General features: G+C 42.2%; 1 protein-coding gene across 1 annotated transcript; it reads left to right on the top strand.

Annotated features, from left to right (window-relative positions):
• The first annotated feature begins 13,832 nt into the window (after nucleotides 1–13,832).
• On the top strand, nucleotides 13,833–67,122 carry ADHFE1 (alcohol dehydrogenase iron containing 1). The gene is made up of 15 exons (XM_044294835.1): nucleotides 13,833–13,917; nucleotides 15,992–16,100; nucleotides 20,230–20,267; nucleotides 21,983–22,020; nucleotides 22,616–22,669; nucleotides 24,372–24,526; nucleotides 28,375–28,571; nucleotides 31,362–31,439; nucleotides 46,463–46,568; nucleotides 46,666–46,818; nucleotides 46,988–47,086; nucleotides 50,879–50,957; nucleotides 53,366–53,462; nucleotides 57,835–57,992; nucleotides 66,324–67,122. Exons 2-15 carry the CDS (start codon nucleotides 16,045–16,047, stop codon nucleotides 66,405–66,407), a joined length of 1,392 nt encoding a protein of 463 aa, XP_044150770.1. The 5' UTR covers nucleotides 13,833–13,917; nucleotides 15,992–16,044; the 3' UTR covers nucleotides 66,408–67,122.
• Nucleotides 67,123–70,835: the final 3,713 nt, after the last annotated feature.

The raw sequence follows: 70,835 nt of genomic DNA, 5'->3' as shown, positions 1-70,835 counted from the left end.
TGAGGTCATGCAGGAACTCTGTAAGTTGCTGCACATCAAGCAGATACGGACGTCCGTCTATCACCCGCAAACTGCCGTCCCAGTAGAAAGGTTTAATAAAAGGTTAAAAACCATGTTAAAACGAGTAATGTCTAAGAATGGGAAGGACTCGGACCTCCTTCTGCCCTATCTTACGTTTGCAGTGCGAGATGTTCCCCAGGCCTATTCTGAGTTCTTGCCCTTCGAACTGCTATATAGAAGACATCCACGTGGTCTGTTGGATATAGCCAAAGAGGCGTGGGAGCAACAACCCACACCATATAAAAGCGTTATTTAATATGTTACCGAGATGCAGGAACGTATGGAAACCGTGTTGCCGCTGGTAAAGGCTCGGGTCCGGATCTTTAACCCGGGAGATCGGGTTTTGGTTCTGGTACCAACAGTGGACAGAAGGTTACTGGCTAGGTGGCAGGGATCCTACAAGGTACTCGCAAAAGGTTGGAGAAGTAAGGTGTACCATGTGAATTTGCTCAAACCTTGGAAAGATAGGGAAACCAGTACTGACGATAGCCCGCGGACGAGTTTTCTAGGAGGAGAGGTTCCGGACTCTCAGTCTGTTATAAGGGAAGCGGTTGCCAAAGTGAAGATTGCTGACAGCCTCTCCTCTAAACAGACTCAAGAGGCCAGGAAGTTCATCAGCAGGAACACGGAGGTGTTCTCAGAACTCCCTGGACGCACTTCCATAATCCAGCATGACATTGTCACTGAGCCTCAGGCCAAATTCCGGTTGAAACCATACCATCTCAGAGGAAGTGCAGCTAATGCTGCAGTAAGATGTCATTGAGGAGTCCAAAAGTGAGTGGGCCAGCCTGATTCCAGCAGGCCTTACCTGCGATTACCACAGTGTAACAGATCTCCTTGGACCCCCCGACCAGGGTACCTCCATCGAATGATGCTCCTAGCGCTTCCCGAGGACTCCAAGCACTCCACTTGACACCGTAAGCGCTGCAGACCCCACGAACTGCCGAAGCTTGGTTGAGGTCCCACCGTCTCCTACCTACCCTGGACCTACGACAAGGCTCCAGTGGGTGAACCTCTCCTAAATCCAGAGAGCAGGAACAGCTCTTACAAGAGCTAATAGTATAGCCCGGGGAGTATAGCAAATATTCAGCATATAGCAATTACCAGTGTCGATCAGTTACCCAAACACCAGCCTCAACATGATGAAGGGTAAAAACAGGAACTATTTATTGAACACACAGCATTGACTTATATACACATGACATACTGAGGACATGACATAGCAGCTAATCCTATACAGTTTAAACACAAAACTAACCCTATTCAACAAACACAATGGCATTGTCTGTGACGCAATTAACAAAATACAATTACCAACATAATGGGCTAACTTAATCACTCACAGACAGAAACCACACATTTTTCCCAAAACACAGAAAACACCTCAAAACCCCACATATCCCCATAATGTATATATCCATGGATAGCTCTGATCTGGGTGAACAACATATCCAAAAATCACCCAGATCCAAGCAGGGGTTCCTGAATTCCATGGAAGTCACATTTGGCCAGCCGCAAGCATGGCTTTCCTGCCCAAAACAGTTCCACAGATTTAAGCTGTGCGGCCGGTCTGTCTTCTCCTTCAAAGTTAGTATGGGCCATAATCCTGAGGCAAGAGGCTGGTAGCCAGGCTTCTCCACCACCCAGTGGCGAGGTTGGTTTTATCACACACCTAGTGGCCTGTATTGATATATACATCTAATTGACTCTGAAGCCTGCTTGAGGCTTCCGTCAATTAGCGCAAGGTAACAGGTTCCCCGATCTCAGCCAGGAAAAGCTGTTACCGGACCGGAAGCATGCGACTTCCGGTTCCGGTCTGCGCAGATGCCATGGTCCCATTTGACCACGACATCTGGCTGATCGCATACTTGTGCCGCAGGTCTCTGCTATCTGCAAGTGCGAGAGGGCGCCATGTTTAGGGATCTGGCCCCATGACATACAGCTACGTCACGAGTCCTTATAGGGTTAAAAAGCATCATGAAAATCAAGAAACACACCGGACAGGTCAGAGATAGTTGTGGAGAACTGTAAATCAGGGTTAGGTTTTAAAATAATATCAAAGCTCTGAACATCTTGTGGAGAACTGTTTAATCCATCCAAAAAATGGAAGGAGTATGGCACAACAGCAAACCTACCAAGATGGTCATCCACCAAAACTGACAGCCTGTACAAAAAGTTAATTATTTTAAAAAATTATATAAAAATAATAACTCATGCAACCTTGATTGTGTATATTAGATTAATTTTTTTAACTTGTGCTTCTAGGTCTATCGATTAGGACCATATTTTGGAAAATTAGGTAAACAACAATATCTAATAAAATATATACAAACGCAGGAACCCCTGTCTTCTAAAATAAGGTAAATCTGTTCAACAGTTAATAATAGTAAGCTAAGTATTAAAAATAATATATTTACAAGAAATTACAATATACAGTATATTATTTTTATTTTACATTTAGAATACCTTCCTGTATTGTACAGGGTTGTACATTTAGCAGCCATAAAAATGATCCAAATATTAGCCTTCATGTCTTCCCGAGCCAGCAACACAAAATACGCAAATGGCTTGTACAGACAGGACAATTTGAAGATAATCTTGATTCTATGGTCCAAACAGTTCCATATGGCAAAATAAACGTATACAGAATGTGCTTGTTACACTTTACGATACAAGACTATATTTATACTGAAGAAAGACGTCGTCTTAAGGCAGGCGCTTTTCCAACTGTTTTCAACCCATTGAAAATTACTAAATTGCACAGTAAGAAAAAACAACTCAGTTCGGGGACAGGTGAAGCAAACCCTAATCCATGCAGTACAACTGTGACAACAACCTGTACTGTATCATATACGGCTTGTTCCATCATTATGACGACAACTACTTCAACAACGAATTATACCTCAACCCGAAGTAGGCTAATGTCTTCTGGACAACAATTACACAGTATGGTTGATCCTGTTCTTCTGCCACCCCCCAAAAAAATAAAAACTCATCACCTTACAAAACTTACAGGGACAACAGACAGCATTGGGTCAAATAACACTTAATGTACAGAGACAAATTCATTACCCTTTAGACTACAAATCCAGGCTTCTTCTTCCAATACCTTAACATTTGGTCTAACAAAACCTCCTCCATATGCTTTCATTAAAAGTGGAAAAAAGGTATAAACACGGACCACTTCATAAGGAAAAAAAACTTTGCAGTGAATACAGACCACCATAGAAACAGGAGAAATATACAAACACAGACATTGATCCAAAAAAACACTGCAAAATACAGTGTAATTTGACACTTGATTTGGCACCAGCGATTGACCAAGAAGCTACAGTTTCAATTATAGAGCCTGAAAGCTGGGCTTGTGAATCAACATTACATTTGGAAGAAGATGATGATCGCAGGACATCAGGCCTATGTTCAAGAAAGCAGGATTATACTGAGAAGGAGATTGATTTCAGAGATAGAGAAGACATTATGCCTAATTTTTTCACAGGTGATGGTAAAATCTCTACTTCTACACCTTTTAAAGCTAAAAAGTGTAATTCTCAACCTTCTTGTTTTTTGAATGAACATGATTGCACATCTTTTTCTTGGTTAGATAAAGGATCGTCTGATTGCGTACCACAAAACAAGCATGGTATTCCTTTATCACCAATTGAGCAAAGCATTTTCCCCTTATCACCAGTTCCTGACAGCAAAAGTGTACCAGACAGTGCAGACACTTATTTGGATCCATTGTTTTTTTCTTATGAGAAAACGGGGGCCACACTTAGAGACCCCAATGATGACAACTTTCATATTTCCCGGTGCAATGAGGATACCGATGATACTGTAATCACCTCTTGCGAAGACAAAATTGAAAATACAAACAATTTCGAGGATTTAGACACTGAGTGTTCAAATCATGCCAAAGAGGAAAAATTTGTAGTTTTTGAATGTGAACTAAGGAAATTATTAATAATGGTGAAGTGTCAGTCTAAAAAAAACAAACTGTCAATGCAACCTTGTGGCGTTCAAGAAGCGTTATACTGGGAGTATGGTTTCTATTGAAGTCAAGTGTTCTAACTTCTAACAGACATGAAAAAGAGCTTTGGAATTCACAACCGAAACATAAAAAGCAACCATTAGGGATCGTTTTAATTGCATCTGCTGTCCTTTTAAGTGGATTCAGTTTTCAGAAGACGAGATATTGATATTCTGAAGCTGCGATGCATTGGACAAATGACTTTTTTCAAAAATCAAAGGAAATATCTGTTTCCTGCTATTGATACAGTAGGAAAATAACAAACTGCAGTCCTAGAGGAGTTGAAAAATAAAACATTGTGTTTAATAGGGGATGGGCAGTGTGATTCTCCAGGTTACTCAGCTAAATACTGCATTTATACCCTGATGGATTATGAATCAAAGAAAATAGTTTATTTTTCTGTAGAGCAGATAGTTCCTCCACTCACAGCAGTGTCTCTAGGAAAAATTGCCTTTGAAAGAAATGTGGACTATTTGATTAACAGTGCAGTTGATATCAACATAATTGCCCCTGATAGGCACATTTCAATTTGTAAAATAGTGTGAGACAAATATAAATCAATTAGGCACCAATTTGATGTGTGGCACATGGCAAAGTCTATTGGAAGTAAGATGCTGGCTGCCTCCAAAAAAAAAAGTACAATTTTGGCTAATTGGATACAACCAATTAAAAACCACCTATTGTGGTGTTTACGAACCTGCAGTGGGGATGGAGAGCAACTAGTAAAATGGAAATCATTACTGCACCATGTCGTGAATGTACATTAATGGTGTAATCCCGACTCCTACAACTCATGTCTACATCCTCCAATAGTCCCACAAACTGACAAAAATACAAAATGGCTTTTCCCAAAATCTCCTACCTTTAATACTCTTCAGGCCATTGGTTAGAACAAAAACTTTTTTCGGGACATAAAACAACTTAACTACTTCTGTCACACTGGTGCACTTGAAACCTACCATAGTGTATGCCTCAAGTACCGACCCAAGCGCATTCATTATTTTTAGGCAGCCTTAGATCACAATCACAATGTTAAAAGATCTCTTGCAGTTGTTGTGCATTTTCATACGTATACAATATTATCTAATGGCATTATGATCAAAATGTATGCTCATCTCATTGCCTTTAAGAATTAAATCAGCCTGAACCAAAGTTCTATTATATGGCTGAGGAAGCCAACATGAGTTCATGGCAAGTTTAATTTATAAGAAAAATAATTGTCAACATAAACGGACATTGTGTTTAAAAGTTATTGCTAAAGATATGGGACCATCTGTAAGGAGTGAGTCGACTCCCTAAGACATGTCTGTCCGGAGGGAACAAGGTTACTTGATAAGGACTCATATCCTTGAGGCACACCTGCTGTATGAGATTCAATTTATATATTCATAATTATATCTATCTCTGCATGGTATATTTAGTTTACAACATATGTTAATCAATAATTCATATAATGTATTATCTATGTGTAACAATGTATTGATTTATATATATGTCATACCATGTATTTACCATTTAGAAGGTATTGTAGAAGGTATAGAAACAAGTAAGTTTATGTTAATTGGATTTTCTGAGAATAGAAAATGTTATTTCAAAACAATAGTTATTCATGGATGTAGATAAGTGAAATGTACAAGTTCCGATGCCAAGCATCAAAACCGTTATATAAAATTTTCATCAAGTCAACCTATATTTCAAAAAGATAGGAAAAGACAGTCTACTCCAACAAGTCCGGGATATAGGTAATTGAAAGTGTCAGGAAAAGACCTTCCTCAATGATTTATATTTAAATAGGTGAAGAAGGTCATGAGACGTATTATTAGATATTTTATTTTAAATGCTTAAAGTTGTGATGTTTATTTACAATACCGCAGTGCCATCTGGAGGCAGATGGACAATATTATATTATTTCATTATTTGTTCTATACCATATTAGGAGTTGATATGACATCATGGTGTTCTTAGCATGCAAGTACACCCACCTTACCTGATTGGGAATCCCTAATCTAAAGGCGATGATTCTTAGATAAGGGGGGGGGAATAATTACTCGTGTGCGGGGTAGCAAGAGAGAGCTGGAGAGAGAGGAAAAAAGATCCATATATCCATCGATCCATTCATTCAATCAAAAAGAAAAACTTTATCAGAAGAAACTTGGATTATTCTTTTTGGATTACTAGGAAAGTTCTTCAGAACTGATCCCATCTGAACTCTGTCTACCTTTGACCCGGTAACGTATATTTTGTTTACTACTCATGATATTAATAAGATATTTCTCTCGGTATATAGCCAAGAGTTCCCATACTGTGGAAATATATAGTCTTAGGTGCCTCCATAATGCTGATTATTCTCTTAGCAAAGATGCATATTGTTAATGGAAGATCTGACATTATTTGAAAAGAGGACTAAACCCTTGGAAAGTTATTTTCCTTAGTCTGATTGCCGAGCTGAATATTTTATCATATTAATATCATATATTTTTGATTGGTCATAGGAAAACAGAGTCAAGGGGTAACAGTTATTTTCCTGTAAATCCGTGTTTTATTGTTATAGCCAGTTTGATAACAGAAGATCCTAATTTTCTCTTGGTATATGAGTCCGTTTGTTAAAAGTATGACACTGGTTGTCATAAATCATTAAATCATACTGTGCTGATCAGATAGGGGTGTATTAGCACCACCGTGTGGTACATTTTGGGTGTTACTTTGTAACTTCATCATTTGTTTTGCAGTTGTATTGTTTTATATTCTTGGTTTTTATATTAAACGATTATATATTTTCGCATATACAATTGTCCCTTTGTTTCACTGCATGCACAAATCAAATTAAGATACTTGATAAAAAGAACTTACAGGCGTTTTTTTTATGTCCGCCTGAAGGATATTATAATTTTTATATATTTTTTTTTATCCTCTCTTTTATATGAAGATTCTTTCATATAGGAGATATATGACACATTAATAAAAAAATCTGTAAGTACAGGTGACCCAGTTGGCACCAATCGTCATCGACTTGAGTTTTCAAAGGCAATCGTGGGTCATTAAAGCTCTATATGCGCCAACAAGTCAAGAATTTATGGCAGAAATAATAGAAGAAGTGATGAGAATAGTTCGTGAAGAAACTGTCCCAACATGGAGGTAAGCTAGACTGGACCTCCCAGCAAATATAGCATCCGTGTCTAAACCAAACAAAAACGAAATGGTAAGGCAACATGAAACTCGATTTTAAATTGAGTTCATGGCGTTTAGAAAATACTTATTGGAAAAAAAACTTAAACTACTATTGAAGAATTTCAATTTATTAGTCACTGTCGTGATTTCTTAGTTTCTCCAGTATTAATGTTACTCTTTAACTTATCAAATTGATAGAAATGTCTGACATTATTAAAGTTATACTACAGTGTACTTATTTTATTATTACTCTTTACATTTAATTTGCATAATGAAATAATTCAATCACAGCCATATAACGGTATAATCTTTATTTTGTAAGTTTAACAGAAAACCAAAAAAAAGGACACCAGTGAATAAAATCAGTTCTGTATTGATTTACTGGGAACCTGTCATGCTCATACTCCACTTTTCGAACAGTTAGAAATTCTGATGAGTTTGCAGGTCACCAGTTGCGTATCCTGAGTACTATCTGAATCCTGTATAGTTCTCCTCGTGGTTCGGGTACAATTCTCTTATCTTCAACACGACACAAGAAGGCACAGGAATGCAGTGACCCTTTCCAAGAAATCCATAAACATGGTTGGTAAACTTACGATAGCATGCCCATCTCAGACACCTAGAAAATATTAGAAAAAAAATTATTGACTTTTATTGATTCACATGTTTTCACTTACCTTCACTTATATGGGGCTGAACCACACCAGGGGCAGTTAAAGGGGCTTTTACTATTGATGACCTATCCTCAGGATCAATATCAGATCAGCGAAGGTACAACACCCAGCACCCCCAACGATTAGTATGAAGGGAAGGCGCACGCAGTGTGCACATGCCGTATCCTGTCTCTCTTCCTGCCGCTGCCACTATGTCTATAGCGAAGCAGCAGTAGAAAGGAAGAAAGAATGGAGACGGCATGTGCGCGGTATTTATTTTGGAATCAATACAAAATTTGGTCTTACCTGTTTTCAATTCTTTCAAATTCTTGTTGGGTCATTCGGGTGCTGGCTTGAAGAATCTCGATTAAAAAAATCTCTCGAATGAATCCTACTTTGAAATCCTTCATGCTCTATTACACATCGTAGACCTTCTCTTATACTTTCCTCCAAGGAACTCATTTGCTTGCAGTTTCCACACTGACACCACTGAATTTCCTTTAATCTCCCTTCAGTGTCTTCAAGTGGGCGTGGTCTATCTTCGTCTGGACCCCACTGAGGGTCATTCATAAAGCACCAAGGGTTTAGGCGATTTTCCTCGTATACCGTACTTTTTAGTCTATCCAGGAGAGCTTGGAAACCCTAAAGAATAATACAGAGGGAATAGATAAAAGGGAAAAGGGCATCTTTATTCAAATTTGTGCTCCTGAAACTGGATGACCTGTTGCTTGTCCTCTGTTCAGTGAAAGGCCTCTGTGTTATTCCACATTTCACAAGTGGCTGTAGTTTTGAGAAATGTAATATTTTAAAATGTATTAATCAGTCTCTATGAACAAAAGGTGCACAAGAGATTCATCTCGGTAGGCACCTGCCCTCTTCACTTAGACCCACTGTGCCATGCAATGCCAAAATTGAGGGGGGGGCAAGTAATTTGCTGATATAGATGAGTCTCTAGATGTTACTCTAACGATAAAGGTGTTTATAGAGGTGGATTGACACATTGATATATGACTTTTCTGAAAAATCCTGGCACATATAAACCAGGCAATAAGGCTGCTTTCACACCAGCATTCACCTTTCCTTTGTTCTGCTCCTATAATGGAGCACAAGAACGGATGGATTCAGCACATAACTGAGTAAAATAGAACCTACAGACCCCAAACCCATCTTGCTTGTCGTTAGACTGATAATAACAAAATTTAGAATAAAAAAAAAATATATGATATTGGGGGACATTTATCAAACTGCTGTAAAGCAGAACTGGCTTAGTTGCCCATATCGACCAATCAGATTCCACCTTTCATTTTTTACAGCTCCTTTGGATGCTGTACAAGAGGAATTAGTGTACATTTTGATCATAAGCCCACTCACTACGCCAAGGTCGCCTCTTTGAGTGGGACCTACTCTGACAAAAAGGCGCAGCACAATGCGGTGACAAAGCGGCACTGCCCTAGTAGGCGGCGGGACCCAGGAGTCAAACAGCAACCCTGCTGTCTGACAATGCCACCCATGGCACTGGGTCCCACCAACCCACCAGCACAGCGCCACAAAAACAAAGGCCACCACGCAGTACTGCACCATGTGAACAGTTGTCTAACACAACATGTCCATTGCTATCAGGAACTGTAGGTCAATTGCCACTTATATGCAGACTTCTGAGAAATTAAAACCACCTGTGCCGAATGGGGGGAGTGCTGATACCAGTAGTAAAGAAGAAAGATTCAACATGCATATATCAAGGGTAGTGTTGAGCGAACTTGTGTTTTAAGTTCGGCGTCTAAAGTTCGGGTTATCGAAGTATCCCATTATGGATTCCGCTACCACAGACCATAACGGAATTTAGAATCCATAACGGGATACTTCGATAACCTGGACTCGAACTTTAGACGCCGAACTTAACTTTAGACGCCGAACTTAAAACACAAGTTCGCTCAACACTAATCAAGGGGAGAAAAACAGAACTGGATCGCACATCCACAATGCTATGCTTTGATCTAACTTGCTTCTCAGCGCAATATTAATGTGTACAGCCCCCCATACTGCATGCTGTACAAGAGGCATTAGTGTACATTTTTATCAAAAGGCGTGGTGAGTGGGCTTATGCCTTTTGATCAAAATGTACACTAATCCCTCTTGTACAGCATGTAGTATAGGGGGCTGTACACATTAATATTGCGCTGAGAAGCGAGTTTAACCCCTTAAGGACTCAGCCCTATTTCACCTCAAGGACTTGGCCATTTTTTGCAAATCTGACCAGTGTCACTTTAAGTGCTGATAACATTAAAACGCTTTGACTTATCCAGGCCATTCTGAGATTGTTTTTTCTTCACATATTGTACTTCATGACACTGGTAAAATGAAGTCCCCCCCAAAAATTTTTTTGCATAAAAAAATACCTAATTTACCAAATTTTTTTAAAATTTGCAAATTTCAAAGTTTCAGTTTCTCTACTTCTGTAATACATAGTAATACCCCCAAAAATTGTGATGACTTTACATTCCCCATATGTCTACTATGTTTGAATTTTTTTGGGAATGATATTTTATTTTTTGGGGATGTTACAAGGCTTAGAAATTTAGAAGCAAATCTTTAAATTTTTCAGAAATTTACAAAAACCCAATTTTTAGGGACCACTACAGGTCTGAAGTCACTTTGCGCGGCTTACATAATAGAAACCACCCAAAAATGACCCCATTCTATAAACTACACCCCTCAAGGTATTCAAAACTGATTTTACAAACTTCGTTAACCCTTTAGGTGTTGCACAAGAGTTATTGGCAAATGGGGATGAAATTTGAGAATTTCATTTTTTTGCCTAATTTTTCATTTTAACCCATTTTTTCCACTAACAAAGCAGGGCTAACAGGGTTAACAGCCAAACAAGACTATATGTGGCTGTAAACTACTGTACGGCCACACAGCGGGGCGTAGAGTGAAAGGTGCGCCGTTTGGTTTTTGGAAGGCATATTTTGCTGGACTGGTTTATTTACACCATGTCCCATTTGAAGCCCCCCTGATGCACCCCTAGAGTAGAAACTCCATAAAAGTGACCCCATCTAAGAAACTACACCCCTCAAGGTATTCAAAACTGATTTTACAAACTTTATTTACCCTTTAGGTGTTGCACAAGATTTAATGGAAAATAGAGATACAATTTAAAAATGTCACTTTTTTGGCAGATTTTCCATTTTAATTTTTTTTTTCCAGTTACAAAGCTAGGGTTAACAGCCAAACAAAACTAAATATTTATGGCCCTGATTCTGTAGTTTACAGAAACACCCCATATGTGGTCGTAAACTGCTGTACGGGCACACGGCAGGGCGCAGAAGGAAAGGAATGATATACGGTTTTTGGAAGGCAGATTTTGCTGGACTGGTTTTTTTGACACCATGTCCCATTTGAAGCCCCCCTGATGCACCCCTAGAGTAGAAACTACAAAAAAGTGACCCCATTTTAGAAACTACAGGATAGGGTGGAAGTTTTGTTGGTACTAGTTTAGGGTACATATGATTTTTGGTTGCTCTATATTACACTTTTTGTGAGGCAAGGTAACAAGAAATAGCTTTTTTGGCACCGTTTATTTTTGTTATTTACAACATTCATCTGACAGGTTAGATCATGTGGTATTTTCATAGAGCAGGTTGTCACGGACGCGGCGATACCTAATATGTATACCATTTTTTTATTTATGTAAGTTTTACACAATGATTTCATTTTTGAAACAAAAAATATCATGTTTTAGTGTCTCCATAGTCTGAGAGCCATAGTTTTTTCAGCTTTTGGGCGATTATCTTAGGTAGGGTCTCATTTTTTGTGGGATGAGATGACGGTTTGTTTGGCACTATTTTGGGGTGCATATGACTTTTTGATCGCTTGCTATTACACCTTTTGTGACGTAAGATGACAAAAAATAGCTTTTTTTACACCGTTTTTATTTTTTTATTTCTTTACGGTGTTCATCTGAGGGGTTAGGTCATGTGATATTTTTATAGAGCCGGTCGATACGGACGCGAGATACATAATATGTATACTTTTTTTTTTTATTTATGTCAGTTTTACACAATGATTTCATTTTTGAAACAAAAAAAATCATGTTTTACTGTTTCCATAGTCTAAGAGCCATAGTTTCCATAGTCTAAGAGTAGGGTATGATTTTTGCGGGATGAGATGACGGTTTGATTGGTACTATTTTGGCGTAGATGCAACTTTTTTGATCACTTTTATTACCTTTTTTGGGAAGTAAGGTGGGCAAAATTTCTATTTCCTCATAGTTTTTATTTTTTTATTTTTATGGCGTTCACCTTGCGGGGAAAGTAACATGACCGTTTTATAGATCAGGTCGTTATGGATGCGGCGATACCTAATATGTGTAGTGTATTTTATTTTTTTAATTTTTATTCAGTGATAAATGTGTTTTTTTATCTAAACTTTTTTCACTTTTTTTTACATTTTTTTGACCCAGGCCCACTTGGTTCTTGAAGATCCAGTGGGTCTGATGTCTGTATAATACAGTACAGTACACTATATAGGGTATTGTACTGTCTTTTACTTACACTTTGTCTGAACAGATCTATGCCTTTAGCACAGATCTGTTCAGCACCATGGACAGCAGGATGCCTGAGAAGGCGTCCTGTTGCCATGGGAACCTTCCCCGTCTGCTCAGTTGTGGCCACAACTTCGCAGACGGGGAAGGGTAAGGAGGGGGGCTGTCTGGGGGCTCCCTCTGTCACCCCATCCTGTCGGGGGGCTGCAAAGGCACAGCAGCCCCCCGATGGGAGAGGCAGGGAGCCCCCTCTTACTGTTAACTTTTTCAATACAGCGGTCCGTATGGACCGCGGTATGGAAAGGGTTAAACGGCTGACATCGCGGCACAGATGTCAGCCGTTTATACCAGAGTGTCAGCAATGTGCTGACACTATGGTATACCACTGGACACCAATGATTATTCAAGAGGAGGCGGGCGGGGGATCGCGATCCTGCCTGCCGCATCACCTGCCTCCCGCACCGCCTGCAACACCCCCCCTGCACCACCCGCTGCAGTTTGGGGATCAGAATCGGCAGAAAGCGCAGCAAACCGCAGGTCTGAATTGACCTGCGGTTTGCTGCGATCGCCGATACGGGGGGGGGGGGGGTCACAATGATTTCAGCCGTCATCCTGTTCGGATTAACCCCCGCAGCGCCTCAATCTCATATTAAACTCATGACGTACCGGTACGTCATGGGTCCTTAAGGACTCGGAAAACATGCCGTACCGGTACGTCATGCGTCCCTAAGGGGTTAATTCGATCTAAGCATAGCATTGTGGATGTGCGATCCAGTTCTGTTTTTCTCCCCTTGATATATGCATGTTCTACTGTACGCCTATTTGAAAAATCTCTTTGGATTATTTAGTACAAGAACATTAGTGTGTTGTCTCAGTTCAGCAAATGGCATTTATCATGTAGAGAAAGTTAATACAAGGCACTTACTAATGTATTGTGATTGTCCAGATCTAAAATCAAGTGCAGCAAACAGTGGCAAAAATGTGCCAACCTTTGGCACAAATTCAGGATTTCAAGTGCAGCCACGCTACTAAATGTGAGCTAATGGGGCAGAACACCCTATTCACATGCAGTAGAAACAAATCTTCAGCATCCGTTGCAGGTTTTGCCCATAGAAATGTAACTCATTTTTAGGCAATTTTTGTAGCTGAATGTTTTAACTAAAATGACTGTATCATCAGTTTGCACAGTGCTCTTTTGTCATTGAATGTGGCATATCTGTCTCATTGTTTCTTGCTCCTACAGTCACCCGAGCATACTGAAGATACATCAGTATGCATAGGGAATGTGCAGTATGTTGCTGGCACTGTTTTGTCCCTGTAGTGACCTAGAGAAGGAGGAGTGTACAAGAGATCACATTACTGCCTATGAGAAAACACCAGCACTGAATGCTGGGAAAGACACTGCTTTCCAGTGAAGCAGGCAGAGGAGAAAACCGGATCTGCTGACTTGTCACAACTTGTTGCAGGTATTCCTCTTGGCATTGTCTCCTATTCTCTGATACAATGGAATCTGCTACAATGTAACATTGTTTACTAAATATTATTACACCAGATATGTACACAAACTACAGCAAGGACTGGACAAAGGAAACTACCGTATATGAGAAAGTGTAGTATAGCAGTATGTTCTGGGTGGGCACTTGGCAGCAGATCACCTGCATGAGGGTTCTAGCTAAGGATATCAGGCATGCTCAACCTGCGGCCCTCCAGCTGTTGCAAAACTACAACTCCCATCATTCCCGGACAGCTATCAGACTACAGAAGGGCATGGTGGGAGTTTTAGTTTTACAACAGCTGGAGGTTGAGGATCCCTGGAATATATCAATTCCAATTGTTAGAGATTGTCTCTTTACCTGACATGCACAGTCTAGTGTAACACCTAGCCACAATGAGGTTTAGGGGCAGAGCTGTCATGTGCCTGTTCGCTACACAACTCTATGGCAAGTGTCCAGGATTCGCTGAGAGTGTCCTGGAGTACTGGCACTGTCCAGAATGTAACACATCTGTGATATTTTTGAGTTGGACTTGTCTTCCTCAGTGCTGATCTCTGACTGTCCATTTTTGTGGCTGCAATGTACATTTTTGTTAGTACAGAGAGCAATGCAGTACCATGGAAGTGATAAGTGTGTTACTGGAGTGCACCACCAATGAGCCTCAGGCAGCACCAGGAAGAGGCAAGAGGGGGGCAGCAGAAGGGCCATGGGCAATGAGCGCTTTCATTGTGGCAAAGGGATTAGGTTAAGAAATTGGCATGGGGGGGGCGCCGTTTCAGTTTCCGCCTCAGGCAGCAGAAAGGCTAGGTGCACCCCTGCCGCCACTCCCCCCTTTTTTAGACCTGGCATGAGCGGGGAATAGTCACAGATTGTGGTGCAATCTGCGACAGATATACGCCAGAAAACTGGCGTATATCTGATAGTAAATGACCCCCTATGTTGTTCTGGTGCAGTGACAACTATCATCAGGATGAGTTCAGGGGCATCATTTGCATGACTAGCTCTGTAAACTCAGATAAATGGGTATGGAGACCTCCCAACTCTCCCCAACATTGTCTGGGATTGGGCAAATTGAATTTCAACACCTGATCCTTCCGTACTGGTACCACCAGCGGAGTCTGGCAGCAGGTAGTAGGGAGGTATAGCTGTCAGCTGACCAAACATTCAGCAAACAGCTATTGAAAGTGTATAGTCAACTTAGGCTAGCTTCACAGTAGCAATTAGGATCCAGCAGGTTGTTCCTGCAGGGAACAGCCTGCCAGATCTCTCTGCATTCCGGCATTGCCAAAGCCTGAACGTCCCCATTAACTATAATAGAGACTTGCGGAGATCCGGCTGCAACCCACCAAATATGCCAAGAATCAGCAGGAAGAAAACTATAAAATATAGATTGGTGTCTGGGGGAAGATGTTCCACTTGTTTTTTTACCATTATACCCTGTATACTTCCAGCCACCCTGCCAATTATTAAAGGGCTTGTACCATCTCAGAAATTGGGGGCATATCACTAGGATATGCCCCCAATGTCTGATCGGTGCGAGTCCCTATAGAACCTATACTTAGAACGGAGCTGGAAAGGTCCCAGAGGGTGCACCACGCATGTGTGGCTGCCCTCCGTTCATTCCTATGGGAGCACCGGAAGTCCCCATGAAATGAATAGGGGGCCACTGCTCTATTTACTTCTATGGGGCTGACAGAAATATCCGAGCCAGTGCTTAGTTATTTTCGGCACTCCTATAAAATGAATGGAGGGCAACTGCACATGCATGGTGCACCCTCTGGGACTTTGCTGGCTCTCTTCTAAGTACAGGTACAAGTCTCAGACGTGGGACCCGCACTTATCAGACATTGGGGGCATAGCTTAGCGATATGCCCCCAATGTCTGAGGTGGTAATACTGATGACCATTACTGTATTCCTGGTGTGGGCTACCAGTGATGACGCCCTTTCTGCTTCTTATCCTTATATTATGTATTGTCATTTTCAACGCAGTGTTCACTAATAATGTTTTTCATATTTTTCATATTTTGTGGCTTATATTTTCTTTAGGTTTATATGACATCCAGGTAGAGTCTTCATATTAGCCCTGTCTATAAAATATAATGGCTGCAGGACGGGATAAAGTGATTCATCTCCTGAGACAACTGCACGGAGCATCGTAAGCTTTTCAATACAAATATTTATTTTCAGCCATAATAATGTGTACTGTCTGCTTTTATTTACTACCTTCCTCTAAAACAAAATTTTTTATTCTCTAGTCAGTTAGAAAAGTACATGATGTACTGTAGTGAAGGTAATTTTACTGGTGGCTGTAGTTGTGAGTTATAACCTCCCTTCTGGTCCTCAGCTGTGTCATGTGACCAGCACTCTGACTCTCCAAATGACACAGCATCTTGTTTGTGGACTGGAAATCAATGTTTCTATTCATTCCTATGAAAGCTTCAATGTCAGTCTCATAGCAATGAATAGAGAAACATGACTTTTTGTCCACACATAAGACGCTGTGTCCGCTTGATAGTCAGAGTGTTGGTCATATGACACAGCTGAGGACCAAAAGGGAGAGGATAACTGACAAATACCGTCACCATATGACCATAGAATGAGTCTGCGTCCGTTCCACAATTTTGGACAAGGATAGGCATTTTCGATGAAACTGGTGGTCATGTGAGGTCCGCAAAATGTGGAAAGTACATGGGCCAATTGTCCGTGTTTTGCGGATCCGCAATTTGCGAACAGCAAAACACTACAGTCGTGTGAATGCGCCCTTTAAAATATTACTTTTACTACAATTTACATCTACCTTTCTTAAGGCTCAAAGAATAAAACATTTTGTGGTAGTGCTTCTTTAAAATTAAAGTTTTTTGTTTGTTTTTTGACTTAGCTATTGATGACCTGTCCTCAGAAGGCTCAGAATGGATAAGGGAACCGCAACACCAGTGATCATTTGTATAGGGGTCCAAAGTCACCATCCCTCTCCATCAGCAACAGGTGGAGAGGTGGAGTTTGTATGTTTGTATGGAGCCATAGTTAAGCATACGATCTGCCACCATTGTTACTGAGATGGACATAGGAATTAGAAATAGTAAAAATAAAAAGCAGATTGTGCTATAAAGATAAATTTTGTTGAATAATTCAGTGACTATACTACATTTGTTACTTGCTGTAGTATTCAGATCCAGGAGTTGGTTTGAAAAATGTAGAATATTTTTTGTGGAAAAATCCCTTCAAAGAGGAACTCCCAGAAAAAAATATTTTGTTTCCCCTTTTCATAAGTGAACTTGTGTTACAGACGGGTGTATGGACAATGGTTGTGAAATCACTATGCCATCTAACCAGTTTGGCGTAAGGCTAACTCTAATGATATTATTCTGGCACCTCCATGGTTTTCAGTGTTTAACCCCAGTACAGGGATGTGGACTTCCCTGTGGTTTAGCCAACCAGACTGCTACATCCCTGGAATAGTCCTGGTGTAGTTAGCAGCTGACACACCTAGGTCAGAGACACTGGTGCAAGGCACCAGAAGCACAGGATAGACAGAGTACAGGTAAATCAAAAGGAAACACATAATACAGGCATTAGTCAAAACAGGGAAGATAGGGATGCAAATGAGCTCTTAACAAGCTCTGCCTCTAATGCCACCAGATATAAGGCAGCTGTCCTATAAGCCAATGTTCAGCTCTTTAAATAAGCCTTGAGACATGACTCAGATATTTAATAAGCCAGCACCTCATCTGCAGACAGCTGCTTCGGGGTGATTGCCCCTCATCTGTGCAGAGAAGAGAGTACTGGCTTGAATGCCCTATAAGTCTCCTCACGCCAATTAAGGTGCTCTCTACCCAAGGAGAGATAGTACACCCCAAATCCTGACTTAGGCCTCTCAACCAGTTAACCAGTACTCTCTGATCTGCACTGATGAGGGGCAATCACCCCAAAGCAGCTGTCTGCAGATGAGGTGCTGGCTTATTTAATATCCGAGTCATGTCTCAAGTCTTATTGAAAGAGCTGAACATTGATTTATTGGACAGCTGCCTTACATCTGGTGGATTAGAGGCAGAACTTGTTAAGAGCTCATTTGCATCCCTATCTTCCCTGAATTCTAGAGGAGGATGTATGGCCTATAAGTCTCCTCACGCCGATTAAGACGATCTCTCCCCAAGGAGAGCTAGTACCCCACAAAACAGGGAGACCTGAGAGGTAAAGCTCCAGCACAGACACAAACAGAGTCTAAGCAGATTCAATGAAAGCATGTTGCACAACCAGGGCAGGTCACAGAGCTCAAGAAACATATACCAGGCAGACACAGAACTCAGGAAATATGTAGCAGACTTAACAAACTCATTAGTCCAGCAGATGCTCACACTCAGCCAGGGAAAGGGTAACTCTTGCAATACAGAACTGAGGAGAGATACAAGGAGTCTGATCAGGAGTCACATGATCTCAATTTTAAAAATAGCAGAGGCTGAAAATACATCAGCAAATAGATATGTACGTTTGTTAAATAAACCATTACGTACAGGGCTGGTTTTAGAAACAATGTGGCCCTGGGCAAAATCAAAAGTGGGGCCCCTCAATCTTGTAATAATGTACTAACAACACAGTTACATTCTGTTGATTCCGGCTCTCCCTCACAGATTTATACCCCATTAAGGTCCTCACACAGATCTGCACCCTCAGGCCCCCAAAATATGCCACATGCCCCCTCCCCTCACAGCAATGAGTTCTCTTCACTCACGGTATCTAAGAGTGTTAAAAACCGGAAGCGTCGGCTTCTTTTTCAGGTGCACTTTCCCCCCAGCGGAAATCGGGGAAAGCACCCTGTTCTAAAAATGAGCCGCAGCCTGTACTAGGCTTCCAGGCTCATTGTTAGCATATCCCAGTTCCGGCCACTAGATGGCAGCACTGAACTGTGATATAGTGATTTCTATACAGAAAAACTGAGCAATTTCCATTATTCAGTATAAGTTGCAATCTGATTATTGCAAGTTGTGGTCCACTTGGGGACCTAACAAAAAGTAATATAAAAAAAAAGTAAAAAAAAAAGGTTTGAAAAAAAAAAAAATTTCAGTAAAATCACCCCACTTTCCCCAAAATAAAAATAAACAAAAAAGAAAATAACATTATGGGCATTGCCACAAGCAAAAACGCCTGTATTATTAAAATATAAAAAAAAGTTAGCCCATATGGTGAATGGCATAACAGGAAAAAAAAAAAGGCTGATTGATTTGCTGTTTTTTCATCACTTTATCTCCCAAGAAAACTGAATAAAAAGTGATTATCATACACACCCCAAAATGGTGTTGTCAAAAACGACAGATCGCCCTGCAAAAAATTAGCCCCCACACATCTCCGTAGACATAACTATAAAAAAGTTATGAGGGTCAGAATATTGCGATGATAGGAAAAAAATTATTTTTTACAAAGTGAGTCCTGATGAGGCTTACTGAGGCCTATAGAGCTCCTGAGTGGGTGTGCTGCTAGGGTTGCCACCGTTCCCAACAATATATACTGGTTAAAAGATTGGCCTGGATTAATACGGGTGTTATTTGATAATATTTTACGTTTTTCTCTATTTTATTTTCAATAAAATCAAATATGGAGTCAGAGTAGGGACTCCTAAGCCGGGAAGTTCGGACTCTGGAGTCCTGACTGTAACGGTGGCCTTGATTACATATACCATCTCACTTCCATAGAGCAGACAAAAAAAAACTGTGTTCCTGTTTAAGTGTTAGGGTTCGTGCACATGCTTGTATTATAGCTCCATTTTGTAGGGCTGCTATATAGGTGTATCATCCTTCTACTGTGCCTTCACATGCCTCTGATTTCATATGGATTCATATAAATCCTAATGGATCTATCAGGTTACAGAGGGTTTTTGCCGGGTAATAGACAGTGTGGAGTTCTTTAAGCCATCAAAAGAAAAAAAAAGTAAAAAAGAAATAACAAATCTGATGGCGTGAAGGCAATCTCATGCCAGCCAATTGTATTTGACATCAAATTATCCCATTGAATTGTTGAAATTTGGATTAAGTTTTTCTGTAAAAACGATGGTAAAAATTAGGGTACATAAACAGGACAATGTCAATAGAGTCTATATACTTATATACCCGTGATGGCTAACCTCCGGAACGCCATCTGTGGTGAAACTACAACTCCCAGCATGCTCTATTCATATGGAGTTCTGAGAACAGCCAAGCAAGTGTATATCTTGGGAGTCGTAGTTTTACCACAGCTGGAGTGCCGGAGGTTAGCCATATAGTATTAATGTTCTTCCTTTCTTTATATTTAAGGTGCAGATGTCCAGCTCATTCTCACACTTACTCCCAAGGTAGGAACTGAACCCCATGAAATAAACTTGAAACCCATAATTCTGCAGGTCAGACAGGAATATATATATATATATATATATATATGCACATACATATTTTCTGCAGCTGATTTGTTGCAGACTATGTTGCATACAGTAGGTCCCTTTTTTTTCCTACAGTGTGTGTATTGGTTCAAATCTCACCCGCTTTGTTGGTACTGTAAAATGCTATGGATTTTCCATCCACAATTCTGGAAATTATCTACAATACCAAACAGCCTATGGGCTAGTGTGGCTCTGCCTCTGGAGGGAAGCGGCCATGATTTTCTAATCTCATACAATTCCCTTAAGTTTGTAAAGAGGTTATTTAAAAGGGTTTTCCCATGACAACAACTAATCTACTATCCACAGGATAGGGGATAAGTGTCTGATCTGATTTCGTGAAAATTTTTATTTGTCATGAAGCCGAATTTGGTACGTTTTCTTTAAAGTGGTTGTCCAGGTTCAGAGCTGAACCCGGACATCCCTCCATTTTCACCCCGGCAGCCCCCCTGACAGGAGCATCGGAGCAGTTCATGCTCCGATGCTCTACTTTGCCCTGCGCTAAATCGCATTTTTAGGAGTTCCAGTGATGTACCGGGGCTCTCCATGGGGCTGACAGGAACCCCAGTGACGTCACCGGCACTGATGGGCGGGATTTTAGCTCTGCCCTAGCCAGTAAAACGGCTAGGGCTGAGCTAAAGCCCGCCCCTCAGAGCCGGTGACGTCACCGAACACACTGCCAGGCGGAAGTTACCGCCCGGCAGTGTGTTATTGAAAACACAAGAGCCCGTGCCCTGCGCGATTTAGCGCAGGGCACGGGAGCGCATCGGAGCATGAGATGCTCCGATGCTAGGCTCAGGGGGGCTGCCGGGGTGAAAATAAGGGTATGTCCGGGTTCAGCTCTGAACCCGGACAACCCCTTTAATCAGGATGGCCTTGACGGCCTCTCTGCGAGCAAATGGATGAGGTGAGCATGAATTTTTTGCTTTTAACCCCTGAAAGGCCTGAATGTGACTGTCAGATGCCGCGATTAGCATTGAAAGCAGCATCTCAGCTGTTCAATAACGGGCGGCGGCACAATCGCCGTTCCCTGTCATTGCGCCCACTACATACAATGGAATGCGACTCATGACAAACTAATTCGTAACAAATCAAATTCCTTTGTGAACTTCGGTGAAGCAGCCGAATCTAATTTTTGATAACTTGGCTCATCTCTAATGTCGACTCTTGATTCAACATGCACTCAGCTATCCCCCATAGAGCTCAATGGCCAAGCATCCATGTCTGCCACTCTATTAGGGGGAACACCCTCCCCTACTGTGTCCTTCTCCCATACCATGTAGATTGTAAGATCTCACGGGCAGGGCCCTCTCCTTCTGTACCACTTTGTAACTCGTCTTGTTTATGCTTAGTGCAATTGACGGTATTATGTATGTGCACCGCTTATCATATGTACAGCGCTATGGAATGAATGGTGCCTTAATAATATATAATAATAATAAAATAATAACATAGTCCCCTGTTCTAGCGATTGGCAGGGGGCCCAGGGCTCAGAGCCCCGCTGATCAGACACTTATCCTCTTTCAACACCTTTAATTTTGTCAGCCACATTTAGGATGTTTTGTTCTTTATAAAATGGTCGTAGAATGTATTTTATTTGTTTCACTGATGCATTTAAAATACTTTACTTTTAGCTAAATCATCTGAGATAACAACAGATTATGCTTTTGAGGTAAGTGTGCTTTATGAGAGACGAATCTTGTACAACTTTAACAACGTCAGCCGAACACTTGTTCTCCTGTCAGCTATTTCTCTTGAATCCCTCATACAATTACACATTCAACTTGGCTGAGCATGCATGTATTGTCAGTGGGGAGAGTGGACTAAGCTGCCGTCAGACTCCTCTAGTGGGAGCTTATCTTCCCAAAGAACAAAAAATAGACTGGGTGTTGAAATCTAACATGCATGATCATGCAGGAGAGAGTCCAGAGGCCCCTGTACACATAGTTGGCCACTACTCGTCTCATGCACACAACCGTATATTTAGTCAGCATCTGATCCGCATTTTCTGTGTGCTGTCCGCATCTGTTTGTCCGTCCAGCAAAAAAGATAGAATGTGTCCTATTCTTGTCCATTTGGCAGACAAGCATAGACATTTTTATAACAGTGTGGGACAGCAAAGTGTGGAACGCACTTGGCCGTTATTCGAGTTTTGCGGATCCACGGTTTGCTTACTTACAAAACACATACAGTCGTGTGAATGTAGCCTTATATGAATGGGTGTCTTGGGGACAATTCATTTCCATGTATTTTTTTTTTCCTTTCAGATGGCTGTTTCTAGCATCAGATATGGTGAAGGTGTTACAAAAGAAGTGGGAATGGTAATGAAAAAACACCTAACAGCCAGAACTGAATTCAATGGGACACATGCATCAAATGATATAAACACGTTATACCTTGTGAAATGCTGCATGTTTCCAAAAGATGTTCCATTTTCTGGGATCTTTCATTACCTCTATGTTCTACCTCCTAAAACACTTACCAACATTTCCGGCATTTTTCAAGCTAGAAAAGATCCTAGACACCCACCGATCAGATAATGATGACCTATCTAGAGTAAAGATCATCAGTTAAAATGTCTTGGAAACCCCCTTTAACAAGAGGCTTGTATGTGCTTTTTAGGTTTGTATGTTATATTCCAGAGGTCGGCAACTTTCAACAATATAGAGGGCTGGCCTAGACTCCATCAGAAGGCCACAAAGTACATTTAGCAATGGTTGGTCAAAGATACACTAATAATGCTTGGTTACATGGTCGTTCAAATTCCCTCAGTATTTTTTGTATCCAGCAGAGAAAACAGAATATATTTTGCCTCTCTTTGGTCAGATCTTTATTTTATTTTTTCAAAATTACGTACATGGTGATTTTGATGGTGGTGATCGTCACAATTTCGGTTGTATTAGCAAAACCCTATTTTTGTGTGTGTGAGTATATATGAATATACACTCTACCCTTACACCAGCTGAACATGAGCAGATCCAGGTGCTGTGCCCTCATAAAAGTCACAATCTGGTATCAGCTGGCTGTCCCAATATACACGGCAGATCCCACTAGCTAAATCCTCGTTCGGCTAATTTTCCCACCCCCATCCCATCCAAGCACTTGCCTGCTAGGTTTGTCTCAACATGCATGTATCCTGAATGGAGAGGAGGAGAAATACACTGCCAAACACCTTCTGGCGACAACTTATCTCAGTGATAACAAAAGGATCAGGCAGTTAACATCCAATAGTTACAAAGTTGAGGTGGGGATGCGAATCCCAATAGCACAATCTCTATCTGCCCCCCGACATCAGCCATTGGAGAAGAGTCAGGAGACCCCCATACACATTAGATGGTAGGCGGTCCTGCCAAAACCAGCGCTTATGTAATGTCCAGGGCCACCTTTTGTCAGTGGAAGCAGACAGCTCCATCCAACCCACATGTTTATTGGAAAAAAAATATGGACATAGACTGGTTTGAGCTCAGCGATAACTGGAGCCAGAAGTGTCTGGCAGCTGCTCATCTCTCTGTAATCTATTGGGATAGCATGCATATTCAGCCAAACAATTGAAACTGATAGTTGTTGGCTGAACAGTTACTTGGCTAGGAGCTATGTGATGTACATGGCCTGCTTACAGGGTCTATTACAGTGCCTGATGTTCAGGCAATGAGAGCATATCCTTGTTAATCGGCTGCTCAATTATACGAGCGAATTATCAGGAAAAACCCTTCGGATGAACGATTGTCCCCAATAATTTGCCTGAAATCGTGCAGTCTATTAGTGCCTTTAGATACTAGATATTTGCTCTTTCTTCTCTTCCCTAACATCATGTCCAGGGAGAGTCAGGAGCGCTCTATGCACATTACATTGTTGGCTGGTTCGACCTACAATACACTAATGTGTATGGAGACCTTTATATATATATATATATATATACTCTTCTAAGGAACATTTTGAATATGAACATATATATATGAGCTTTTATTCAATTTATGCTTTAGTACAAAACTAATAACTATTTATGTATTATATTTTACAAAGGATTTGGAAAATATGGGTGCAAAAAATGTTTGTGTGATGACAGACAAGAACCTTGCATGTCTCCCTCCTGTACAAGCTGTGATCAATTCACTGACAAAGAATGGCATCAAATTCTGCTTGTATGACAATGTCAGAGTGGAGCCTACAGATACAAGGTGACGACCAATTCAATCTAAATGCTTAGGTTCGCTTGGTGTATATAATAGTAAATCGAATAAATGGTGCTTAAAGGTTTGTGAATTTTCTATATTTCTGCACTACTGTGTTTCACAGGTTTTTGTGCTGGAATGCACATAATGCTTCTCATTTAAACAAACAAGTTCTACTTTAGTCTCATCCACATTGTTTAAATGGCCTTCTGGCTTGTCCAGGTGATCTTTAGCAAATTGCAGACGGCCTCAGTGTTCTTTTTAGAGAGCAGAAGCTTTCTCCTTGCAATTCTGCCATGCACACCATTGCTGTTCAGTGTCCTCCTGATGGACCCATGAGCATTAACTAATGTGAGAAAGGCCTTTAGTTGCTTAGAGGTTACCTTGGGTTCCTTTCGTAGACTACTACATGCCTTGCCCTTGGCATTATCTTTTTTGGTCAACCTCTCCTGGTGAGGGTAATAATGGTCTTGAATTTCCTCAATTTATACACAATCTGACTGACTGTAGTTTGGTGGAGTCCAAACTCTTTAGAGATGGTTTTCTAACCTATCCCACACTGATAAGCATCAACATCTCTGCTTCTGTGGCCCTCAGAAATCAGTTTGTTTATGGCATGATACACTCCTACAAACATTTGTTGTAAAGACCAGACTTTACTAGATCCCTATTAATTCACACCTGATGGTAATTCAATTGATTGAAAACACCTGACTCTAATTTCACCTTCAAATTATCTGCTAATCCTTACGGTTCACATACTTCTGCCACTCTCAGACATGTCTAATATTTTTGACTCATTGTTTGATTTGATTATCTTTATCTACTTTTAGGACTAGTGTGAAAATCTGATGTAGTTTCAGGTCAAATGTATGCAGAAATATAAAAAAGTCTGAAGAGTTCACAAACTTTGTGGTGATATATATTGAATATTACTTTTCTCATATGTAACCATAAGCCACATGTGCGTTGGAGGATCCATTAGGAGCTTCCTTCACAGATTCTAGAACATTTGATAGAAAAACTCACGCTGTTTGACTGAATACATAAATGGATTCTGTTTAAAATGATCTGAATTCCAGTGTGAGAACATAATGTTCTAGGATTTCGAACAACGCCAAAAATTATTCTCCTTTAGTCTATATTTCAGTCAGCAAACGAATACCTTCCATGTGCATTACACGTTTTTCTCACGCCCATCTATAGAAGTGACTATTCTCGTCCACAATGCAGACCAGAATAGGACTTGTGTTATACTTTGTGCAACGGCCACTCGGATCTGCAAAATCATAGATGTGTTCAAGGCTCCATAGCAATGAAAGAGTCAGTGTGCTATCCGCAAAAATGCTTGTGCATGAAGCCTTAGTAAGTGCATGCAGACAGCATCTATCCCATGTAAAATTAAGGACACAATGATAGAACCAAACATACCCCATTGTAAGTTAAAGAGGTCCATGAGGCGCCAGTGGTGTCTCTCATGTGATGATTCATCCCAGCTTGAGTAGCATTTTATCTGCAAAAACAGAATTGATCACTTAGATGTCAACTCAGCCTAATAGGCAACGCATGAATAGGGTGTAGACAAAGAAAAAAGATACAGCAGCGCTAAGACATATGCAAACATTGAATGCATGGATTATTTTTAATTGCATTACTGCTGTATTTACTGTATGTATAGGTTTGAGGTTCTAATCAAATTGTTCTGATCAGATTGTATGAGCCCATCTGCCTCAACAGGGTGACGTCATCAGATGGGACTCTAGCTTTCTTATGGTGCATTTAGATGCTGCAAGGAGCAGCCGATTACCGGGAAGGAAGCATTCCTTCCTGACAATCGGCTGCTCGTTATGTGGAGGTGAAGTACTGCATTTACATGCAGCGTTCACCTCCACAGTATGATGACGATCGATGGGAGCTGCTATCACTTGTCCCCATACAAAAGCAGAGTACTTTTTAGACAGCATGATGTGCTGCCCGGGAATGATGATTGAGGTGTCCACATCTCACATAATTTCACCCGATGAAAGAGCGTTTTGCTCGTTCATCGGGTGATCTGCGACACCGTTAGATGGAGCATCGGGCCGTGTAAGTCCAGTTTTAAACCTCCAAAATAAATTCAGGGCAGATAGCATCCAGATATATACTGGACAGTATTTTGTACATCTCAGCTTTGCATTCCTTCAGCACAAGAAACTACCATAGAAGAAATAAAGAAAAAGTAAAAAAAAAATATATATTTATATATATATATATATATATATATATATATAAATACAGTACAGACCAAAAGTTTGGACACACCTTCTCATTCAAAGAGTTTTCTTTATTTTCATGACTATGAAAATTGTAGATTCACACTGAAAGCATCAAAACTATGAATTAACACATGTGGAATTATATACATAACAAAAAAGTGTGAAACAACTGAAAATATGTCATATTCTAGGTTCTTCAAAGTAGCCACCTTTTGCTTTGATTACTGCTTTGCACACTCTTGGCATTCTCTTGATGAGCTTCAAGAGGTAGTCACCTGAAATGGTTTTCACTTCACAGGTGTGCCCTGTCAGGTTTAATAAGTGGGATTTCTTGCCTTATAAATGGGGTTGGGACCATCAGTTGCGTTGTGGAGAAGTCAGGTGGATACACAGCTGATAGTCCTACTGAATAGACTGTTAGAATTTGTATTATGGCAAGAAAAAAGCAGCTAAGTAAAGAAAAACGAGTGGCCATCATTACTTGAAGAAATTAAGGTCAGTCAGTTCGAAAAATTGGGAAAACTTTGAAAGTGTCCCCAAGTGCAGTCACAAAAACCATCAAGCGCTACAAAGAAACTGGCTCACATGCGGACCGCCCCAGGAAAGAAAGACCAAGAGTCACCTCTGCTGCGGAGGATAAGTTCATCCGAGTCACCAGCCTCAGAAATCGCAGGTTAACAGCAGCTCAGATTAGAGACCAGGTCAATGCCACACAGAGTTCTAGCAGCAGACACATCTCTAGAACAACTGTTAAGATGAGACTGTGGCAGAAGAGACTTGTTTGGGCTAAAGAACCCAAGAAATGGACATTAGACCAGTGGAAATCTGTGCTTTGGTCTGATGAGTCCAAATTTGAGATCTTTGGTTCCAACGACTGTGTCTTTGTGCGACGCAGAAAAGGTGAACGGATGGACTCTACATGCCTGGTTCCCACCGTGAAGCATGGAGGAGGAGGTGTGATGGTGATTTTGCTGGTGACACTGTTGGGGATTTATTCAAAATTGAAGGCATACTGAACCAGCATGGCTACCACAGCATCTTGCAGAGGCATGCTATTCCATCCGATTTGCGTTTAGTTGGACCATCATTTATTTTTAAACAGGACAATGACCCCAAACACACCTCCAGGCTGTATAAGGGCTATTTGACCATGAAGGAGAGTGATGGGGTGCTGCGCCAGATGACCTGGCCTCCACAGTCACCGGACCTGAACCCAATCGAGATGGTTTGGGGTGAGCTGGCCTGCAGAGTGAAGGCAAAAGGGCCAACAAGTGCTAAGCATCTCTGGGAACTCCTTCAAGACCATTTCAGGTGACTACCTCTTGAAGCTCATCAAGAGAATGCCAAGAGTGTGCAAAGCAATAATCAAAGCAAAAGGTGGCTACTTTGAAAAACCTAGAATATGACATATTTTCAGTTGTTTCACACTTTTTTGCTATGTCTATAATTCCACATGTGTTAATTCATAGTTTTGATGCCTTCAGTGTGAATCTACAATTTTCATAGTCATGAAAATAAAGAAAACTCTTTGAATGAGAAGGTGTGTCCAAACTTTTGGTCTGTACTGTATATATAAACACTGTTCTTATTTGTCTACAGCTTCATAGATGCAATACAGTTTGCAAAAGGTGGATCATTTGATGCCTATGTCGCTGTTGGAGGTGGCTCTGTGATGGACACCTGCAAGGCTGCTAACCTCTATGCATCTAGCCCTAACGCTGACTTTCTGGACTATGTCAATGCCCCTATTGGAAAAGGAAAACCAGTGACTGCAACTCTTAAGCCCCTCATTGCAGGTAAAGAGAAATATTTAACTTTACGGTTTATTGTTATTATTTTGTTACTTTTGTGTTCGAGAAAATGTTCATGGAATCAGAGTATTTTCTTGAAAATTTATAATACTGACGGTTCCAGATACAGACCTTTCATGTGTCTTTTCAGTGGCCAGCAGTGATTAAGGGCACTTTTACGCTGCAGTTTATGCTGCCGGAAGTTTGGCGTAGACTCCATGCCAAAATTCCAGGGACATCCGCGTGGCGTCCACCTCCCATTATCCATCGGTTTAAAGCCACAACTGCGCCAAGAAGGGACATGTCCCTTCTTGGCATTGTGTCTGGATGGATGCAGCTAGAAGCTGTCGGGTGTCCATTCGCAGTTGAGCTCCATCCTGACGGCTAAACAAGTGGGTGCAAGTGGGTCCATGGCATCCAAAGTGAAAAACTGCAGGAGAAACAATGCAAAATCCATCATGTGAACCTAGCCTTACAGTATATCTGGGCTGAACAAAGTGATCTGGTGTGTTAAACTACAGCATGCCTGATCCTTCTTTCCCACGATATCTGCCCTCAGGCATAGTCAGGAGGTGCTCATACACGCAGTTCATCTAATACATATGGGTAGCTTTACGTATACTGGGGGAGATTTATCAAACTGGTGTAAGGTTCGTTTTCCAAAGGAGCTGTGAAAAATGAAAGGTGGAATCTGATTGATTGATGTGGGCAACTAAGCCAGTTCTATCTCCCCCACTGTCTCTATATGTATTGCCCATATGTAGGATTAACCATGGTCACTGTACACTTTCGATACCCATAAACTGAGAAATAAACTTAAAATAGTTATGAGAGCATACCAAATTATAACCTGTTATTAATATAAGAGCAGTGAGATATAGGAATGCTCTGCCAGATGAAACAGACAGATTTTAATGGGGGTCTGAATTTGGACCTTGTAAAGTATACAGACGTGGACAAAATTGTTGGTACCCTTTGGTCAATGAAAGAAAAAGTCACAATGGTCACAGAAATAACTTTAATCTGACAAAAGTAATAATAAATTAAAATTCTATAAATGTTAACCAATGAAAGTCAGACATTGTTTTTCAACCATGCTTCAACAGAATTATGTAAAAAAATAAACTCATGAAACAGGCATGGACAAAAATGATGGTACCCCTAACTAAATATTTTGTTGCGCAACCTTTTGAGGCAATCACTGCAATCAAACGCTTCCTGTAACTGTCAATGAGACATCTGCACCTCTCAGCAGGTATTTTGGCCCACTCCTCATGAGCAAACTGCTCCAGTTGTGTCCGGTTTGAAGGGTGCCTTTTCCAGACTGCATGTTTCAGCTCCTTCCAAAGATGCTCAATAGGATTGAGGTCAGGGCTCATAGAAGGCCACTTTAGAATAGTCCAATTTTTTCCTCTTAGCCATTCTTGGGTGTTTTTAGCGGTGTGTTTTGGGTCATTGTCCTGTTGCAAGACCCATGACCTGCGACTGAGACCAAGCTTTCTGACACTGGCTAGTACATTTCTCTCTAGAATTCCTTGATAGTCTTGAGATTTCATTGTACCCTGCACAGATTCAAGACACCCTGTGCCAGACGCAGCAAAGCAGCCCCAGAACATAACAGAGCCTCCTCCATGTTTCACAGTAGGGACAGTGTTCTTTTCTTGATATGCTTCATTTTTTCGTCTGTGAACATACAGCTGATGTGCCTTGGCAAAAACTTCGATTTTTGTCTCATCTGTCCACAGGACATTCTCCCAGAAGCTTTGTGGCTTGTCAACATGTAGTTTGGCATATTCCAGTCTTGCTTTTTTATGATTCGTTTTCAACAATGGTGTCCTCCTTGGTCGTCTCCCATGTAGTCCACTTTGGCTCAAACAACGACGGATGGTGCGATCTGACACTGATGTTCCTTGAGCATGAAGTTCACCTTGAATCTCTTTAGAAGTCTTTCTAGGCTCTTTTGTTACCATTCGGATTATCCGTCTCTTAGATTTGTCATCAATTTTCCTCCTGCGGCCACGTCCAGGGAGGTTGGCTACAGTCCCATGGATCTTAAACTTATGAATAATATGTGCAACTGTACTCACAGGAACATCTAGTTGCTTGGAGATGGTCTTATAGCCTTTACCTTTAACATGCTTGTCTATAATTTTCTTTCTGATCTCTTGAGACAGCTCTTTCCTTTGCTTCCTCTGGTCCATGTCGAGTGTGGTACACACCATATCACCAAACAACACAGTGATTACCTGGAGCCATATATATAGGCCCAATGGCTGATTACAAGGTTGTAGACACCTGTGATGCTAATTAGTGGACACACCTTGAATTAACATGTCCCTTTGGTCACATTATGTTCTGTGTTTTCTAGGGGTACCATCATTTTTGTCCATGCCTGTTTCATGAGTTTATTTTTTTACATAATTCTGTTGAAGCATGGTTGAAAAACAATGTCTGACTTTCATTGGTTAACATTTATAGAATTTTAATTTATTATTACTTTTGTCAGATTAAAGTTATTTCTGTGACCATTGTGACTTTTTCTTTCATTGACCAAAGGGTACCAACAATTTTGTCCACGTCTGTATATGGTATAGTTACTAGATTACTGGAGAAGTTTAACCCAGAAATCTAATCTGATTTCTGCCATATTTGGGAGGGAGTTTTTTGCCCCTAAGATGAGGAAAATTGGCTTTGGCCTCATGTTTATTGTATTGCTTCCTCTGGATGAACACTGTAGGACGATAGGTTGATCAGGATGGACTTTGTAACTATGGTACTATGTTTCTTTATTAACAGTACCAACAACCTCCGGGACTGGAAGTGAAACCACAGGGATTGCCATCTTTGACTATGAAAAACTTAAAGCCAAAACTGGTAAGAGGAAATTAAATATTCCAAATCAATGCTTTCTTCATATTGATGTGTCTGTCCTGACATGTAGACACAACTCTTCCATTTGGATGTTAACCCTTTGCTTACCACCACAAGACGATATACTGTACTTATCTGTATCTTATCTGTAACCCGATGTATAAAAGAGATCTCTCTGACCGCACCGCGGTCACAGTAAGTAACACGGAGACCAGGCAAAGTATCCATTGCAGTGTAAAGTCACAAAGCCGGAAGGGGTGCGTTCTTCTTGATGTGAGAGAGCCCCCCCTGCTGGCTAAAAAATGTATTGTGACCCTGCAGTTTGTGAATTAACCCCTTCCTTCCATGGCTGTGGCCAGAAGCGGTAAATTAAAGATAAAAAAAAAAGTAAAAATAAATAAATAATAAATACCAAAAAAATTAAGGAAATGTCACCAAGTTAAAACCAGATAGCAACACATATCCTTTTCTTCTAATCTCTTTTTATTTTCCGATTACAGATGTATTTATTCTCTTCTCTGAATATGATTATGGGGGCCAGGGGTGTATCTCTCACGAGGCAAACAAGGCATTTGCCTAGGGCGGCACTTGCCAATGGGGCGTCAAAATGCCTTGTTTGCTTAGTGATAGTTACACAATATGCTAAATATTTTTTTTGCCCCTTGTCCGATCCGATTCTTCACTATGTGAGCGGCATCGCCGGCGCCGCATAGTGAAGGAGTTGAAATACTTACTTCCTCCTCCTCCTGACTTCCTCCCGACCTCCCCTGCCTTTTGTCTCCGCACGTTGCCGTTGTGACGTCACACGGAGGTGGAGTCACGGGCCGGCAACACTAGGGTGAGCCTTATCTCCTCCAAGTGCAGAACTGATCCTGCACACGGTCACCGTGAACACTGAGGCCAGGCCCCGGCCACCAATGCACTGATCCCTGAGCCTGCTGTCTTCAAAAACTGTAAGTACTTAAATTACAGTAATTCACAAAAAATCTATTACTTAGTTGTTTTATGGGGTAAGGGGGGTTGGGACCCGTTGGGTGGTTAGAGGGGGGAGAATTAGGGAGGGGTTAATACTGTACTATCGCTAGCTCTAACAGGAAAGGGTGAAGCCTAAAGAGGAAGGGGTGTGGTTTACAGAGGAAGGGGTTTGGCCTTGACAGGAAGGGGTAGGTCAAATTTATATTAGGGGGGTGCCCGAGTTTAGTCTCGCCTAGGGCAGGACAAAACCAAGATACACCACTGATGGGGGCGGCCATCTTGCTGTTCTTAACAGCATTTAGAAAGCATTATGAATTGCTTTATGGCAGCCCCATGGGCCATAGACACAATGGTCAGGAGGGGACATCACTTACTTCTATGGGAGTTTTTTCTAGGCATGCTCTGTGACCTGTGCAGAGGTCATTGTACTAGAAAAGAATAGATAGGCTTTGACAACCACCTATTGTGAATGGTGGAGCCTGTCTTATCTCTACACAGAGGTGATATCATTACAGGCAGGATTAAAATGACAGATAAGCAGAAAACTACAGTACAGTGTTTTGTACAGACCAAGCCTATTATTAGGCTTAGTGGCCAGTGGGATAACTTTATGGGTTTTGTTTAAACATGGAACATGACAAATTAAAAATAACATCACCAAAAATTCTTAAAAAATATGTTAAACATAAAAACGGGATTTAAACAATAGTTTATTTTCTGATGAGACATTCCCTTTGCTAAAAAAAAAGTACACTCACATACACACATTTTTATAGCAGACTTTGTGTGTGGAAAATATAGAAACTTACGCACCTTTTTGCTTTCATAATTTTTTTTTAAAAATATAGGTATTAGTCTTAGCTACTGTATATGTTGTATGTGGAGGGGAGGGGTTCTAAGTAAAATATGCAAATACACACATTTTTTTCATTTATAAAAAAAAAATTAACAAAAAGCTTAAAATGTCCAAATTTGCCCATAGAGGGTCAACAAAAAAAAGTCACTTTGAAGGAATTTCGAATGTTTTGACGCTGTAATTATCAGCAATTATTATTAGCAGTATGGTGCCTTTGAACTAAAAATAGAAATATAGGCTGTCAAAATCCAAAATGCGTTCTAGTCTTTTGAAGTCTTACAGTGGACCCAGCCAGTAGATAAAGTACACAAATTGCGTCCCTTTTTAGGGCACAAACACATGGAAATGGTTTTGGAAATATTTTGTTTTGAAATCTTTTCTAACCCAAAAAATTTATAAGAAAGGAAAAATCAAAATTTTTTTTTACATTTTTTCGTGTAGGCTCAGAAATTAATTAAGTACCCAAATTTTTCACCCTATAAGACGCCCCGGTCCATAAGACGCACCTAGGTTTTAGAGAACAATAAGAAAAAAATATTTCCATTACACCTCAGGTCAGACCAGCAATCAGACCCCCAAAGTTAATCAGACCTCAGCTTACAGCCCCAATCAGACCCCCAATGTCAAAAAAACTTCAGATCAGACCCATGTCAATCAGACCTCAGATCAGACCTCCAATGCCTCAGTTCAAACCCCAACCTTCAGCCATCTATCAGCCCCCATATGTCAGCCAGCAGCCCCATATATTCAGACATCAGCCCCATATATCAGCCCCTATATGTCAGCCATCAGCCCCATATATCAACCCCTATATGTCAGCCATCAGCCCTCAGCGCAAATAAAATAAAAAAACTCACTCAAAAAGTCATACATACCCCAGAATGGTATCAATGAAAAGTTCAGATCGCCCCTCAAAAAAATGGGCCCCCATACAGCTCCGGAAACATAATTGCAAAAAAGTTATAGGGGTCAAAATATGGCAACAAAAAAATAAAACAGATTTTTTTTCCAACTTTTTAATTTTTAATCAAAACGCAAGAAAAACTATACATATAAGGTATTGCAGGATTCATACTGACCTGTAGAATAAAAGTAACCAGTCAGTTTTATTGCACATCAAACGTCGTAAATAAATAACCTGTAAAATTGTGGTGGAATAGCTTTTATTTGCAATTTCACCCCATTTGGAAAAAAAATTCCCGCTTCCCACTACATAATATGCAATATTAAATGGTAGCGTTGGGAAGTACAACTTGTCCTGCAAAAAACAAGCCCTCATATGGCTATGTGAACACACAAATAAAAAAGTTATGGCTCTGGGAAGGCAGGGAGCGCAAAACGAAAACGAAAAAAAACAAACTCTGGGCCTTAGGCCTCATGCACACGACAGTATTTTTTCACGGTCCGCAAAAACAGGGTCCGTAGGTCCGTGATCGTTTTTTTGTCCGTGTGTCTTCCTTGATTTTTGGAGGATCCACGGTCGTTTTGGTGTCCGCCTGGCCGTGCAGAGCCAAACGGATCCGTCCTGAATTACAATGCAAGTCAATGGGGACGGATCCGTTTGACGTTGACACAATATAGTGCCATTTCAAACGAATCCGTCCCCATTGACTTTCAATGTAAAGTCTGGAGTCCCTTTTATACCATCGGATCAGAGTTTTCTCCAATCCGATGGTATATTTTAACTTGAAGCGTCCCCATCACCATGGGAACGCCTCTATGTTAGAATATACTGTCGGATAGGAGTTAGATCGTGAAAACTCATTTCCGACAGTATATTCTAACACAGAGGTGTTCCCATGGTGATGGAGACGCTTCTAGTTAGAATATACTACAAACTGTGTACATGACTGCCCCCTGCTGCCTGGCAGCACCCGATCTCTTACAGGGGGCCTTGATCAGCACAATTAACCCCTCAGGTGCCGCACCTGAAGGGGTTTATTGTACTATCATATCCCCCTGTAAGAGATCAGGGCTGCCAGGCAGCAGGGGGCAGACCCCCCCCCCTCCCCAGTTTGAATATCATTGGTGGCCAATGCAGCCCCCCCCTCCCTCTATTGTAATAAATCGTTGGTGGCACAGTGTGCGCCCCCCATCGCCCCCCCTTCCTCCCTCTATTGTAATAATTCATTGGTGGCACAGTGTGCGCCCTCCCCCCGCCCCCCCTTCCTCCCTCTATTGTAATAATTCGTTGGTGACACAGTGTGCGCCCACCCGCCCCCCCTTCCTCCCTCTATTGTAATAATTCGTTGGTGGCACAGTGTGCGCCCCCCATCGGCCCCCCCTCTCTCTATAGCATTAACAACATTGGTGGCCAGTGTGCGGCCTCCCATCTCCCTTCCCCCCCCCGATCATTGGTGGCAGTGGAGTTCCGATCGGAGTCCCAGTCTAATCGCTGGGGCTCCGATCGGTAACCATGGCAACCAGAACGCTACTGCAGCCCTGGTTGCCATGGTTACTTAGCAATAGTACAATAGTAGAAGATTCATACTTACCTGCGAGCTGCGATGTCTGTGTCCGGCCGGGAGCTCCTCCTACTGGTTAGTGACAGTTCATTTACTAATGCGGCGCACAGACCTGTCACTTACCAGTAGGTGGAGCTCCCGGCCGGACACGAACATCGCAGCAGCCAGCAGGTAAGTATGAATCTTCTACTATTGTACTATTGCTAAGTAACCATGGCAACCAGGACTGCAGTAGCATCCTGGTTGCCATGGTTACCGATCGGAGCCCCAGCGATTAAACTGGGACTCCGATCGGAACTCCGCTGCCACCAATGATGCGGAGGGGGGGGGGGAGATGGGAGGCCGCACACTGGCCACCAATGTTGTTAATGCTATAGAGGGAGGGGGGCCTATGGGGGGCGCACACTGTGCCACCAACAAATTATTACAATAGAGGGAGTAAGGGGGGGGGCCAGGTGGGCGGGGGGGCGCACACTGTGCCACCAACGAATTATTACAATAGAGGGAGGAAGGGGGGGCGGGGGGGGCGCACACTGTGCCACCAACGAATTATTACAATAGAGGGAGGGAGGGGGGGCGCACTGGCCACCAATAATATTTAAACTGGGGAGGGGGGGGGTATGCCCCCTGCTGCCTGGCAGCCCTGATCTCTTACAGGGGGATATGATAGTACAATTAACCTCTTCAGGTGCCGCACCGGAAGGGGTTAATTGTGCTGATCACGGCCCCCTGTAAGAGATCGGGTGCTGCCAGGCAGCAGGGGGCAGTCTTGTACACAGTTTGTAGTGTATTCTAACTAGAAGCGTCCCCATCACCATGGGAACGCCTCTGTGTTAGAATATACTGTCGGATATGAGTTTTCACGATCTTCGGATCCGTCTGTATGAAAGTAACCTACGGCCACGGATCACGGACACGGATGCCAATCTTGTGTGCATCCGTGTTCTTTCACGGACCCATTGACTTGAATGGGTCCGTGAACCGTTGTCCGTCAAAAAAATAGGACAGGTCATATTTTTTTGACGGACAGGATACACGGATCACGGTCTCGGCTGCAAAACGGTGCATTTTCCGATTTTTCCACGGACCCATTGAAAGTCAATGGGTCCGCGAAAAAAAAACGGAAAACGGCACAACGGCCACGGATGCACACAACGCTCGTGTGCATGAGGCCTTAAGGGGTTAAAAAGCACCTGAGTGATAAACGAAATAAATTGGAAGCTTCATCACTGTTTCCTGATTCAAACATTGTCCCCCCCACAGATCAGTGCCTCCGTTCCTGAGGTAAATTAAGCCAAGCAGTGGCAATGTAGTCTTGCCTGGCCCTCCATTTTCACCCGTGCACTGACGCTTCAGGAATTGGCGCACGTGCAGAATAGCCGTGATGTTTGGCATTCAGTACTATGCAGCCTTAGCAAGCATCAGGGCTATACTGCCAGCGCACATGGCCAGTCAAAATTACATCACCACAGCCGGACCCCGTTACTCATAGATGGGGAGTGTAGCTAAGCACGATAGGGAAAGGAGCTGTTGGTGTGACAAGGTGCAATGGTGATGCCTTTATTGCACAATAGAAAAGGCTTAAAAGGAACCTGTCATCAACTTTATGCTGACCTCACTGAGGGCAACATAAAATAGTGACAGAAATGCTGATGTCAGCGGTGTGTCACTCATGAGCTAAAAGTCAGTGGTTGCCGAGAACCAGCATCATAATCATTGCAGCCCAGGCCTTGAAAAGAGTCAAATCTACTTGAGAAGAGTCCTGGTTATTCCTAATCTCCTGCTCTCCTGCCCACCTGCTAATGATTGGCAGTTCTCTCCTAGAGAAAAAGGGAGAAAACTAGGTAGAAGACTGTCAGCCATCAGCAGGTGGGCAGGAGAGCAGGAAGTCATGAGTAACCAGGACTCTTCTAAGGTGCCAGGACTCTTTTCCAGGCCCGGTCTGCAATGATTGTGATGTTGGTTCTCGGCAACCACTTACTTTTAACTTATAAATGACAGAGCGCTGAACTCAACTCGCCTGTCTCTACTTTATTCTGCCGTTAGTATGGGCAGCATAAAGTTGATGACAAGTTCCCTTTAATTTCTCAGCAATGGAGGCGCTGATCTGCAGGGGGGGACTACAATGTTTGAATTAGGAGACGGTGATTAAGCTGCCAGTTTATTTGGTTGTCCTGATTGCCATTATTTAATTTTTTATGGCGTTCACCAGATGGGTTGGATCACATGTCATTTTTATAGAGCAGGTTGTTACTGACACAGTGTTGCCTAATATGTGCATTTTTAAAATTTTATTTTACACAATAAAACTATTTTTGAAAAAGAAACATGTTTTTGTGTTTCCATTTTCTGAAAGCCATATTTTTTTATTTTTTGGGCTATTGTCTTGGGTAGGACTTATTTTTTGTGGGATGTGATGACGGTTTGATTGGTACTATTTTAGGGTACATATGACTTTTGATTACTGTTTATACCATTTTGTGGGAAGTGCGGTGGGCAAAATTGCAATTCCATCATATTTTATCTTTTTTTTATGGCGTTCACCGTGCGGTAAAAGTACGTGATCCATTTATAGATTAGGTCGTTACAGACGCGGTGATACCAAACATGTTTAGTCTTTTTTATTTTTTACATTTTTAACCAATTATATGTGCATATATAGAAAGAAGTTTTTGTTTTGTTTAGTTTTTTTACTTTTTTACACTTTTTTAACTCAGACCCACTTGGCCTCTACAATACACTGCAGTACACTGTATAGTGTACTGCAGTGAATTGTCATTTACCGTAACCCTGATCAGGCTCAGCTAAACCATTGCAATCCGGATGCCATGGTAACCATCGTGACGCTGCCACAGCAGCGCAGCCGCCCGATGGTGGAGGGAGCTCCCTCCCTCAGTTTATCCTTCAAGCATAGGGCCACTGCCACAGCGGCCCGATAGTTATCCCCTCCATGCAGTGGTCCCTAAGGACCCGATGTCGGACGTTTTAAGCAGAGTGTCAGCTGTATGTTACAGCTAACACTCTGCCCCACTACCGCACTGCAAACCTTGACTTGGGGGGGGGGCGAGGGGGGCTTGTTGCGTCGCCAGCCATCCTGAACGGAAGGGGGGAGGGAGGGCATCAGGCCGCTACTGGTTAGCAGTCCCTAAGGACCATGGCATGGAAGGGGTTATGTCTGCAGTTTGAAGACTGTCAGCTGTATGTTACAGCTGACAGCAGAGGTCGCACTAAATTTTTTCCAGAAGAGTAAAAATACTCCTCTTAACAATTTTAGTATTTTTAGCCAAGGAGGAGTACAAATTTTATGGTAATTCATATATACATATATATATATATAATGCATAGACCCACCTAACGTTATGAGGCTGATATTTGTGCAGGGGAACCATTGCTAGTCTTCCATGCAGAAATAAATGTAGCCAATTTTACATTTATCCAACATCATACACTAAACATAAGACCACTGCTGCCATACACAGCGCCCACCTGACGCTGCCACACACTGCTCCCACCTGATGCTGCCAAACACTGAGCCTACCTGACGCTGACGTACACTGCGCCCACCCGACACTGCCACACACAGCACCCACCTGACGCTGTCACACACTGGGCCGACCTGAATATGCCACACACAGCGCCCACCTGATGCTGCCATACACAGCACCCACCTGACGCTGCCATACACAGCGCTCACCTGATGCTGCCATACACAGCGCCCACCTAATGCTGCCATACACATCACCCACCTGACGCTGCCATACACAGCTCCCACCTGATGCTGCCCTACACAGCGCCCACCTGACACTGCCCTACACAGCGCCCACCTGACACTGCCCTACACAGCGCCCACCTTATGCTGCCCTACACAGTGCCCACCTGTTGCTGCCATACACAGCTCCCACGTGACACTACTATATACATATTATATAAACAGCTCTACCACATGTCAATTACACAGATAGTTTACTATATACACATTACACATGTCCATTACACAGATAGAACTACTGTGTGCATATTACACACAGAAAACTGTACAATAGACTGCTTACACTGACATAGCCCTGCTTTATACACACCTTCCATACATAAAGTACCTCTGCATTCTCCACCAGCACAGTCCTACACAGAGCCTGTGTTCCCCTAACTCCTCCCACACACATGGCTGATTGTGTTTGGCAGGGCAATGGCTATGGGGCCCTACGCCACTGGGGGCCCGGGCCGCCGGCTGAGTTTTTTTTATTTTTTATTAATGTGGCAGCAGCCGGGCAGGATTAGAGATGAGCGCTTCCATTGTGGAAGCGCTCATCTCCATATTCATCTGTATCGCGGGCCTCAGGACAGCGATACAGATGAATGGAGCAGGGGAGAGGCGTCTAGGCCTGTAGCCTATCAGAGGCCGGTGCAGACAGAGCGATGACGTCATTGCGCCGCACGAGCCGTACAGCCCGGGACACAGGCCAGAAGAGGCCTGCATCGCATCGCTGACAGCAGCATGGAGGTAAGTATATCTATGAGTTTATTGTTTTTATTATTTAATTTTATACTATACTGTGGCAAGAAGGGGGGTGGGGGCCCTATATACTGGCACAATATGGGGGGTCGGCACTATGGAGAAGAGAGGAAGCACTATAGCACTATGGGGCCATATATACTGGCACAATATGGAGGGGGCACTATGGGGCCCTATATACTGGCACAATATGGGGGGGACACTATGCAGAAGAGGGGAAGCACTATGGGGCCCTATATACTGGCACAATATTGGGGGGGTCGGCACTATGGAGAAGAGGGGAAGCACTATGGGGCCATATATACTGGCACAATATGGGGGGGCCTATATACTGGCACAATATGGGGGGGCACTATGGAGAAGAGGGGAAGCACTATGGGGCCCTATATATTGGCACAATACGGGGGCACTATGGAGAAGAGGGGAAGCACTATGGGGCACTATATACTGGCACAATACGGGGGCACTATGGAGAAGAGGGAAAGCACTATGGGGGCCCTATATACTGGCACAACATGGGGGGCACTATGGAGAAGAGGGGAAGCACTATGGGGGCCCTATATACTGGCACATTATGGGGGCACTATGGAGAAGAGGGGAAGGAGCACTATGGGGGCATCTACTGGGGGCCCTATATACTGGCATGCATTATAGGTGGGCACTATGGAGAAGTGAGGGACAAGAGCACTATGAGGGCATTATATAGGGGCATTTAATACTGGCACCCATTTTGATGCCACTATGGGGAAGGGAGGAAAGGAGCATTATGGGGGTATCTATGTGGAGCAGTCTATAGGGGCATTTTATAGTGCCACATTATGGAGGGCACTATGGAGATGGGGAAGGAGCACTATGGGGGCATCTTCTGGGGGGACTATATAGGAGTATTTTATACTGGCACAAATTATAAGGTCACTATGGGCACCTAAGCTCAACTGGTGGCACACAGTACGGGTCATTGGAACACATGAGGGCACTCTGGGAACATTGGCTCTACTGGGGGCACTAAGAGGAGGTATTTCTTTTTTTACTGCCACACAACGGGGCATTTTTTGTACTGGTGCACATTATAAGGGGGGGGGGGGTTCTACTGTCACACATTATAAAGAGAATTATTACTATCAGGACATTATGGTGGGCTTTATTACAACTGGGGGACTATGAGAGCATTATTACTTGTGGGACACAACTACTGTTGGGGGCACTGTAGGAGCACTATTACTACTAAATGCACTCTGGCAAAGAAATAATTACTATTGTTGGGACTTTGGGAGCACCATTACTTTGGGGGCACCCTGGCACAGCATCAGCTTAGCACAGTTATTTTTGCAGTATAGTTTTGGGGAGCACAGCTTCTCAGTATTGGGGGTGCATGATGGGATGTTAATTGGAGGATGATGGAAAAGTAGGAAACTATGATGTCTGTCAAACTCTGCAGAGACGTGAGATGGCTGAAAGAAGTTATCACGGTGGTCTGGTCTGAATGGAGAAGATGAGGAAAGAGAACATCTACATCAGAGGAGACGTCACTGCATATAAGAGGTATGGGGCGCTGTATTAAGCTACTTTCACATCTGCGTTAGTGATCCTGGCAGGCTGTTCCAGCTGAGAATTCACTGGATCTGGCACTGCTGGATGCAGACATCACAGAGAAAAATGACTTTTCATATAAAACATAACTTTTACTGTTGTTAGTTAAAATAATACCCCTTCTTAGTATATATATTAGGCTACGTCAAATAATTAGACAAGGCCTTACTTGGACGTATCAGGATAATGTAGTCCGATGTATAGAAAAATTTGCGGCAACTTACAGTTAGATGACTGTGGACCTGGCCAAACGGTAGAAAGAGAGGTGGTGGATAAGGGGAAGGGAACAATATCCCTAATACAACCCTCAATGTACCCCTGCCTACAGGCGGAGCACCCGCCCCGAAAGGGGCGACCCCACCTCTCGGTGGCTAAACCCTCACTGTCGCCTATTGATACCCTGCCTAAACGGATCAATGATGTTCATCCCTTCTTTGGCAATATGTCCCGACGCGTTTCCCCAGACGTAGTCAAGGCTGGTTCATCAGGGGACTCAGGATAGTTGGTAAATTCTTGCAGGTTTCAATAGATAGATGCCCAACTGATAATAGTGGGCAAAGCTCTGATAGTTGCATAGCAGACCTCCTGGTGTAGTAAGGTGCCTCACTGCTGGATGCAGACAGAATGCCCGCCAGCCCCATTAACTATAATGGGGTATGGCAGAGATCCGGCCACAATCTGGGAAAAATGCAGAGAATCAGCGGGACATAAACCGCTGCATGCTGTGCTTTGTGTCCAGTCGATTCCTTGCATTTTCTGCCGGATTAGGTGGCCGGATCGTACTGCCAGAGGTGTGAAAATAGCCTTACCCTGTATGTTTTGTATTGCTGTAAGTAATGTTAGACATGGGGGTGGGGGGCCCAGGCACATTTTTTGCACAGGGACCCTCTGCTGTCTTTGTCCGCCCCTGGCACTATAGTTGACTACAGTATAATCCCTGCACCATGCGGTACAATATACAGAATAATCCATACACCAAGCCATACAATATACAGTATAATCTATACACCATGCCGTACACTACACAGTATAACACCTACACTGTGGGGTTATTGTGTATATTGTACGGCATGGTGTATAGATTATACTGTGTACAGCATGGTGTATAAACTATACTGTATATTGTATGGCATGGGGTATGGATTTTATAATGCATTCTGTACTGCATGGTGTAGGGGTAAGGGTCTATTCACACGTCAGCAATTCTGTTCCGCATTTTGCAGAACGGAATTGCGGACCCATTCATTTCTATGGGGACACACTATGTCCTGCCCGCATCCGCAATTGCGGATCCGCACTTCCGGGTCCGCAATTGCGTTCCCGAAAAAATAGAACATTTCCTATTCTTGTCCGCAATGGCGGACAAGAAAAGGCATTTTCTATATAGTGACGACGATGTGCAGTCCGCAAAATGCGGAACGCACATTGCCGGTGTCCGTGTTTTGTGCGCATCCGCAAAACACACATGGGAGATCCGGTAGGGGGGGGCCCTGATTTTTTTTTTGCTATGGGGCCCAGTCATTTCTAGCTACGCCCCTGTGTAAACGAGCGTTAGTCATCTGAGCAGGCTGATGCATACTGCACTAGTACCCTGACAGACCAGCGCTCGTTTCCATCTGTCTGCTCTGCCTCTGAGCAGCGCAATGAGAGGAGCTCATTTACATTAGGAGCCCAGCTGGGTCTGACTTCTTAAGTGCCTGCACTGGCAGATGGGGCATGGGGGGCTTGCATGCTGAATTCTGGCAGACAGCTTCAGTCACACTGCCCAGTAGGACCCCTGGTGTGCAGGAGAAGAACGGACAGACCAGTTTGAGCGCCAGTGTCGGCAGGGGACCAAGTTGCATGCAGTGTCTGACTGTGGCCCCTGACTGAAAGCAGCAGCTTGAGAGACACCCTGAGGAGCTTGAGGCTGGAGTCATCCCTTCACAGATCAAGGTAGGGGTATCTTTGCAGGGGTATATGGCGGCTCTGGGGTATCTGTGAGGGGTTAATGGCTCTGGGGCATCTGTGCAGGGTTATTGGCTCTGTTAAACCCCCTTACTGGCTAGGCCATTTTCCAGTATTCAGCGCTGCAACGCTGTACTGAAATGAATTTTATATAATTTTTGGGGACAGATAGAGCTTTCTATTGGTGGTATTAATTTTTTACTATAGTAAGGAAAAACTACCGTCAATCTTGAAAAAAAAAAACTTTCCCCATATTAAATTATAAAACAATTATTATTACCCAATTTTTTGGTACAATATAAGAGTCGGGGTTACGTCGGGTAAAAAGACACTAAACATGTGAAGCCTTAAAATTGCGTGCGCGCCCACAAACCTCAAAAAATTACAATACCCAAAATTGGCCATAGGAGACAATTTACAAGCTTTTACCGCTCATCAGTTTAGCGCTGTCAGTGATTGATGGGCCTAAAATTATTGCTCGCACTCCAACGTTTGTGGCGATATGTAATGTGTAAATTTTTTTTTTTACATTTCTTTGTATGTGACTTTTTATTTATTTATTTTTTTACACCTAATGTTATTGCTATCACATAGGGGGGTGACAATCCCCCTATGTGATAGCACAGGGACACTGGCAGGTCCTCTTTATGGAGACATTAGGGGTCTCTAAGACCCCTAATGTCACCTGGGGACCCCCAAAGAAGCTTGTGTGTTGGCTGAAGCTTTTCTATCTTACTGGTGACTGGCCCTGCCCCTCAATTGGGCTTCCGGTTTGGCTCCGCCCCTAGACTGCAAGGGGGTGTGGCCTGTTGGGGGTCATGTGATTGGGCTACTCAGTCAAAAATGCCCGGGGCCTATTTTTTGTCCCAGTCCGGCCCTGCCTGTAACCACAATGTAGTCTGGAGCTGGGTGAGAGAGATGTCAGTGAGGGGCTTCTCAGGATAGGGGAGGGGCTTCATGTGTGCTGGACCTGGCAGCCTCGGATACAGCGCTCCTGACTAGAAAAAGACCATGCGTAAAAATACCCATTAGTCTTTTTCCAGGGAGTAAAATGGCCTGAACAGTCTGCTCTGGACTGCTCTGCCATCCTGGGGAGGGAGACAGTGCGCACTCCCGTGTGTACACAGGAAGAGTTACAGAAAATCCATCAGATGACGGATTCTCTTAACTCAGTGAGAGCAGCCTGCTGTGCATAGGAAGCAGGCTGCAGAATCAAAAACGAAAAAAGATAGATAAATAGAACCCCTCCCCAAAATAAATAAATTTGTGTAATTTTTTTTTTTTTTACAAATGTGTCCAAATCCTTTAACGTGTCCTTGTGCTTTGGGTGAACATTTGATGACATGTCAAAAGTTTTGATCAGTAGGATTCCAAGCTCTGAGACCCCTGCTAATCGTTAGAACGAGGAGGGAGAAGAGCTCAAATGGCATGTAATCTCTCCTCAATGAAGGCAATGGAATTTAGGCGGGCCCATAGACTTTCTACTGAGTCCGTCTCCTATAGTGTGAGAGAGTGCTGAGTTCTATCTCCTGTAGTGTGAGAGAGTGCACTATGTGAGTGCTTCTGTTGGTAACAATAGGTGAGGGTCTCAACATTCATGTCTCCACCAATAAAAATGTTTGACATATCAAAAGTTTTCCCAGGGTACAGAGAGAGTCACTATACTTTCACACAATTTCATTCTATTTAATAGACAACGGTGTAACTAGCAATTTCTAAATCAGTTCATTTAAAAAATATGCCTGCATCCACCTGAAAAAAAGCTGTAAAGTCATGGCCATTAGGGGCCTCACCTCCACCTGATTTGCAGTCCACTGCCTGTTGTCAGGCAAGATCCGTCCCTGGTAACAGAGACCCAGGAGACGGCTTGCCAACTAGCCGAGATCCTGAGCCTAATAAAAGAACTGCTTCTACACAGCTTTTGAAGATAATAGGTGCTTTCTTCGTGTCTTTAAGTGTGACTTTCCCCTCCTTATCTGTTCTGTGAGCTGCAGAGCTGAAATCAAATATAGTGGGAACTTGGAAGTAAAGAAAAGGACATCACAGCAGTACAGTGCTGGCAGAAGGGAGATGCCCCCTGCTTCTGAGTGAAATGCATCTAGCTGAAACAGGGAATTATATGACGGATAAAGACATTAGAGAAGCCCCAAAAAGACCTGTTCCTTGATTGTACAAAGAAGCATAGCCGTTATGCGACTTTTTTTTTTTTTTTTTTTTTTTAACTCAGGTACACTCTAAGATATGCATCACTATTAGAGTGCTGGGGGACGGACTCTCAACACCACTGCCTATCAGCTATTTGAATGGGCTAGGGCTTCTTCAATGTTTATTTCAATTCTTTTACCTGCAACTCATATATAGTAGTCCAAGGGAATGAAACAAAGTTGCAGTCCCCTGCACCTTTACTACTAAGTAGTCAGTATGCAGCTCAATAAACCAAAGTAGACATTGAAGGGGCTGCAGTGTTCGCATGAGCACCAAGGCCTTTTGAAACAACTGATCTGCTCGGGGTGCACAGAGTCAGACCTCCATCAATCAGATGGCCTGAGGATAGGCCATCAATATGCTGATCCCAGAAAATAACTTTAACCTTGTACTGAGGCAGTATAGTTATTGTACAATTTGTATGCAGCCTCATATATGTACTACAAATAAAGTTGTTGTGATTTTTTACTTGTAGGTATTGCATCAAGAGCCATAAAGCCAACTCTGGGACTGATTGACCCAGACCACACGTTACACATGCCAGAAAGAGTGGTTGCCAATAGCGGATTTGATGTATTATGGTGAGAATCTATAGGTCTCTATTACTGTTATTATATTTTTTATTTTTTTTAATTATTTTTATATAATGAACAATGAGACATTTGATATTTATTACAGCCATTCTCTGGAATCCTATACTGCCATACCATATAATATGCGCAGCCCTTGTCCTACCAATCCAATCAACCGCCCAGCCTACCAAGGGAGCAACCCAATTAGTGATGTGTGGGCCATACATGCATTGAGGATTGTCGCTAAGTACTTGAAACGGTAGATTAACATTTGCTAACTTCTATACAAGCTTCTATGGTCACTTAAGCCGCAGTTACTGCAGAAATAGTTCATTGTTTTTTGTATGATATATTCCAGAAAATGCAAACATTTTATTATTTCTATACAGTTAGAATTTAGTAATGTACTTCCATTTTACTGTTAACAGAGCTGTGAAGGACCCAGATGACCGTGAAGCTCGATTCTCGATGCATCTGGCAAGTTCATTTGCTGGAATAGGCTTTGGGAATGCAGGGGTACATCTCTGGTAAGTTTTAGAACCCACGCACTATATCCTGTAACTTTTGTATACTTCCACCGCATCATCTAACAGAAATGTGTTTTCTATTATCAATGAGATCCAGAAAGCCTGTAAATAGCCTTCCCTAAAGGGGCTTACATATAAACTACTTTAATAGACATGTGGGGTTAGGAGAAGAGAGTTAACTAAGCTAGGCCCATGGCTTCATTGCTGGGTAGTTGCTAGGGGTTAGCTGGCTCCACTGTAGTTTTTCAGAAGCTGCTGTGCAGTTAGTCGGTAAGCATTTAGTCAGTAAGCATTGTGTGAAGAAGCTGCTGCTGAAGAAGGAGCAGAAATAGCCTGATACAGAAACATCATCTGAGAAAGACACTGAGCTTTGCAGAAGATCGAGCGACCATTGAAAAGGGAGAGTGCTGGAAATATTTGTCAGAAATGTTAACGCCTGCACTTTGGGCTATAGACTTTCCTGCATATTGACTGAGGCAAAAAACCTCAGGGCCCTCACCATAATTAAGAGGCAAACTGGCCATCTGTTTGAAGGAAAAAAAACTACACCCTGCATTTTGAAGAGAATAGAGATTGAGGGGGATACAGATATATTGAGAAACTGTACACATTAGGCTGTACTGGAGAGATTGTACAGTCTGATTGCAGAAAGAGAGACTAAGAGTGGACTAGTACACTGCCTACTCTTCCCTACACACGGTCTTTGGGAAAATTGCATAAGCCACCCGTAAAGACTGTGCTTAGGTTTACATGCTTGTGTGAACCATCTAGCCAAACCTTTTAGAAAAGTGAACTGTTTGCACTAACATCAACCTCATCGCTGTGTGCGCCAACACCTGCATTGCTACAATACAACATAATGCAGTAGACGGGTTTCGGGTGGCCCCAACGCTACGCTGGGTCCCCTGGACACTGTTGAGGTGTCACCACATGTTGCTGCTCTCCGTAAGGGATGGTAAGGCGTGGTGCACGCCAATGGGAATAAAGTCCAGAGAGTCAGGGTCTGCAGTAAACCAGTGTGCTTCTTTACTGGAGGAATTCAGGTACAAAACAATACAGGTGAGGCATAGGACTGGCTTCTCCAGTCTCCTCCCTGGCAGAAGAAGGGTTTGATGCTGAGGAAAGGCCTGAGCTAGCTGTCCCTCTTTCTCTTCACAAAGGCTGGTGATCCAGGGTCTATGGCAGCGTATCCCCGTCTCAGCATCTTCTTCTGGTCACTCAGTAGTCTGGCAGAGTCTCCTCTTCCAAGCACTGTTGCCTAACTGTAGCACACTAGGGGCTCTGACTGCTCTCCTAATATACAGTTTTTGCTAGAACCTTCTAGTGGAAAGGTGGTGTGGAGAAACTCAGCAAAAACAGATACATTGTTTCAGCTCCCGTCTGGTATAGACTTACATTAGAGCTTCAATGATACTCAATGGCAATGACAATGCAGGTTTTCCAGACAAAAACAAGTTTCCAAGAAAGCTTTACAGAATACTCTTATACTATGCTAGGAAAACTATCCTTCTCAATTGGAAACCTCCTAAAAATCCTACTATGCAACAATGGGTACATTTAATTAATGCGGATCTTGGTTTATATAAGTTCGTATATGAGAAAAGAGGGACCCCTGATCGCTTCATGAAGATATGGGACCCTTGGATTGAAGCCCAGACTCTGGTGTCATAGATGACGGAGTAACTGTTTCGACCAGTGAGGGTGGTGTGAATGTGTGTGTGTATGGGCGGTACTTCTAATTATCCTCAGGTAGAGCTGGATGGGTAATATTTATACTGAACTTGATATCGCTTCTGACCTGCACTTGGGTCATGAGGAGAGGTTATGATTAATCCCATGTATTTGATTTGTACTGGACTCAAAGGATGATTGTCTGTATTGTAATGTTTGTTATGCTTTGTACGAATTGAATAAAATAAAATAAAAAGATACTATAAAAAAAAAAAATAAAGTTTCCAGACATAACAACATAGCTAAAACCAGACATTTAAAAGGTCAGGTTGTCTTCTTTTTGATGGTACAACAAGCCTGTGTTTTTCCCTCCAAAACATGGTCTTCTTTAAACCCTATGGCAGCTGTGGAAAATTACCAGCTTCTCAATCAAAGCCCTAACAGTCTCTCAGTATTCATTAACCCTTTCCACAGGGCCATGTAAATACAGTGACAATTAACAGGATGTATATCACAATATATATATATAATGCAGTAACACAGTAATAAACAGTATAAGTTAACCCGTTCAAGATAAATAATGTAAGTAACTTTGCATAGGGGAAATAGGCAAATGTCCAAAAATTTCAAAGTACTCCTTGCTTCAGGGCACTACAATTGCCTCGAACTGTACTGGGACCTTGCCTTGCACCCCTAAAAACTCACCTACATCAAGGGCACCCTGAACCACCATCAGTGAGGAAAACCCCAAAACCAGGGTGCCGCCCAAGGAAAAACAGGTTTCCCCTTCCATCATTGCACCATTCAGGGAGCGGCAGAGTGAAGGCAGCCACTGTGAGTACAACTAGTCCCATCATTGCCACTGCAACCACTCGTGTCCTCTGCCCTGCTCCCTCTTCCAGGTGCACTGCATATACATTTGCTATCAATGTAAGCATAGTTTTCCAGGGAATAGAGTTCACATGTCATTTATACTCCATAGTAAATGCCGTAAAAAAAAAACACTGAAAAAGAGAAAGAATTAATAAACATAACCAATAAATTATATGTACTCCAAGATGGCGCCATTGAAAAGCACAAGTTGTCCTACAAAAAATACTTCTCAAAAACAAATTATGTCTTAATTTTTTTAAAGTGTATTTCTTGTGCAAAAGTATTGTCATATGGAAAAACTATAAAAAAAAAGGTATCACCATAATCCTATTATCTTGAAGAGTAAAGTAAAATATACTCATTGACAAAAAAATTACACACACAGAAAAAAATATCATTCTGCTACAAACCCGGCATACAGTTATGTCTCAGGCAGATATATAAATCATTACAGGTGTGGTCTGATTAGACAGTGGCTCTTGCCACAATAGGGCATAAAGGTACTTCCCCCACTACTCCATAAAAAGGCTCTCATAGGCTACTTTTGGGTGGTGTACCTCTTGGTGTGAGATCGTTGACAGCTAGACATGCATCTACGACACAGTCGAACACAAGACATTTTGCCCAGTTGACAGATTTTGAGAGGGAGCACATCATTGGATTGAGAGAAACAGGATGGTCATTTGACAAATTGCCTGCCATCTCGGCCGTTCTGAACTAGCTGTTAGAAGGTATGTTTATGTGAGGGCATGAACACATGATGAACAGGCACCCGATGGCCCAGACAGATCACCAGTAGAGCAGCTCCACAGTTTCTTTGTTGACCAACCAGGTGGCATCTTCATTACCCACACCTGTCTCTGTCTGGAACATTTCTCTATTCTGGAGAAAAAGTTCTTTCAATCTATATGCAAACGAAGAGTTAAGTGCAACAAGGGTGGGCCCAAGCCACTCTGTGCACCTCTGCGCCTCCTACTTCCTCTACCAGTCCCTTATTCTTCTTCTTCTTGATTGACAGGGCCAGGCAAGAGGACTATGTAGGATCCTGGCCGTGTCAGCCAAAGACAGGAAGGTGCTGGCAGAAGAAGCAGGAGGGGCAAGGGTGCACATATTCCTGCATTTGCTGAGCTAGACCTTCAAGGCATTGTGTCTGGTTTAACAGTAAAGCTCATGTTGACGGGTTTCCTTTAAATTTATAACTCCCATACTATAAAAATAACAATCCATGATTATATCTTTTTTTTGCAGCCATGGGATGTCATATCCAATTGCAGGGCTAGTGAAGACATACCGAGCCAAAGATTACAATGTGGATCACCCAATTGTGGTAAATATATCTTCAATGTTATTATTTTTCCTTGATTTTGACACTTTTTTTCTTGTAATGCAAAAATCTGTTCTGTTCTAGTTTTATGGTTTCAGAAATATATGTGATATATTTCTTTCATGAGGCATTATGTACTAGAATGAGGTCACAGGTAGAGCCACGAAATTTCACACAATATAAGAATTTTAATCACGTTTGATAAGGATGTGCATTTATACACATAGATTCCTTTCTTTACAGTTTTTCATAGTAAATCCAGTGGGCTGTGGTAGCCTCCAACCCTTTCAGTAAGCCCTGCTCCTTTTCTCACCAGCCCCTCCATAATTTTGCGACCATGATGTATAATTATGTTGTTGGTCGTTCATGAGTTAAGCAATATAACTGCTTGCTATAGTCACATGGTATGGACTGGATGCCCATTTTAGATGGGTGGTTTAATTAGCAAGTCATCAAGTACGGTAATCGCATTGATATACAGAGATTTGCAGATCTTATGATCGAGATTTTTAGCAGAAAATCTGCAATTATAATCGCAAGTCATGGTCCATAAGTATTTACACATTGAAGCCATGTAAGTTGTAATCTGAAGTAGTTAAACGCTACATATTAGCGAAACACATAATGGTTCCCGAAGAGCTAATGCCCCTTCATTCTTGGTGGGACCACCCATAATCAGACATAGATGGTGTACCTAATTAATTATCTTGATATAACTTCTAAAATATGTGAAGCTTCATGAACGAATTTTACTGTGATGGCGGTACAAAAGAAAAAAAAAAGAATAGCGACAAGCTGACACTTGTGTTACTTTAAGTGTTATAGTGTCCCATAGGGTTGGGTGTGAGCAGATTATTGGGCATGGAGCCTGTGTTGCCTTTTAAATAGAGACTCATTTTACTTTTGCTATAAGTCTTCTAGTTACAGTACATGTATTTTCTTAAAGAATATTTATAATATTTCTTGTAGAATTTAAAGGGAACCCGTCATCAACTTTATGCTGCCCATACTAATGGCAGAATAAAGTAGAGACAGGCGAGTTGATTTCAGCGCTCTGTCATTTAAAAGCTAAAGGTGAGTGGTTGCCGAGAACCAACATCACAATCATTGCAGACTGGGCCTGGAAAAGAGTCACGGCCACATGAGAAGAGTCATGGTTATCCATGACTTCCTGCTCCCCCCCCCCCCCACCTGCCGATGACTGACAGTCTTCTACCTAGTTTTCTCCCTTTTTTTCTAGGAGAGAACTGTCAATCATAAGCAGATGGGTGAGAGAGCAGGAGATTAGGAATAACCATGACTCTTCTAAGGCTACTTTCACACTAGCGTTCGATCGGATCCGTTCTGAACGGATCCGATCATATTAATGCAGACGGAGGCTCCGTTCAGTACGGATCCGTCTGCATTAATAACTTAGAAAAAATTCTAAGTGTGAAAGTAGCCTGATCGGATCCGTTCAGACTTTCAATGTAAAGTCAATGGGGGACGGATCCGCTTGAAGATTGAGCCATATGGTGTCATCTTCAAGCGGATCCGTTCCCATTGACTTACATTGTAAGTCTGAACGGATCCGCTCGCCTCCGCACGGCCAGGCGGACAGCTGAACGCTGCAAGCAGCGTTCAGCTGTCCGCCTGTCCGTGCGGAGGCTGAGCGGAGCGGAGGCTGAACGCCGCCAGACTGATGCAGTCTGAGCGGATCAGCTCCATTCAGACTGCATCAGGGCTGGACAGAGGCGTTCGGGTCCGCTCGTGAGCTCCTTCAAACGGAGCTCACGAACGGACCTATGAACTCTAGTGTGAAAGTAGCCTAAGGTAGATTTGACTTTTTTCAAGGCCTGGGCTGCAATGATTATGATGCTGGTTCTCGGCAACCACTTACTTTTAGCCCATGAGTGACACACCGCTGACATCAGCATTTCTGTCACTTTTTTATGCTGCCCTCAGGAAGGTCAGCATAAAGTTGATGACAGGTTCCCTTTAATGTTTTAGAAAGTTAAACAGAATTGCATTTTTTTTTTTATGTATCACCTTACTTAAAAAAAAAAAAAAGAACAGGCCAGAAACTGTTGAAAATAAAGAAGAGTTATTACTCACCTCCACCGATCTCCCACCGCTACTGTTCTGACACGGCTCTGGTCTTCTCTGCTCTCCATTTCCTTTTCCAGCTCGACATGCCTGAAATGCCAGGAAAATCCCCATCAGCTAATCACTAGCCTTAGTAGTGACCGGCATCAGTCAGTGATTAGCTGAGCTGGTATTTTTACTATGTCGAGACAGGATAAGAAGTGGAGATCTGGGGGAACCAGAGCAGCATCGGAAAGGTAAAGGTGAATAAAGCTTCTTTTCAGAAAATAAATATTGACCCCAGAAAGCCCCTTTAATCTGGTTCTAACAAATTTGTCTTTCACCAGCCTCATGGACTTTCAGTAGTGCTCACATCACCAGCAGTATTTTCCTTCACTGCAGCTATGTGCCCAGAGCGCCACCTGGAGGCAGCAGAGATACTTGGTAAGAATTTCAAGAACTATTAGGTTTAACTTAGAAGGAGATACCAATTTAGGTATGTCCACACAGGATAGTACTGTATATTTTATCCTATGCATTGCAAAAGTTGAAATCTGCAGCAGAAATCCACTGCATAAATTTATATTTTCCTTGTCAATTTCTGGATGGATTCTTTATGCAGTGTGTGAATGAAATTTGTTCAAATCTCACCCACTTAGCTACTACTGTAAAATGCAGCAGATTTTCTGCCTGCAAGGCTGCAGTTTCCTTCAGGAAAAGTCTGCAGCATATAAAACGGATGTGGATGTACACCACTAAAGCCTCATTCATACGTCCCTGTCCATGCTCAAATCCATGAAAAGGTGGTCATTGATGCCTCCGTGAAGATGTCCATGAAGGATACGAGTGTGGTCCATGTGTCCGTTTTTTGCTGTCATTGTGTCATCCATGTTTCACGGACATTGTGCAGCAAATAATTTTCAAAGCATCTCTTCTTAAGGATCCGTGAAACACGTTGCATCAGTGGTTTTCACAGACCTATAGACTATAATGTGCATGATGGAAAAATATAGCATGCTTCCGTGCTAAAACCACAGACCCATGGACCGTGCTAAAACACAAATGTGTGAATACACACATTAAAATGAATGGGTATGTGTGCAGTGTGAATGAGGCTTTATACAAGTGACCAGCTGAACTGATGACATCACTAGGGGAAGGTGCAACTGCTCACACATTGCCCTGGCCAGATAAAACATGGACGGGATGGGTCTGCTATTTTTGTTAGGATCCCTCTTCTCTGGCTAGTGTAGTGCATGTGCTATAATTCAGTAATCTTTAATATGCTTGATATTATTATGGCAATTATGATAGAAAAACCGATCATTTTTTAAACAATCAAGCTGTAATGTAATATATCTACTGTTTTAAACATCATTCAGTCGTTTATTACCTAGATACTTTTATGATGGCCAATACAGCCAGTTTTGCACTAGTTGGTAGAAGCTATAATTTACAGACTTAAACAGTATTTGAATGTTGTTGCAGTCATTACCTCACATTACCACTAGGTGTCACTGTATAATCACATTCCACTTTTGAAATTAGAAATCAATGTATCAGTAAAAAGAAAAATCAGACAGATTTATTAATACAGTCACAAAGATATTTATGGGACCGATAAACCTTTAAGACTGATGAATATTTGGAAACAGACACAATTTTATCTGTACACATGGCACAATAAATTTCTGCCATTAGACTGATAAATATGGTGCACACTTTTAGACCTAGCAAGTCAGACCCAGTGCTTCATCTTTTATGGAAGGCAAAATTCATATTAGGGCGACTTCACAAAAGTTCTGCAACTGAATATCACTTCCACTCATCTGAATGCACATGGATTTCTGCAAGCCCCATTCAGGTGCTGTTTAGTGGCATTGTAGTTGTTTTATCCCTGTGGGTTTTTTTGGTTTTGTTTTGCACAAATCTCAGCAAATAAATGCCACAAAACTGACACAACTACACAAAAAGAAAGTAAGTGAACCCTTTGGATTTATCTGGATTTCTGCATTGATTGCTAATAAAATGTGGTCCGACTTCTCTAATTCACAGTTATGGCCAAACACAAAGTACCTGAACTAATTACATAAATGTAGTTGTTCCATTCATGTCTGTTATTGAGCAGACCCTTGAACTTAGCAGCAATCATCTCCACCAAACGTTTCCCGTAGCTACAAAATAGGTTTGCAGGATATGGTGGAGAAATTTTGGAGTATTCCTCCCTGCAAATAATGTCTTTCAGTTCACCAATATTTCTGGATAGCATTTTAATAAGATTAAAGGGGTTTTCTGGGATTTTAATATTGATGACCTAGGATCCTTAGGATAGGTCAATAATACCAGATTGGCAGATATGAAAGTTATGACTGATACAACTATGTGTGTTACTAGTTTAAGTAGATCAGACCACATTTTATGAGTAATTTTTGCAGAAATCCAGGTAATTCCAAAGGGTTCACTTCCTTACTCTTTGAACCGTAAACACATTCTATGACAAGGTAAAACTGCATATCATTTTGGGAGGCATGCCTTAACCATGTATGTGACGGTCTGGCAGCAACAGACACAGTGACTCCCTGTAACTCAGTCAATATCCTCTGCTCTTGACTCTCAGGCGTGCGCAGACGGACAGCATACACGCCTGACTGCTGCACACCAGAGTCTCTGGCTTTCTGCTCTCTTGTCTGCTGCAATTTTGAATCGGCGCCAATCTCACACTCCACCTACAATAGTTCTGACACTGTTGATATTCCCAGGACTAGGCAGACCTTGCAAAGGACAAGTATCCAAACCAAACCAGACCCCCGGAGCCATAGTCACAATAGTCTGAGGTGGACTCATTGATTTCTGTAGGAGAGTTTTCTAGGCATGTTCTGTGACCTGTGCAGGAGGCAGTAGATAAGCTGTGATATCACATATTGTAAATGGTGGATCCTGTGTTATCTATACAGAGGTGATACCTGTCATTCTAATCCTGTCTGTAATGATAAGTAGATAACTGCAATACATTGATCTGTACAGACTATGAAGTGGCACCTATTATTGTCATGGCTGTGTCACGGTCGTGTTGTTGTTCGTCGTGACATGATAGCCGTACATGCTGGTTGCCTGGGGCAACATGCTTGTGGGGTTAACTACCTGGCTAGGTGTAGTCACTATGTGCTTATATTGCCTGTGGCTGGTAGCCTGGAGTTTCAGTTGTCCTCCAGCCTCTGTTGGTGCCAGAGTTATGCTCCTGTGCTGGAGATTCCATCTGTCCAGTGTGAGGGCCACCTAGTTTGACATCATTGTCTCTCCAATGTCTTCCCGTTGTTGTTCTGTCCTCTACCCTTCCTTACATGTCTCTTTGTATGGTGTGGGTTTCGTTATATGTCTAGTTGTTCTTACATGTCTGGTCTGTTGGTGTTTGTAGTCCAGCATGTTTGCTAGACGTTTCCCCTGTCTGTCTGTTGATGAGAGGGCTCCACAAGTCAGTGAGCAGCTCTGCCTGGTGCCGTCATGCCTCCTGTCCGCATGGGGGTCCAGGTAGTTATTGGTGTCGGTGTTCCATCATGTTGCTGTGGCAGGTAAGTGCTAGTTGTTCTGGTGTGTTGTTGTATCACTAGGTTCTTACCTGCCGATCCAGTTGCTGTTCACTGACTTCTCCTCTCCTTGCTGCTAGGCCTGTAGAGACTCCTGTTCATCATTGTTGTGGATGAACAGGGTGTCTCAGTACTGACTTTATTCCAGGGATCTTAAGGGTCAGCTAGGGCCCATGTTCCTGTGTATGAGACCTCCTACCATCTAGGTTCGCTCATACAGATAGGAGTCGGGGCGAGGATTAGGGATGCTTTAGGAGGTGACCTGCTCCCTTATCCCAGCATCCAGGCCTAGTTTCTGTTCCGTTTTCCTTACGGTGTTCGGTGGGGAGTTTTCCCCCACTCTCCACTGCGACAATTATTAGGCTTAGCAGCCAGTGTAAAAACTGAAGGATTGTATGTTTCTTTTTTTGAATATAGATATGCACATGGAAAATTTAAAATTATTTAAGAATGTTTAACATAAAAACATGATTTAAAGGAGTTGTCCACTTTTGCAGTGTCGGACTGGGGTTCCTAGGGCCCACCAGTAAAATTTATTTTGGGGGCCCACCGTATGGATACATTCAAATATAATAAATAATCTAACAATTTTTTAATATGAAAATAGGCTGGTTGAGGTGCTGTACATTCAATATATGTATGTAGTGCAGTAAGTCTACTGTGTTATGTGCCACTTGTGCAGGGCGAGAGAGACTAAGGGCCCACCTTGCTCAGGGGCCCACTGGGGGATTCCCCTGTACCCCTGTGGGCTAGTCCGAGCCTGCACTTTTGTTATATTTATGACCTATCATCAAGATAGATCATCAATATCAGATTGGCAGGGCTTGACTCCCTGCACCACTGCTGATCAGCTGTTTGCAGAGAACACAGTGCTCACAGGCGCGCTGCCTTCTCTTCACTGTTTACCTGTTCGCCGTCTACATAGCAGCGGCGGGCAAGTGTAATTACAACTCCAGTTCCCCATTCACTTTAGTCGGACGGCTCCTTCCTATTCACTTGAAGGATAGGTCATCAATATAGCAAAAGCAGACACCCCCTTTAAAAAAAGGTCACTTTCTGTTGACACATTCCCTTTAAGAGAATGTCCTCACAGATTTATATTATAGCTAATGTTTGTGATGTTTCCTAATCAAATAAGCAAATGAATGTCTTATAGATTCAGCTTGCAATATGATTCAGTGCCTGCTGCACACGTCTATAACCTACAGGTAACACTTTATGTTTTTATTTAGGAGCCGACGTCCGGACTGCCAAAACCAAAGACGCTGGGCTTATCTTGGCAGACACTTTGCGGAAATTTCTTTTTGATCTGAATGTAGATGATGGTTTGGCAGCTGTGGGTTACAGTACAGCCGATATTCCTGCATTAGTGGCAGGAACTTTGCCTCAGGTATGACATCTAAAAGTAGCTCTCTAAAGTCAAGCAAATAAGGCTACTTTCACACTTGCGTTCAGAGCGGATCCGCCCAGACGGATCCGCGTTCAGAACGGATCCGTCTGCATTATATTGTAGAAAAAATTCTAAGTGTGAAAGTAGCTTCAGACGGATCCGTCCAGACTTTACATTGAAAGTCAATGGGGGACGGATCCGTTTGAAAATTGAGCCATATAGTGTCAAATTCAAACGGATCCGTCCCCATTGACTTACATTGGAGGTCTGGACGGATCCGTTGCCTCTGCACGGCCAGGCGGACACCCGAACGCTGCAAGCAGCGTTCGGGTGTCCGCCTGCTGAGCGGAGCGGAGGACAGACGGTGCCAGACTGATGCATTCTGAGCGGATCCGCATCCACTCAGAATGCATTAGGGCTGGACGGATGCGTTCGGGGCCGCTTGTGAGAGCCTTTAAACGGAACTCACAAGCGGAGCCCCGAACGCTAGTGTGAAAGTAGCCTAAATCTTCCCTGTTGCCATATTTTTAGAGAACAGGACATTTAGCTCCCAGGACCTCTTGGACTGCTGCTTCCTTGAATAAAGTACGACTGGCTCCTGGGTCAATGAAAGACACAATTATCAATATTATTGAGGTTGTTTCATGTTAGGACATATGGCGGTCAGAGTCAGGGTCTCCTGCTCAGGATGTTCCTCTATTAGTCAGAGCAGAAAGCCACTAATAATGAGCTGCTCTCGCTCTGGTAGACCTAGCCATCCATGTATTACAGTTACAAGGTAATTTGGTCTCATTGACATTATTCATTTATTCACTCATTAACAAAAAAAATAATGTATCAAGAAGAAGTTGTTGGAATCAAATGAACTTTTCTATGTGTGAACGTAATGATGATATATGTAAGTAATTACAATATTAGAGCAAAAGGAGGAGTTTTTTTAGAGAAAACTGTGCAATTGAAAGGAGGCTTTAGGACCAGTGTCTCCTCTAGCCTGGATACAAGATGAGATACGGTTTGACATGGAGGCATACAGGTTCTGTATGGTATCCTGCAGAACATTCGCCCACAGATGTTACAGCTGGTCCTGTAGATCCTGTACACTTGTAGGTTAGTGAAGCAGGTGTCCCAGCTGGTCCCATAAATGCTCGATTGGTGATAAAGCTGTAGACTGGACAGGCCAAGGAACGTAATCTGGCGGAATCATTCCTGAGAAACCATTGATGTGTGTGGGCAAGCATGATCCTGCTGAAAAATTGGAAGCCCTGTCATTACATTGACATTTCTATCTGAATTAATTATTATTTTTGATGATGAGTGTATTATAACGTACACTGCAAAATATAAACAGTAAAACGATTGAGCATCCTAATGAAAGTAATACCAGCTCTGGTTAGAGGACTTAAAGGGGTTTTGTCATCTCCAGAACGGGACCCCTGAAGTGAGCAGTGAGGAGCCACACACGCGCTGCGGCCCTCCATTTATTTTTTATGGGAGTTCTGAAAATAGATGAGTGCTGAATTGACTATTTCCAGCAGTCCCATAGAAGTGACCTGCACCTATCTGACTTTGAAAGGTATATCCTAGAGTTGTGATGGCTAACATCCGGTAAAACTACGACTCTGAAGATGTAAACTTGCTTGGCTGTTTTCAGAACTCCATAGAAATGAATGGAGCATGTTGGGAGTCGTAGTTTCGCCACAGCTGGAGTGCCGGAGGTTAGCCATCACTGTCCTCAGTTGTAGAGAAAATCAAGTCATATGCAAGTGGTAAGTGTCCACTGGGTAGTCCCAAGCACGGTAAGTCCTGCCCTGTTCCATCCCTTGGCTCATGATTGGAATCTCCATCGCTATTCTAGGTCACACATCCCTGCGCTGAAATCTCACATACACATGATGAAAAACCCAGGACTGTGCATGTGCAGTTCATCATGGCCTGGTAACACCTGTGCAGTACATACTGATGTCTGATACTGGTGAAGAAAGAAATGTACTGCGCATGGGCAGTCTGGAGGCTTTCACTGTGCATGCACAAGATTTCTGTGCTGGGATATGTGAAGTAAAACAGCAATGGAGATGAGCCAGGGGAGGAACGGGGCAGGCTTGAGCACTTGCCATGCTCCTGACCACCCACTTGGCACTGGCCGAGTCATTTGCATATCCCATCTAAATAGATTTTCTCTATAGCTGAACTCCGTTTATGGAAAATCAAGGAATGCTTTCACAACTATGCAAGTCCTGTATCAAGCAATGGTATTACTGTTATAAGCAGAATGGAGTAGACAGACTTCCTTAATGAGTGAACTATATACTTAAAGTAAACTTGGGTGGTCTCCAAACCTTCTCCACTAAGTGTACACTGTTGTGATAGATAATGAAGAACGCATAAGGTTCAGTTACATAAAAAGTCCTATCCTCACTGAACATAGTGTATATACAGGGGTAGGAGGAGCGCAACAATGAGGTCTGTGCTTGACTGGTGCTTCTTTACGAAGGAAACAGCTGTCAGTGTGTTCGGCCCCTCTTTGCAGTAGATATATCATGATTTGCATTTCTTAATTCTTATGAGAAGAAGTCTGAAAATACTGCACATCTGTCACGATTTCCAAGTAACTAGCGGGATTACCTATTATACCCCCTGAAATGCTGCTGTTAACTTGTCACAAATACAGTAAGTGCATATTTATTGGCATTACCAGCCAGAAACAAATGGGGCGTTTACATAATTATAGGGGTTATCAGCAAAAAAAAACTGCCTTAGGTTATTCAGCCAAAATAGTATCTAGTAGCAGTGATGGTCAGTTCGCAGTGTTCGCCAGCAAATACATGCGGGCTGCCATCTTTAGTAAGGTAGACTCACCCGTCTGGCGATGCACAGGTAAGTCCTTACCTGTGCCGGGAGCCGGTCTGAAATCAAATGCAGTCATCGGGAGCAGGCAGTTCCGAGAACAGCCGCCGGGGGCCTTCATCGGGCTGTTCTCGGAACTGCCTGCTCCCGGTGACTGCATCTTATTTCAGACCGGCTCGCGGCACAGGTAAGGGTTTACCTGTGCATCGCCGGACAGGTGAGTCTACCTTACTAAAGATGGCAGCCCGCATGTGTTCGCTGGCAAACACTGCGAACTGACCATCACTATCTAGTAGACCTCTACCTTTCACCACATTTTGCCTGTGTATAGAACATATTTATTACATATTTATTTATTTTCTTTTAACATTTTTTGAATATTACCATAAACCACACAATGTGGCTGATCATGAGGTGCACTTTTATCCAGAAATGTATAAAATAATCTAAATGAATTGAGAAGAAATGAGCTTAGCATGATGCTTCTAAGTTTCAAAACTCTTCCATTTACAGATCTGTATTATGGATCTGTGTTGTTTGGATCCATAATGTGGCACTCATAGCTTTATATGTGCCCATATAGTACCTCTGTGTGTCTCCAGTTTCATACAGAAGCACACAAAGGTTTGTTTTTTTAAATCTAGGGGGTTTCTATGAGAATCCACTAGAGAAAAATCATGGCTTGTCGTATTATGATGATGTTGACAACTTGAAGCATTGCTGTTAGAGGAGGAGAATACGGTGCCTTACGGAGGCAACGAGTGGCAGCACGTAGAGTGCCTACAGGTTTGTAATACTTGCATTACTTTAGGTTTTATGCTGTATAGTGCCTGTGTTTGCAGCAATCCCCAGGTCTTAAAACCTAAAGTAATGCAAATTATAGACACAAATGTACTTTGAGAATAAACCTTAGTGGGAAATAGGTTTTGAACCCACAATGTGCCAAAAAGAGCAAGTCTAAAGACAGAACATACAGGTGTAGCCTTATGGTCCAAAAGTTCTTTCAAATAGAAATCAGAAGGGTTAAAGGGGTTGTGCAGGGGTTTTATATTAATGACTAGAGATGAGCAAAGTTTTCAAAACTTTGATTTGGCTGCTTCGCCGAAGTTCACAAAGAGATTCGATTCACTACGAATTACTTCATCACGAATCACATTCCATTGTATGTAGCAGGTGCAATGACAGGGAATGGCGATCACACCGCCTCCCCGTCATTGAACCCTTCATATGCCACATTCAACATTGATCGCGGCATCTAACAGTCACATTCAGGAATTTCAGAGGTTAATCAGGGGTTAAAAACAAAAAATACATACTCCCCTTATCCATTTGCTCGTTGAGAGGCTGTCGTGGCCATCTTGATTAAAGAAAACGCGCCAAATACGTCACGCGTTAGCATGTGCAAGATTTGCAGTATTTTCCTCAATGAAGATGGTCGCAACTGCCTTTCCACAAGCAAATGGATGAGGTGACTGTATTTTTTTGTTTTTACCGCCATTTTAGGAAAAATTGATTTGTTACCACGAAGTGGGAGGAAATTCGGCTTCATAACTAATCAAATTTTTTCCTCAAATTCAAAAAGAAGTACACTTTGTTAACTTGTTAATGATTTGCTCAACACTATTTATGGATAGATCACCAATATCAGATCAGTGAGGGGCCGACACCTGGCACCCCCTGCCGATCAGCTGTTGGAAGAGGAGGTGGCGCTGCATGTAAGAAGACTGGCAGTGTAAGGAAGAGGAAGTAGCACTCGCATGGAGTGCCGCCTCCTCTTCAAATAGCTGATTGGTGGGGGCTGTTGGGTGTCAGATATGTTGATGACCTATCCGGAGGATATAAATATAAAACCCTTGCAACCCTTCAACCTCCAGCACTTTGATTGCCGGCTTGAGAATGCAATTGCCATGAACAGTTCCACTCATTCTTAATAGTTTAGGACCTAGCGCTTCTCTATTAGCCTTGGAGTTTTGTCTTCAGAAGGAAACACGATGATGGCAATGCTGCATTTGGCATTGGTATACCGTTAAGTTCAGTATGTCCTCTGTCTATATCAGGCGATCATCACATTTTTGCTTTACACTACTTTTTGGAACTGGCCAACTCTGTACAAGTGAATAATTGGGTATGGAGAGTGTATCTCCCTCATGCCTCTAGAGTGATATGCATACTGTATATGTAGATTCTGTAAATATATATTTGTTGTATTTCAGAATAATATTCATTTTATTATTTTAAGAGTTAGTCATTTATCATTTTAATGAGTTAGTCTATGTCACATGCATGCGTTATCCCTTTGGGAATGAATCTGTTTAGAGCATTAAAGGGGTTACCGGGGACCTGACCCACACTGTCTTAGAAGTAGTCCTATGGTGTGTGATAAAAGCTTCTGAGTTTCAAAGAAGATTATCTTTAGACACATAAAACAGCTAGTTTAGGGTCAAATAGAGACAGTTTTAGGGAAGATATAGCAGCTGGTTAGTTAGATGCCAGATTGCCAGATCCGGCAATCCGGACGCAAACTGATGGCATTTGTCAGATGGATCCGGATGTGGTATTATTTTTTTTTGCATTTTTAAAGTTCTACGCATGTGTTTTGCCGGAACACTTGGGTCCAGATCCGGCACTAATACACTTCAATGTAAATAAATGCCGGATCCGGCATTCCGGCAAGTGTTTAGGATTTTTGGCCGGAGAAAAGACTGCAGCATGCTGCGGTATTTTCTCAGTCCAAAAAACGTAAGAGAGACTGAACTGATGCATCCTGAACGGAATGCTCTCTATTCAGAATGCATTAGGATAAAACTGATCAGTTTTTTCCCGGTATTGAGCTCCTGTGACGGAACTCAATACCGGAAAACAAAAACGCTAGTGTAAAAGTACCCTGATAAAGAGGTTTTTGCTAGGGACAGGATAGGGTCACACAGTGTAGTGTGCTAGTGTGTGATATTTGCAGACTCTATACTGACAGGGAATGTCCCACAGGATTGGCGCATAGCAAATGTGGTGCCAATATTCAAAAAGGGTCCAAAAACAGAGCCCGGAAACTATAGGCCGGTAAGTTTAACATCTGTTGTGGGTAAACTGTTTGAAGGTTTTCTGAGAGATGCTATGTTAGAGCATCTCAACGGAAATAAGCAAATAACGCCATATCAGCATGGCTTCGTGAGGGATCGGTCATGCCAAACTAATTTAATCAGTTTCTATGAGGAGGTAAGTTCTAGACTTGACAGCGGCGAATCAATGGATGTCGTATATCTGGACTTCTCCAAAGCATTTGACACTGTACCACATAAAAGGTTAGTATATAAAATGAGAATGCTCGGACTGGGAGAAAACGTCTGTGTGTGGGTAAGTAACTGGCTGAGTGATAGAAAACAGAGGGTGGTTATTAATGGTACACACTCAGATTGGGTCACTGTCACTAGTGGGGTACCTCAGGGGTCAGTATTGGGCCCTATTCTCTTCAATATATTTATTAATGATCTTGTAGAAGGCTTGCATAGTAAAATATCAATTTTCGCAGATGACACTAAACTGTGTAAAGTAATTAACACTGAAGAGGACAGTATACTACTACAGAGGGATCTGGATAGATTGAAGGCTTGGGCAGATAAGTGGCAGAAGAGGTTTAACACTGACAAATGTAAGGTTATGCACATGGGAAGGAATAATGCAAGTCACCCGTACATACTAAATGGTAAAACACTGACATGGAAAAGGATCTAGGAATTTAAATAAACAGCAAACTAAGCTGCAATAAGATAATGGGTTGCATCAAAAGGGGCATAGATGCCAGTTATGAGAACATAGTCCTACCACTTTACAAATCGCTAGTCAGACCACACATGGAGTACTGTGTACAGTTCTGGGCTCCTGTAAACAAGCCAGACATAGCAGAGCTGGAGAGGGTCCAGAGGAGGGCAACTAAAGTAATAACTGGAATGGGGCAACTACAATACCCTGAAAGATTATCTAAATTAGGGTTATTCACTTTTGAAAAAGGACGACTGAGGGGAGATCTAATTACTATGTATAAATATATCAGGGGGCAGTACAGAGATTTATCCCATCATCTATTTATCCCCAGGACTGTGACTGTGACGAGGGGACATTCTCTGATTGCCTGATTGGAGTCGGGAAGGAATTTTTTATTCCCCTAAAGTGGGGAAAATTGGCTTACTCTGGATCAACTTGCAGGATGACAGGCCGAACTGGATGGACAAATGTCTTTTATCGGCCTTATGTACTATGTTACTGGGATACAGCCGTTCAATAGGGCTCTTTTTGCACTGCCAATCAATATTTAAAGCTACAGTACTAATTTTTATTCTTAATGTGTATCAGCCAGCCATCAGCCCAATTTACATAAAATAAATTCACAGACAGAAATATTCTACAATATTAATCGTGGTGGCACTGATAGTTTACTGGCTGATATCATTCTCTGCTTAAGTTGCACTGAACTTGTGACAGTTCCTTTAAAAACCTCCATTGATCTCAGATAAGTGTACCTGACCTGACGTGTTGTTCTGCGTCACTCACTATTATATTGTAGTGGAAACACCTGTAGACATCTTTCCCAAAAAGGGATAATTTTTCATTCTAAAAAGCATAACAGCAGTGTTAAACAGCTGGTTGTTACCACCGGCTACATTTACCCATATCCATATATCATGTGTTGCTGTCACTTTGATATTACTTATTTTACCTTGGTGTTAAAGAGCTTGAAGGGGGTTGGATACAGTCATTGAAGACCTCAGAGTGTCATACATGACTTTTCAGGGCAATCTGAGCACTTTCAATTGCCCTGAAATTTCAATATAATTTCAAGAAATTCTCTGAGTTCTATTTACTGCCAAGTTCAAAGGGGTTGTCCGACAAAAAATAGTGTACTGGTTTTCAAACCAGCACCTTGATCTGAATACTTTTATAATTGCATGTAACAAAAAATTAGCATAGCCACTGAGTTATTAACCAAAATGTATCTGTATAGCGCCACCTGTGGTTTTTTTCTTATTTCTTTGACCTGCTCACTGAGATGGCCGCACATGCTCAGTTTCATCCTTCAACTGCCTCCTGAGCTATGATAGGGAGAGCTGAGACACGCCCCCTGAGCTGTGATAGGGAGAGCTGAGACACGTCCCCTGAGCTGTGATAGGGAGAGCTGAGACACACCCCCTGAGCTGTGATAGGGAGAGCTGAGACACGCCTCCTGAGCTGCAGCAGGAAAGACACTCCCCTTGAGCTGCCAGCTTGATATAAATCTAGCAGATCAATAAAAGGGGGGCTCTCTGGATCCATGTGAGGTACAGGGCTGGTTCTAGCTTTGTTGGAACGAGATTGTCATGTATTAGATGATGATTGATTCTAATTTTTTACCTTAGTCATGGGATAACCCCTTTAAGGCAACAGTGAAGACTCACTTTAACTCTTATTAAATAAGAAATATGTCCAGACAATGATACATTTTCTTTTACATTTTAGGAAAGAGTAACAAAGTTATCCCCCAGACTGCACTCTGAAGAAGACCTTTCAAAGTTGTTTGAAGCATCAATGAAACTTTATTGACATGGAGCATACTTGGTAGATGTAAAGGGGTTTTCTGGGTATTTATACATAACGTTTATTGCAATTACTACTATACCTTGACTTGTGGACAATAGGTACTAGAACATTGCTGGTTGTCCGGTATGCTGCAGTTTTTGTCCAACCACCTCTCGGCATATTTGCTGTGCTGCGGCCAGACCTCCAGCCCGTCCCCATTACAGTAAATGGGGCTGGAGCGGACTTCCAGCAGCACACATGGGCCAGCATTCATACAGATCCGGCAGGCTGGTCCCCCGGCGGAACAGCCTGCCGGACCCTGCTAACGCTAATGAGAAAGTAGCCTAAATCAAACACAGAAGTGAAGGAGGTAAATATACATAGACTATCCTGAGCAAGGTCCTGAATGATTTGCTGTGAAAGATATGACATATATTACAATGAACGAATACAGGGCTTGTCCCAATAAACATTATTTATAAAAAAAATAAGAATGCCCTTTTAACTACAGTACCATTCAGGGAAAATATTGCATTGAGTGTTGATTATTTCATGTAAAAGGATACGCTTTATAAACTATGAATTTCAATCTGTGATGTGCCACATTGGGAATATCCATTCAACCTTTGGTTAATGAAACAGAATAAAAAAAAAGAAAACTTCAACAAAAGTTGTATTGCATATCTAAACCTTGTTATTGTGGAAAATTATTTAGCTCAATAAATAATTATTGCTGCAATGATTCATAGTCTGTAATCATTGCTTTTATCAACAGAATTGCAAACCTACAGTATGAAAATAAATAAGTAAACTTCAGAAATAGCAATTTCCTGGTATAATCCTCAAAGTAACTCCCTTTAACACTGAGAGTCTTATAATACCAGACTGGCCTGCAAGGAAAACCAAACAAATTAGAAGTATTCTGGTCCGAAGCATTTATCACCGATCCACTGGATAGGTGGTAAATACTAGAACGGTGGAGGTCCAACTGATTGCCCAGGTTCTTATTTTCCCCAGACTGTAAACTGCAGCTAGCTGGAGTTTGAATGGAGCAGTGAACTGAATTCTTAGCATAATGATGGCATGGGCCCTGCCGCTCCATTCATTCTCTATGGGACCACTGGAAATAGCTAGAGTTCTGTACTGGATTGTCTCCAGCAAATCCAAAGAGAATGAATGGAACAGCAGGGTGAATGCCCAACCTGTCACTCCATCAGATTGGGGAACCAGGCCCCCCGTTCTCAGAATCGGTGGGTGCTCCAATGGTCAGACCACCAACAACAGTTAGTTATCTCCTATCCTGTAGATGGAGGATACCTTCTAAGCTTGGCACATCCCTTGTAACTTTTTTTTAGGATTGCATGTTACTCATTTTTGGCTAAAAATATTTTTTTCAATTGCCCTTATTTAAAATTATTGAGCTGTTCTATCACAAAAGGTTAACTGTTTTTCTAGCTGTGTGATTAGGGTACTTTCACTTTGTGCCGGTCATCTAATAAAACTTATCTATAAACTACTGAGAGGTCATAAACACTTAATTAAGCCACATTCTTATCAGTAAGATAAGAACTGAGCTATAATGAGTGTTTATAAGGACAATGAAAAAAGACTCCAGCATAGTTAGTATATTAAGGTGATTTCCTTTATTTTCGTGATTACTGCACCTTGTTTTGTAACGTTTCGGCCTTATGGCCTTCTTCAGACTGCAGTAAAATAATTCAAAAATATACACTTAAGTACATGTTATATATTGTAAAGAGAGTATGTAACATTTGCATATTTAAAGCAACATATGTCTCATATATACCCGTCTGGGTGTACCAGTACATGAGATATAATGTCCATCTCTTTGCATTCTTCCTTTTAATGGAGTCCTGATATTAAATTCCATATAATTTTCTCCATAGTATCATAAGAGAGCTGATTATATCTTATCTCCTGAATCTAAGTCCAGGTAAGTCGTCCTTTGATAAAAATCGACCTCTTGGTAGTTGCCCATCTTACCACGCACGTCCAGTCACACAGTTATCAACAAACAGCAGTCACTCAATTTCACTGATCGCTAGTTGTCTAGTAGCCCCGATATGAATACAGGTGGTTTGAAGTATCTGCTAAGTGTTGTTAGGTTAAGGTTTCATAATAGGCTAGTAACTGCTTGATAGCTGAGTAATATTGTCAATGTAAATGAGAACAAAACGATAGGCAGTATCATCGGTTAATAAAAAACGAAGTAAATGAATAGTATAGCCATGTAGGTCAAAAGACCTCCCGGCGTCCGGAAACCACTTACCTAATGCCGCTGGTGTGAGAGTAAGGAGGTTGAGCCGCAGTGAAAAGTTGCGGATGTACCGCTAGTGGGAGAAGCGCTGCAGTGAGTGAAAACCCAAAGGTTTAAATAGCGTGTGTCCCTGTGGCGTGTGAGTCATTTCCGGGACTCACTGCTAGAGCGGAAGTACAGCAGGCGGTGGAACGCAGCATCACCTGACTCTGCGTTTTACCGGCCGGAAGTGAAGAGGTAGGTGAAGCGCAAATGCGCTTCAAGTGAACGCATGCGCAATGTGGGTAAGATGCAAGGAAGAGATAAAGAAAGTATACCAGCTTTTCACTGCGCCTCAACCTCCTTACTCTCATACCAGCGGCATTAGGTAAGTGGTTTCCGGACGCCGGTAGGTCTTTTGAGCTACATGGCTATACTATTCATTTACTTTGTTGTCATTAACCGACGATACTGCCTATCGTTTTGTTCTCATTTACATTGACAATATGACTCAGCCATCAAGCAGTTACTAGCCTATTACGAAGTGTCATCTACCTTAACCTAACAACACTTAGCAGATACTTCAAACCACCTGTATTCATATCGGGGCTACTAGACAACTAGCGACTGGACGTGCGTGGTAAGATGGGCAACTACCAAGAGGTCGTTTTTATCAAAGGACGACTTACTTGGACTTAGATTCAGGAGATAAGATATAACCAGCTCTCTTATGATACTATGGAGACAACTATATACAATTTAATATCAGGACTCCATTAAAAGGAAGAATGCAAAGAGATGGACATTATATCTCACGTACTGTTACACCCAGACGGGTATATATGAGACATATGTTGCTTTAAATATGCAAATGTTACATACTCTCTTTACAATATATAACATGTACTTGAGTGTATATTTTTGAATTATTTTACTGCAGTCTGAAAAAGGTCATAAGTCCGAAACGTTACAAAAAAAGCTGCAGTAATCACGAAAATAAAGGAAATCACCTTAATATACTATCTATGCTGGAGTCTTTTTTCATTGAATAATTGGGGTGGGAACCCTACTCCAAGCAGAAGGGACAGAGTGCGACAAAGCTTAAAAAAAAAAAAAAAAAAAAGTTTATAAGGGCAGAGAGCAGAGATAAGCAGTCCGTCTGCTCCTGGTCTGACGGAAAAGACTGAAAATCCAAAGGGTGCTATTAAAGCATGTCAGCTCTGTACAGAAAAAAGGACGCCATATTTTTTGCTCAAAATGAGTACAATGCAATAATAAAAAATTGCCCCCAAAGGTGTACATAACCTTTAAATGAGTGTTGAGATCTCAGGAATTCAGAGACAAAGTCCACAGACTGAGCCATCAGACAGCTGCACTGAGGGATTTCACCAGGAGAAACACAGAGCAGCCTGGAATATATTTGATAGTATACAGGCTGCCAAAGACAAAGGAAAAACCTCATCACAAGTGCAAATACAGCCTGACAAATTTGAAAAATTGAACTTTATTTCACTTCCCCATTTCCATATCTGGCCATATGGTACCTTTTCTTCCATCTCATTTGAAACCAATTGTCTCCAATATCCCAACTTAGGCGCTGAACTAGAGAAGATTAATATTAGTTGTCTGATGAATCCTATGTTCACTATTCATGGGCTGTTCTTGTCACTCCCACAAAGCCAGAAGGCCATGAGATTCTTCCTTTTTGTGGAAGTTGGTAATAATTACTTATTGATCAAAGATGAATACAAGTGAATGTGCTGGTCTTGTTGGTATCATCTATCTTGTATGTATTGATTTTATTTTTATTTTTTTACTTTATCCTATGAAAGCTTGTTCCAGATAATTGGCTGAAATATTTCTCAGTGTAGTAGGGTCTTTATCATTCCAGCTCACCCAGCTCTTCCAGACATAGTGATAAGGTACATGAGCGCATTCTGTATCTTCCTAGCTATGAGTTTCCATCCAGCTTGGGAGCAGGGTAAAAATCCATCTGGTCGCTTTTAAATAATGAATAAAATAAACATAAAAGTGGCAAAAAAATGTAAAACCTGGTAAATATTTTGGTTTATATATTTTTTTCAGAATTTATTATGTATTACACATAGGCATAACGCTTGCCAAATCTGTAAAGGGACTGCCCATCTACCATGTGCTATGTGTAATACTGGCATCATGTGGCTGTGGAGTCTTCT

Source organism: Bufo gargarizans, chromosome 5 (genome assembly GCF_014858855.1).
Source record: "Bufo gargarizans isolate SCDJY-AF-19 chromosome 5, ASM1485885v1, whole genome shotgun sequence".
NCBI classification, from domain to species: Eukaryota; Metazoa; Chordata; class Amphibia; order Anura; family Bufonidae; genus Bufo; species Bufo gargarizans.
This window is presented reverse-complemented; position numbering and strand designations above follow the sequence as displayed.

Coding starts and splice junctions, on each gene's coding strand:
- ADHFE1 (XM_044294835.1), top strand. CDS start 16,045: ATGGCTGCAGGACGGGATAAAGTGATTCATCTCCTGAGACAACTGCAC. Junction 20,268..21,982: donor TTCTCACACTTACTCCCAAG/GTAGGAACTGAA, acceptor CTTTACTTTTAG/CTAAATCATCTGAGATAACA. Junction 24,527..28,374: donor GTGGAGCCTACAGATACAAG/GTGACGACCAAT, acceptor ATTTGTCTACAG/CTTCATAGATGCAATACAGT.